General features: G+C 39.0%; 1 protein-coding gene across 5 annotated transcripts; it reads right to left on the bottom strand.

Annotated features, from left to right (window-relative positions):
- Positions 1-7848: 7848 nt before the first annotated feature.
- On the bottom strand, positions 7849-30583 carry AADAT (aminoadipate aminotransferase). 5 transcript variants are annotated; one of them, XM_026017548.2, is made up of 13 exons: positions 30247-30582; positions 29386-29551; positions 28065-28197; positions 24417-24491; positions 19670-19879; positions 17778-17843; positions 16306-16388; positions 15745-15841; positions 14463-14524; positions 13903-13967; positions 12490-12596; positions 9167-9268; positions 7849-8217 (listed from the first exon to the last, which is right to left on the bottom strand). In XM_026017548.2, the coding sequence occupies exons 1-13, from the start codon at positions 30311-30313 to the stop codon at positions 8176-8178; spliced, it is 1275 nt and encodes a 424-aa protein (XP_025873333.1). In that variant the 5' UTR covers positions 30314-30582; the 3' UTR covers positions 7849-8175. The 5 variants fall into 5 exon arrangements, 4 of the variants coding, with proteins under 4 accessions (XP_025873333.1, XP_072575776.1, XP_025873332.1 ...); XM_072719675.1 differs by lacking the exon at positions 30247-30582 and adding an exon at positions 29800-30117; XR_011994189.1 differs by having other exon boundaries at positions 8196-8217; positions 9167-9281; positions 30247-30583.
- Between the last annotated feature and the right edge of the window lie 30365 nt (positions 30584-60948).

The raw sequence follows: 60948 nt of genomic DNA, 5'->3' as shown, positions 1-60948 counted from the left end.
TCTTCTGCCAGAATCAGAAACTCCCAAACCAAGAAGCTGCTTGCAATATAATCATCTTGCCTTAGCTATGCCAGCAAAATGGGTACCTTGCATCTCACCTTGCTCCCCCCCTTAACTCCTTTCTGAATCCAGGCATCCGAGTGCCAGAACCTAACTACCTAACTCATACCTGAAACCGGAGCTGCGAGAGCATCTGGAAATGCAGAATTTCAATTGCAAGGTGCTCAAAGACACAAGAAGGAAGTTAGAATTTATGCCAAGTGAGCCAATCCACAGAATCTAACATCTTGTGTTAAAGAATATAAAAATTTTGATGTTTCTTGATCTACACTGCCAAACAGCTTTCCCAAAAGGTTGGAAAAAGTGACAGCAACAAAACTACAGCAACAAGTTTTCTACTGCTTTGCAGTATGAGGGGAAGGTAATCTCACTGGATGAAAATACACATTGAGTAATAAGGGGCACCCTGATCATTTCTTGTGCTCTCTTTCTCTACTTTTCTCTCACTCTGTTTTTCTTGGAAGAACAGATTCCTGTAGATTGTGGTTACAGGTAATCCCTTCCTTGAAAGCTGGGGATTATATATATGCATATATTTTTGTATATTTTTTTATTGGAGTTCGATTTGCCAACATATAGCATAACACCCAGTGCTCGTCCTGTCAAGTGCCCCCCTCAGTGCCCGTCACTCAGTCACCCCCACCCCCCGCCCACCTCCCCTTCCACTACCCCTTGTTCATTTCCCAGAGTTAGGAGTCTCTCATGGTCTGTCACCCTCTCTGATATTTCCCACTCGTTTTCTCTCCTTTCCCCTATAATCCCTTTCACTATTTCTTATATTCCTCGAATGAATGAAAATCATGTTTGTCCTTGTCTGATTGACTTACTTCACTCAGCATAATACCCTCCAGTCCCATCCACATCAAAGCAAATGGTGGGTATTCATCGTTTCTAATGGCTGAGTAATATTCCATTGTATACATATATCATATCTTCTTTATCCATTCATCTTTCGATGGATACCGAGGCTCCTTCCACAATTTGGCTATTGTGGACATTGGTGCTGTGAACATTGGGGTGCAGGTGTCCTGGCGTTTCATTGCATCTGTATCTTTGGGGTAAATCCCCAGCACTGCAATTGCTGGGTCATAGGGTAGCTCTATTTTTAACTCTTTGAGGAACCTCCACACAGTTTTCCAGAGTAGCTGCACCAGTTCACATTCCCACCAACAGTGCCAGAGGGTTCCCCTTTCTCCACACCCTCTCCAACATTTGTTGTTTCCTGCCTTGTTAATTTTCCCCATTCTCACTGGTGTGAAGTGGTATCTCATTGTGGTTTTGATTTGTATTTCCCTGATGCGGAGCATTTTCTCATGTGCTTCTTGGCCATGTGTATGTCTTTGGTGAAATTTCTGTTCGTGTCTTTTGTCCATTTCATGATTGGATTGTTTGCTTCTTTACTGTTGAGTGTCATAAGTTCTTTATAGATCTTGGATACTAGCCCTTTATCTGAACTGTCATTTGCAAACATCTTCTCCCATTCTTTAGGTTGACTTTTAGTTTTGTTGACTGTTTCTTTGGCTGTGCAGAAGCTTTTTATCTTGATGAAGTCCCAGTAGTTCATTTTTGCTTTTCTTTCCCTTGCCTTCATACATGTATCTTGCAAGAAGTTGCTGTGGCCAAGTTCAAAAAGGGTGTTGCCTGTTTTCTCCTCTAGGATTTTGATGAATTCTTGTCCCACATTTAGATCTTTCATCCATTTTGAGTTTATCTTTGTGTATGTGTAAGAGAATGGTCTAGTTTCATTCTTCTGCACGTGGCTGTCCAATTTTCCCAGCACCATTTATTGAAGAGACTGTCCTTTTTCCAGTGGATAGTCTTTCCTGCTTTATCGAATATTAGTTGACCATAGAGTGGAGGGCCCATTTCTGGATTCTCTAGTCTATTCCATTGATCTATGTGTCTGTTTTTGTGCCAGTACCATACTGTCTTGATGACCACAGCTCTGTAGTACAACTTGAAATCCGGCATTGTGATGCCCCTGGCTCTGGTTTTCTTTTTCAATATTCCTCTGGCTATTTGAGGTTTTTCTGATTCCACACAAATCTTAAGATGATTTGTTCCAACTCTCTGAAGAAAGTCCATGGTATTTTGATAGGGATTGCATTAAATGTGTAAATTGCCCAGGGTAACATTGACATTTTCACAATATTAATTCTGCCAATCCATGAGCATGGAATATTTTTCCATCTTTTTGTATCTTCCTCAATTTCTTTCAGAAGAGTTCTGTAGTTTTTAGGGTATAGACCCTTTACCTCTTTGGTTCAGTTTATTCCTAGGTATCTTATGCTTTTGGGTGAAATTGTAAATGGGATTGACTCCTTAATTTCTCTTTCTTCAGTCTCATTGTTAGTGTATGGAAATGCCACTGATGTCTGGGCATTGATTTTGTATCCTGCCACACTGCCAAATTGCTGTATGAGTTCTAGCCATCTTGGGGTGGAATCTTTTGGGTTTTCTATGTACAGTATCATGTTATCTGTGAAGAGAGAGTTTGACTTCTTCTTTACTAATTTGAATTTATTTAAAAATTATTAAATAAATAATAATTTATTTCCTTTATTTCTTTTTGTTGTCTGATTGCCTTTTATTTCTTTTTGTTGTCTGATTGCTGAGGCTAGGACTTTAGTACTGTGTTGAATAGCAGTGGTGAGAGTGGACATCCCTGTTGTGTTCCTGATCTTAGGGGGAAGGCTCCCAATGTTTCCGCATTAAGAATGATATTTGCTGTGGGCTTTTCATAGATGGCTTTTAAGATGCTGAGTAATGTTCTCTCCATCCTTATACTCTCAAGAGTTTTGAGCAGGAATGGATGCTGTATTTTGTCAAATGCTTTCTCTGCATCTATTAAGGGGATCGTAGGGTTCTTGTTTTTTCTCTTATTGATATGATCTATCACATTGATTGTTTTACAAGTGTTGAACTAGCCTTGCATCCCAGGGATAAATCCCACTTGGTCATGGTGAATAATCTTCTTAATGTATTGTTGGATCCTACTGGCTGGTATCTTGTTGAGAATTTTTGCATCTGTGTTCATCAGGGAGATTGGTCTATAATTCTCCTTTTTGGTGGGGTCTTTGTCTGGTTTTGGAATTAAGGTGATGCCTCATAAAATGAGTTTGGAAGTATTCTGTCCCTTTCTATCTTTTGGAACAGGTTTAGTAGAATAGGTATTGTTTCTTCTTTAAACATTTGATAGAATTCCCCTGGAAAGCCATCTGGCCCTGGTCTTTTGTGTCTTGGGAGGTTTTTGATGACTGCTTCAATTTCCTCCCTGGTTATTGGCCTATTCAGGTTTTCTATTTCTTCCTGTTCTAGTTTTGGTAGTTTGTGGTTTTCCAGAAATGCGTCTATTTCTTCTAGATTGCCTAATTTATTGGCATATAGCTGCTCATAATACGTTTTTAAAATCATTGTATTTCCTTGGTATTGGTTGTGATCTCTCCTTTTTCATTTGTGATTTTATTGAGTCTTTTCTCTTTTGTTTTTAATAAGGCTGGCTAATGGGTTATCTATCTTTCAAAGAACCAACTCCTGGTTTTGTTGATCTGTTCTACAGTTCTTCTGGTCTCTATTTCATTGAGTTCTGCTCAAATCTTTATTAACTCTCTTCTGCTTGGTGTAGGTTTTATTTGCTGTTCTTTCTCCAATTCCTTTAGGTGCAAAGTTAGCTTGTGCATTTGATTTTTTTCCAGTTTTTTGAGGGATGCTTGTATTGTGCTGTGTTTCCCTCTTAGGACTGCTTTTGCTATATCCCAAAGATTTTGAATAGTTGTATCTTCATTCTTATTAGTTTCCATGAATCTTCTTAATTCTTCTCTAATTTCGTGGTTGACCCTTTCATCTTTTAGCAGGAATGTCTTTAACCTCCATGTTTGAGTTTCTTCCAAATTTCTTCTTGTGATTGAGTTCTAGTTTCAAAGCACTGTGGTCTGAAAATAGGCAGGGGACAATATCAATATTTTGGTATTGGTTGAGACCCGATTTGTGACCCAGTATGTCGTTCAAACTGGAGAAAGTTCCATGTGCACTTGAGAAGAATGTGTATTCCGTTGTGTTCGGATGCAAAGTTCTGTAAATATCTGTGAAATCCATCCGGTCCACTGTATCATTTAAAGCTCTTGTTTCTTTGGTGATGTTGTGCTTAGCAGGTATGTCATTTGCAGAAAGTGCCATGTTGAAATCTCCTACTATTAGTATATTATCTAAGTATGACTTTGCTTTGGTTATTAATTGATTGATATACTTGGCAGCTGCCACATTAGGGGCATAAATATTCATGATTGTTAGGTCCTCTTGTTGAATAGACCCTTTTTTAAAAAAAATTTTTATTTATTTATGATAGTCACACACACAGAGAGAGAGAGAGAGAGAGAGGCAGAGACACTGGCAGAGGGAGAAGCAGGCTCCATGCACCAGGAGCCCGACGTGGGATTCGATTCCGGGTCTCCAGGATCGCGCCCTGGGCCAAAGGCAGGCGCCAAACCGCTGTGCCATCCAGGGATCCCTTGAATAGACCCTTTAAGTATGATATAGTGTCCCTCTTCATCTCTTACTACAGTCTTTGGTAAAAACTTTATCTGATATGAGGATTACTACCCCTTTCTTTAGAGGACCATTTGAATGGTAAATGGTTCTCCAACCTTTCATTTTCAGGCTGAAGGTGTCCTTATGTCTAAAGTGAGTCTCTTGTAGACAGCAAATAGATGGGTCTTGCCATTTTATCCAGTCTGAAACCCTGATTCTTTTGATGGGATCATTTAGCCCATTTACGTTCAGAGCTACTATTGAAAGATGTGAATTTAGTGTCATCATAATACCTATTCAGTCCCTGTTTTTGTGGATTATTTCTTTGGACTTCTTCTTTCTTTTACAGAGTCCTCCTTAATATTTCCTCCAGAGTTGGTTTGGTGGTCATGTATTCTTTCAGTTTCTACCTATCTTGGAAGGTCTTTATCTCTCCTTCTATTCTGAATGAGAGCCTTGCTGGATAAGGTATTCTTGGCTGCATGTTCTTCTCATTTAGTGCTTTGACTATATCCTGCCAGCCCTTTCTGGCCTGCCAGGTCTCTGTGAAGAGGTCTGCTGTTAATCTAATATTTCTCCCCATATAAGTTAGGGATCTCTTGTCTCTCACTGCTTTAAGGATTTTCTCTTTATCTTCGGGTATTTGCATGTTTCACTATTAAATGTTGAGGCGTTGAGCAGTTTTTATTGATTTTTTTGGGGGAGGGGACCTCCCTATCTCCTGGATCTGAATGCCTGTTTCTCTCCTCAAATTAGGGAAGTTCTCAGCTATGATTTGTTCAAATATGTTTTCTGGCCCTCTGGCCCTCTCAGCGCCCTCTGGAACCCCACTTATAAGTAATTTTTTCCTTCTGAGGCTATAATTTATTTCCCTTAAACTTTCCTCATGGTCTTTTTTCTCTTTTTTCCTCAGCTTCCTTCCTTGCCATCAACTTGTCTTCTATGTTGTTCACTCTTTCTTTCTTCCACCTCATTAATCCTTGTTAGACCTCCAGTTTGGATTACATCACATTTAATTGATATTTAATTTCGGTCTGATTAGATCTAAATTCTGCAGTAATGAAGTCTCTTGAATCTTTATGCTTTTTCCCAGAGCCACCAGTAGCTTTATAATTGTGCTTTTGAATTGGTTTTCTGACATCGAATTGTAATCCAAATTCTGTAACTCTGTGGCAGAGAGTACTGTTTCTGATTCTTTCCTTTGTTGTGGGTTCTTCCTTCTAGTCATTTTGCTCAGTGCAGACTGGCTGTATGAGTGGGCTGAGTTCAGAATGTCAATGACCTAAGTAAATTTACCCTAGATGATTGTGTCAAGGTCAGAGGCCAGAAATTGAAAAGAAAGATCAGAATGAAATAAAACAAAAGGTCCAGTGAAGTGAAAACCAATTTTAAGACAAATTAGTAAAAAATAGGCGGCCAAGAATCCCAAAGAAAAAGAAAAAAAAGAGAAAAAAGAAGAGAAAAAAGCAAAAATAAAGAGGAAAAAATAGAAAAAGAGAAAAGAAAAGAAAGGAGAAGAGAAAAAATGGGGATGGACTGGGACATGGTGGTGGTGACAAAGTTGTAGTGGAGAGAGAAAATAGTCTACCTGACGGGTCCTAGAGGGTGATCCTCTTGGTTCTGAGTATATTAAGTTCTGTATGTTAGAAGATGAAAGCTGGGGATTATAAATCAATCTATAAGCCAACTACTCTGTGTTAGTGTTTTTAAAAAAATGCAAGGCAAAATTTATACATTGATGGCAAAGAAATTTGATATCTGGAACTATCGAATAAAGTAAGCAGAAAGCTTATTTTGTTTTTACTTTTATAAATCTAATGTATACTTTTCATCTCATGGGAGTGGAATTGTTAGGTTCATCTTAGTGCTCACCCAGGCCCCATGTCTTCCCAATCTCTCCTAAATAACTACCACTGGTTGTCTTAAACATAAGGACTTGGGCTTGGGCCAGCTAAGGTGAGCTTTGAGGTGAGACTTTTGCTCAATAAATTTAGCTGCTGGAAGATGTGACGTCTCGTTTGTAACTATGGTGGGTACGCTTATACAGGCATACATTTTATTGTGCGTTGCAGATAGTGCATTTTTACACATTGAAGGCTTGTGGCAACCCTGCATCAAGCAAGTCTATCAGCACCATTTTTCCAACAGCATTTGCTCACTCACATTTTGGTATATCTCGTAATATTTTAAACTTTTATTATAATTGTTAGGATCTGTGATTAGTGATTACTACTTGCTGAAAGCTCTGATGGTGGTTAGCATTTTTAGAAATAAAGTATTTTTTAAAATTTAAATTCAATTAGCCTACATATAGTGCCTCCTTAGTTTCAGATGTAGAGTTCAGTAATTCATCAGTTGTAAAATAAAGTATTTTTAAATTAAGGCATGTACATTGATTTTTAGACATAAAGCTATTGCATACTTAATAGACTATGGTATCATGTAAACATAACTTGTATATGCACTGGGAAACAAAAAAAATTTTGTTTGACTCACTTTATGACAATATTTGCTTTTTTGGAGTGGTCTGGAACCGAACCCACGATATCTCTGAGGTATGCCTATACATGTAAAGGATGTCATAAGTGAAAGTGACTTCCTAATTTCTTAAAGGAACTTATAACTTTATAATTACTGGATCTTGAAACACTGTAGTAATTTGTTACAGACCACTAGAAAGCAAATATAAGGTATTTGTGATACATGGTCATAATGAGATCCTACTCTTTTACATATAACATGCATATGCATAGAAAAACATCTAAAAGGATGGATGATAAATGCTGACAGCAGTTATCACTGGGGATGAGATAATGAGGTAGCTTTTACTTTATCGCTTATACTGACTGTATTGTTTGAAAAATTTTAAATAAGCATACATTAATAATCAGATAAGAAAAATATGTGAAAAAGTGAGAAAGTCATTAAAAAGTATTGCCTAAGTACCTCAAAGGGGTGTAGTAGATTTAAGTAATGGATAAGAATGTGTTTTTGTAAATTGTGTAGTATTATGAAAATACAGTGTAGCAAATTCTTCTAAGTCTCTTATCTCTCTTCCTTATTTAGAATTAATAGGCCTAATGCCTTTAAGTATGCTTAATTTCAGAATTTTATTTTAAAAGGATTCTATGGCACAACATAATGTCAGTGGTACTCTTACTGATAATCATTTATAATGGTCAAATTCTAACAAATTTTCCAGTAAGATTTCATTAAATTTTCCTAAAAATAGAAAAAGTTCACATTATATACCATTCTGAATTTATTTTCTTACATTTTCAAAATAATTTATTGTAAAATGTTAGTTTCAAGGAAAGTTTATGGGAAATCAGAAAGCAATTAGAGCTATTTATAATAAAATCCAGGATAAAAATAATTTTTGCAGAGTGAAAATTTATCAAAAGGTATAAGTGGATTATATTTTGTCAATCTGATGAATTTAAGGGCACAATTACTACAGACATGACATGATTGTTGAAATCCAATCTGTAAGTCTTATGCCAATAATCATTTCTTCTTGCTAAAACATAAAAATAATTTATCTGAAAAATCCATGAAAGAGTTTGATTTTTTCATAGTTTGATTTCTTCATAAAGATTCTTTAACAAGTTGGGCTAATCTCTGGAAGGCCTGAAATAGAAAAGAGATAAAAATGAATGAAATTAGGATGCTACTTAGGAAAAGTTTGTGATAATTTAAAAAATTCAAACAGAGTATTCATCTTAGGTTAAGATAAGGCAATGAAAAGTCAAATTTATCATTTTAATCTGAGGAGGATGCCATCAACGTCCACTAATATATGTAGCTATAAGCATATCAGATTCCCAGGACTTTATTTGTTCTTTAAGCCTTTAAGATCATTATTTTCCATTTTTCCCACAACACTAATTATTTTCTCATATAATCATTCACCTGCATATGCATTCTGTATGTTTCAATTGTCTAACTCTCCTCATATGTAAAAGCAGAGATAACTTATGAAAAGCATATTTAATGAGATGAGAAAGCAAGTAAATAAAGAACATCAAGAACCAGTCCATCTGCAAGGGCAAGTATAGACTCTTCTTGAGGTTAATGGTGTTGTTCAATTTATGATTCTTCTATTTGGAGTCCCAGACATGCAGTCCTTAGGAACTTGTTTCTTTGCTTCTTGTTATTTTGGCTAAACCCAGACTATAATTAATTTAAGAATATTATTGCATTTGACCCTTGCTGATATATTTTTCTTCAGAGAAAGAGATTAATGGCTTTCATGAATTTGTACTGAATTTAGTTCATATTAATTCCAGGAAGGAAGGAAAGAAGTTTTCTTATATGTCAGTAATCTTCCCACACTGTTCAGCAAGTCTGAAAACAATTCATGAAGACAATGAAATTTAACTCCAACTTGGTCTCATGCATTTGTCTATTTGCTATCATTAAAATATGTCTTTATTAGCAATTCATGACTTCTCACTTCATACTTATTTTTCAGAAAATTAAGAGGACATTAAATAATGTTATAACTCACAAAATGAACACATGCACCCCAAAAAAGAATTGGTATCTAGTGTTACTCTAAAGAGAATATTGTACTCACCATGTCCATCTGTTCTGGAGAAGCTGAAGAGAAGGATGCTCTGAAGTAAGGACTAGGAGCTGAGTTATCGATGTAAAAAACATTTCCAGGAAGCATTAATACCTAAGAAAGTTTATTGAAAATAAGTGAATAAGCATTAAATAAAAACTAGAAGAAAATGTAGGTATATCCAATCTCAGAGTGGGAAAAGACTTTTTACATTTAAAAACAACTTAAAAAATCATGAGAAAAATAATTTTATGTAAAATGTCTCTATGTCCTAAAATAAAAGCACAGAATCTGGAAAAAATTACTGTTTATGTAAATATGGCAAGTGCTTCATCTTCTTCATATAAATAATATACAGAAACTGAGAAGAAAAACACTAATATTCTAGCTTTGATGGGCAAAGGACAGCTTATAAAAGAAATAGAGAGGGTAATAAACATGAATAAATGGTTAGCCAACTAGGAAAGTAATATAAAGTCAAGCAATGAGAGACCATTTTTAAGTTATCATATTTGGAAGTGGCTTTAAGCTGGGACTTGGATAATAAGTAGGTGTTGACCGAGCCAAAAGTGGGTGAAGAGTATTTTAGGGAGAAGATAGTGTAAAAGGCCTTGAGAGGGGAAGAAAATTGGTCTAGTCAAAGAATTGAAAGGAGGTAAATTTGATACATAACGTGAATGAATAAAAATGTTATGTAAGTATGTCAAGACAGAGTAGTGGGAACAACTGCTATTCTTGATGTGAGCACTATGGCAGATGACTCACTGATTGTGAACCCCATTTCCTCTGTTTCTTGGGTGTATGAATATTTTCTGTTTTCCAGCTTTTTTCTTGTTATGTGTGGCAATATGACCAAATCCTAGCCAACGGATGTGAAGTGATGCATGCAACTTCTAGGCCTTGCCCATAAAAATCTCCCCAAGTGTGACCCATCACCAGCTTTTCCCATTTTGTAGCCATTGTGGCATCCATGCATTGAAGACCAAATAGCAACAAGAAGGAAGGAATGAGAGTCTCTGATCCACTGGTTGGAGCAGATTTGCCTGCAGATCACATCTTTGGAAGTTTTATGTGAGTTAGAAATAAACTTTGGTTGTGTTAGGTCTTTGAGATTATAATTTAGTGTGATCATGATATTCAAAAGTATTCATTCTTGTTATGTGGTATAAATCTGGGCACTGTCCACTAAAAGAAGGTGAGTTGGGAGTGAACTGAATTGGGGCATTCTGGGGGAAGAGATTTCAAAGCAGAAGATGGGTTTCTGTCCTGATGCACAATAAAATGAAAACTATCACTTCTCCCAATATAGTAGAAAATATTGGGGGTGCACTACAAGCAAGGAGCTGTGAGAGAAGGAAGGGTAGTGATAACCTCTTTATAAGATGACCAGAATTGGGCTAAGGTTGTAGTTGTAAAGTGGAGATTATTTAGAAAAAGTTAAGGTTACATGCAAGAGGATACATGGGCTACATGGAGTACACCAAAAAAATATAAGAAAGTCTAAAAGTCTATATCCTTAGTACCTACCTCAGAGATCCATACAAGTAACCATTTATCAAATGATCCTGATGATAATGGCATTGACAGAAAAGCAAAGAAAATGTAAAATTGACTTACTATACTAAAATGTATTTTTTTTGACATAAGTATTTACTAAGTACCTACAATGTAGAATTGGTAGGAGTAGAACAATGAATAAAGCATGATTCCTGCCCTCAAGTAAGGTGGTTAGAGAGGACATATGACGGCCTCCAGGTCTGACCTCCAGACATCAGTTTTATAGCATCCACACAATCTCATTTCTTGTGCACTAGCATGGTCCTGTGCCAGCATCAACACAATCCATTCCCTCATACTTACTGCCTCAAAACAAAGTGACCCTAGAACCAGATTTCAGTGTTTATAAAAGACTGGCAAATGTGACAAAAGAATTAATTCATGGAGAAAGGATACTCCACTAGGTAAATTGGACAGCTATACACCTACACAGAAAAAATATTTAGATTTCCCATCTTAATCAATGCCCTTGAATGATAACTAAGTAGATTTAAGTATGAAAGGAGAAAAAGAAAATCCTAAAAAAAATACTTACAGCCAATATTAAGTGATAACAGGACACAAACTTTTCTGTGTAATTTTAACCATGAAAAATAACTGCACAGACAAAATACAACATATAGACAAGCTCTTCAAGAAAATATGCCACAGGGGAGATCCCTGGGTGGCTCAGTGGTTTAGTGCCTGCCTTTGGCCTAGGGCATGATCCTGGAGTCCTGGGATTGAGTCCCACATTCGGCTCCCTGCATGGAGCCTGCTTCTCCCTCTGCCTGTATCTCTGTCTCTCTGTGTCTCTCCTGAATAAATCAATAAAATCTTTAAAAAAAAAAAAGCAAATATACCACAAATGGTCACAAAATTGGGGTGATGAAATGATGAGCTATTTAAAAACCTTCCATTATACTGTTATGAATTTACCAAGTTTGCTAGCATGCTTTACTTTCTTAATCAGGGGGAAAAAAACCATCTGCTCTTAGTCACTAAACTAACCAGTAGCTGAGATGAATGACTCTATTTCTATTAATGTAGACCAGAAGAATTACTGTGTAACTCAAAAAACTATTATGATTTTAAAAACGAGGTAACATAATTGGAAATGTAAGATATAGAAATATGAAATGACATCTGATATTAAACTATTATGGGTTAGGGTGGAGGGCAGTGATAAACAACTCTTCATTTTTAAGTGAAAAATCATGTTAGGGGCACCTGGGTGGCTCAGAGGTTGAGCGTCTGCCTTCAGTTCAGGTCGTGATCCCAAGATCCTGGGATCAAGTTCTGCATCAGGTTTCCCACAGGGAGCCTACATCTCCCTCTGCAGGTGTCTCTGCCTCTCTCTGAGTCTCTCATGAATAAATGAATAAAATGTTTAAAAAATAAAAAAAGGAAAATCACTTTAAAGAAAAAGTAGAACTCTACCCTTTTACCTCTCTTTTTTTTTATAAATTTATTTTTTATTGGTGTTCAATTTGCCAACATATAGAATAACACCCAGTGCTCATCCCATCAAGTGCCCCCCTCAGTGCCCATCACCCAGTCACCCCCACCCCCTGCCCACCTCCCTTTCCACCACCACTAGTTCGTTTCCCAGAGTTAAGAGTCTCTCATGTTCTGTCTCCCTTTCTGATATTTCCCATTCACTTTTTCTCCTTTCCCCTTTATTCCCTTTCGCTATTTTCTATATTCCCCAAATGAATGAGACCATATAATGCTTGTCCTTCTCCGATTGACTTATTTCACTCAGCATAATACCCTCCAGTTCCATCCATGTCTTTTACCTTTTTCTGAATGGCTTTTTCTTCAATCATTTGTTTTACATCATAAATACCCTTAATTTTAACCCATAAAAACATTCCAGCAGCCGGGACATGCCATTCTGCCAAACCTACAAACCAAAGAAGAGAATAAATATCTGCTAAAGTCATTTCTGATGACAGCAAATATACCAATTAATGACATAATCTCAGTAACTGTCAACTAGAATGTCCAAAAACATCCCTTCGGGGACAGCATTTTTAAAACACAGAATTCTATGAGCCCTGAAAATTGATGTTCTGAGTTTATTTAAAAATGAGAGGGGAGTGAAGGGAGGGAGGGAGACTCATGTTTATATTTCCAATTTCAGTCAGTCTTGGGTAGTGCAAGGAATCTAAGGCCTGTGTCTACTTCCCTTAGTTAGAACCAGACCAAAGCCAACTCTGGCTCTTTCAACTACAGAAGATTCTTCGACTCCTTCTAGATTCTTCCAGCGCTTCAATAAATTCTGTCATTTATATATTAGTTTGGAAGTCTGATGGATTAATTTTTATAATGTGATTGATTATGAAAAGAAGTACTTAAAATTTGAGAATTTCAGATGTATTTGTAGCCTTTTTGTTTCATTGAGTATTAGGATAGAGAAGCCAAGAAGGAAAGACAATTATTTTCATTTTAATTATCTTTTAGTACTTGCTTTTGTATAGAAACTTTTCTTTAACTCTGCTGTACAAAATGGAAGAATAGTACTCTTATTAAACTGGTAATTCTAAAAAAAAAAATAAATAAATAAAAATAAACTGGTAATTCTATATTTACCAAGAATTTATAGGGAACAAGTTATGACAGAAATAAGGAATTAATTTTTGTTTACTATTATTTATACCAAAAACTTTTTTAATGATATGATTAAAATCATGTAATTCATTAACAGAACATTAAATCATCCTGCAAATTAGCAATAGGCATTATTAGATAAATGATGTTAATGATTAGAAGGCAAATAATTTGTAATGAGATAGTACTGACTTAGTATTACTTTGTTTCTATGTAGTCTAATTAAAAAAGGAGCATACCATTTGACAATTCCTCTGCTGTTTGGGGGAAATTCTGAAGTAGCTCTAAAACCTTTTGAGTATAGCCATCATTTAGCTTAAGTTATTGCTAGTTGATTTTTAGACTAAAAGGTCTTCCCCCACCCCACCCTTTAAACTACAGATTATTTGCAGCAGACAGGCAAAATAGAGATAGAACAGTGCCATGGTTTGCAGACTGTTACTTCTGACATTACTTATAGGGCAACATATCTGGACAAGAATACTCCTGGACTCTTGTTACTTTTCTTGCAATATTATTAACACTAACTATGCACTGTTTATCCCCCATTCATAAAAGTGCTAGTGACTATCACAGGATAGGATGTATGTTCCACTTACCACTTAACCATTTGTTTGCAGCTGCCAGTAATGCATCCTTCTGGTTCCTATAGAAATCAGTAACCCTAGAAGATGAAAACAATGAAAAGCATGTGTTTATTAGTTCATTGATTAAAAAAACCAGAAGGCTCTGGAGTCCTGTCTGTAAGAAACTGTTTTCTTTTTTTTTCTTTTTTTTAAGATTTTATTTATTTGAGAAAGAGAGAGAGAGAGAGAGAGAGAGAGAGAGAGAGAGAGAGAGAAAGACAACAGAGCAAGAGTGAGAGGAAGCTGACTCCCCACTCAGCAGAGCCTGATGAAGGGCTCCATTCCAGGATCTTAGGATCATGACATGAGCCAAAGGCAGATGCTTAACTGAGCCACCCAGGTACCCTAAGAATCTGCTTTCTATCTTGATTAAAATGTTGAATGATTGAAAAGGGAATAGAGCATGTTTATTTGACCTGTCTGGTGGCAAACGTTTTACCACTGCATTTTTTCCTTTATTTTGGAATAAATCTATTGAAAATTAATAAAGGGAAGTCTATTTCTAGTAAAATATGGAAACTAGCATGCAATACCTGTCTACATGAGCCAGGAAACCCTCTTCTCCCCATTGGTGTAGAAGCTGTGACACCAGAAGCTAAGAGAGAAAAGACAATAACAAATGTCATGGTTCACCCTCTTAAAATGTGTGGGTTTTTTTTTCTGCCAAACATAAAAAGCAAATCATTTTTGATTACCTGTAAACCACCACAAGCTGAACCAAGCTTTACACAGTGATTTATAGCAAATGTTAATTATTAACAATGACAATAAAATAACAAATGTTTATATAGTACTTGCTTTGTGCCAGAAACATTTATAATACATTAGTATATTAATATTAGACTACTGTTTATTTTTTACTGAAGAAACCAAGGCACAAGTTTTAAATGAACCTTCCCAAGGTCATAGTCACAGATAGAGCCTGGATTTAAGTTAGACTGTCTAGCTTCAGACCCATGCCATTAGTTAGCATACTATATTGATTCTTTAAATGTAAAATATATATAATAGATATGTAGTATGTAATATTTTCAGTGATTTTTTAAATATAAAATAGAAGTTCTAAATGTTATAAATGGATAGCGAAGTTTTGTTGATAGGACACAAAAAATACGGGAAAAAAAATCCCCAACTTGATAAAACATGGGGACATTTGTACTTTATGGAATGTACAATATCAAGTGTCCTAGCCTTAGTCTTCTTTTTCTATTGATTTTGAATTCTTAGGTAGCAATTCTACCCTTAGGATCTGATTCTTAAGATTGCCTTAGGGATGGATCCAATAATTTCTCAAAGTTTGTGAGGAGTTTTATACATTCTCTAAAATTAATTTTACTTTGTTTATTAGCTAAAATACATAACAACTAGTGTCTTTAGCACATGTGCAATGAAGTCAAACAAGGAGTCACTAAACAGGGTTGAATCCTTATGCTCATTACGGATCCCAGGACAATGAAGCTAAAGTTATATTACTTCGCCAAGCTCACTTCCATTTTCTTCAGTTCAACAAAGTTTTTATGGAGTTCCTGGGATAGATGCTAGGGACACAGGATGAATAAGATACCCTCCCTCTCAAAGAATTTGGTCTATGCTGCAAAGTAACACCAGGTTAATTTAATTCTCATTTGCCTTTTAGAGTAAACATCTGAGGTATCTGATCTTTTACTTCAGCCCATATTGGTACTAGAGATTCAGTATCAGTGATTTCCCTTCCTGCCACCTTCACTCAGTCTTTCTCGCTAACATCTCATACTTTTTATTTTGATTTCTTAAAAAGAAACCCCAAATACCTCTTATTTCTGACATTGTCTTTACCTGTGTAAAAGTGCTAGGGTGCAGAGTTGAAACTTGTGTGTGTAAAACGACTCTCTCTATCAAGGGTTTTGGACCCGTTATAAACCCTATTCGCAACCTACAAAAGAGCAAAGGCACAATACCAATACTGTATTAACAATTAATACATGTCACTTTATTGATTTCATTAGTAAGACAGGTGTGACCAGGGGACAAATGGGCCTAGACAATTAAAATATTATAATAAAATTAGCTACTTATTATTTAAAATTCAGATTTAAATTTAAGCTTACGTTTAAAATAGAATGCAAGTCTGACCAAGTATTTCAAAATGTGTTCTTTCATATATAAAACCCAAAACCTGACCAGGCCCACTACAACTTTAGATTAATGCCCAAATATCTTTGATTACTGGAGATGGATAAAGAAAGAAAAGGCATATATTAATATTAATAATCAAACTGATGTTTTAAGGTAAGTAAGAATATAAGTGTCTTAAATGAGAATTATTTGGACTAAAAAATACCTAGGTACAACCTATCTTTTTTAGATCTGGCCCTAAGGTAAGATACAAGGCCTTACCCAGAGGAGAGGACTTTTGAAAAAGAGTCCGCTCTGATGACTCGCCCATCGACATCCATGGAAAGAAATGTTGGTGCCCAGGGCTTGAAATGGAAAAAAAAAAAAAAAACCATATTGTTGTTTTGAGAACATTGTGAGTGACTGAAAAATTATTTTGTGTAGGAAATGGAGAGGACATAAATTCTGATAGCAGCAGCACAACCATCTTTTCTGTTACCTTAGTCTTAAAATGGAATAAGAAACTGAGTTGCATGTTCTTTTATGAGTACCTGCCTATCTTCACAGTTTTTCTGTCAAAAACACACAGAAGAGTTTACTCATTTGCTTAAGATGCTATTACTATGAATTTAGAGAAACCTCAAATAGGCCCTCCTCAAAAAGGCCCTCCTCAAAATCTCACTCAAAGGTTGAGATTCAGGATTAACAGATTTAGAGGAAGGATTCAAGAAAAACTCATTTGGATTAGATCAAAATGAAGAGGGCCAGCAGCATTCAGGATTGTTTAGAGAGAGAATCCTTAGAAGAGCTAGAAAGATAAAACAAGATGAGAAAGGTAGTCATACTGCAATATTGACTTCAATATTTACTTGAAAAGTATACGCAAAAAAAAAAAAAAAAAAGATAAAGAAAAGTATATGCACACAAGAAAAGAGGCCAGGTCATGTTGATGGTAGGGAATAGGTAGGTAGATGTGATATTCAGCAAACCATATAGAAAAGTCCAGAGTTTTTGTTTCTTTTCAGTAGATTTAAAGGGAGCATTGAATCCAAGCATATGTTCTCTGCAGCCCTGGGAGGCGAATAAAGACAATGTTTAGTTTTGAGAACCAGGCACTGAGAATCTGTACCACTTACTGCTATTAGGAGACCATGATCATGAAAAGTGGCGTGCATACATAGTGAAAAAGATCCTTAAAATACATTGTTCTGCTGGTAATATCCAGGTCTTCAAAGACAGGAATGGTAAATATGTGGCATGCTGCCAGTAATGCCTTCTCTGTAATGGACATCACTAACTGAGCACGGACCCTCTTTCTCTTTAAGTTCAGGCCTAGCTTTCAAATTCTTCTCAGATATCATTCCAGTCAGCCACTGCCAAGAGACTATAGCTGATACCCAAAATGAAGCCTACTTCATATGATGTTTAATAAGCTATGAACTAGGATTTGGAGTTTGAGAAGACCATTAGCCCTGACTCACTCTGGGAACCCAAATGCACAGTATAGTGAGCTAGCTACTATTTTAAAGGTAAGTCATTTCTGGAAAGAGCAGTAATACCAGACATGAGAAGTATTAGTTCCATGATAAAACTGAAAGACTAAAGATTGAAGTGGTAGCAAATTACTAACAATTTTACTTAACTTCAATGTAAAGGTAGATTAGCTCCAACTCAGCAGCCAGGCTAAAGTCAAGTCAGTATAATAACTTACAATGTATCCTTTAATTGTGAAATAAGTTCACATCATCACTTACCTTACTAAACTGGAGAAAATAGTAAGGATCATCTTCTATGATGAGGAAATCATATTTTCTTGCAAGCTAAAATGGTTGAAGTAGGATATTTAATTTTTAAGAACTAAGCTGAAAATCACTTGGAATCATAATTCTTTGTATTCATTCATTCATTCATTCACTCAAAAAGCTACTAAGTGCCTCTTGTCCTAGACAATGAGGATAAAGAGATGAGCAAGGCATTCACTGAAGGCTCTTATTCTCATGGAATTTACATTCTAAGTTCTGGGAAAGACACTATATATAATAGATAATGAAGACAAATATTAAACAAGAGGTTTTAGGGGCTAGGCAGGGTGATAAAGGGTGATATCTGAGAGACAAAGAGGAGGACAGGGTAGCTATTTCATTGGGGAGCCCTTCCTGACAAGATAACACAAGAGCTCAGAATGACAAAATAGGTTGCAGCAAGAAGAAAGAGAAGAGACAATAAGGCTTGGGAACAGACTAGCAGGTCACATAGCTTTGTGAGACAGATGAAGGAATTTGGATTCTAATTGCAAAGGGAAGCCACTAGAGGACTGCACCAGGAGGACCATGAGACTGGCTTCACATTTATATTTCAGGGGCTGAAGGACATGACTGGCTACTGTGTGAAGAATGCCTGGTTGGAGATTGAGAGTGGAATGTAGCAGGGGTCCATCGAGGAAACTATCCTAGTAGACCAGTAAAGGAAGGTGGTGGCTGGGAAGATGGGTGGTGGGAAGGGCAGAGGAGAGAAATAGAGAAAGAGGTGGATTTGGATCCATTTGGCAGTGGAATCCATAGGATGGACTGGCTGTCGGGGGTGTGAGGAAGAGACAGAGAAAGAGAGGAATAAAGGGTGACTGTTCATGGACTATTTACAGAGATGGAGGGTTGGAGGTTGGGTGTGACTGGACTAAATCAAGAGTTCTATTTGTCCATTGTAGGTTGGAAATGCCCATCAGACATTCAAGGTGGATGTTGGAAAGAGAAGTTGGATGGAGAAGTTGGATACAGAAGTCTAGAGTTCAAGGGAAAGGCATTTCTATTATTTAGAAGGGAATTTATAGCCATAGAACTGGATGAGACTCTCTAGTTGTAGGATGTAAATAAGAGAACTCAGGACAGAACTCTGGAGTATGTGAAAAATAAGACAATATTTTGACACAAACGTGTGTGTGTCTGTGTGTATACATATATATACATGAGTGAAAGAAACTGATATCTTTATGATTCTACTGCACATTCTCTACGTTTAATATGGCTTTGGTACTTATTTTTTAAGAAGCTATTTGTAGCAAAAGTCTAGGCAGCACAGTTGGTACATAAAAGAGACTTTACAAAAGGTACATTTCTCTTAATTTTCAAAGACTCTTGTATAGCTAGATATGTGTTTGATATTTTAAAAAATTGTTTATAGTGAAAAGTTTAGGCATCATAGTCAGGTACCTAAAAGAGAATTGACAAGAAGAGCATGTCTCTTATATTGAAAAATTTCTTTGTAACCTGAAATGTTAAGGAGTAGGAAGGAGAAGAGACAAGTTGAAAATATAAATATAAAATAATGAATCAAACCCCAAGTTTGATTAAATAACTCCATAAAATTTAACATTAGGTCAAAAATGCTACTTATTTTTAATGAAAATATCAATTAAAGGAAAAGAAAAATCTCATAGTTAACAAAGGATGGAGTACTTTCTTGTGTTTCAATTTATTAGGACCTTGGGCATAGATGAATTCTTTTTATTAAAAATTATTAATAAATTCCTTTTATTAAAAATTACATTCCTTGTAATAAAAAGAAATAAGAAAGGGAGCTTGCACAGTACTCTTCTCAAAAGTCAAAAATAAACAAGAACATAGTCGCATAACACATTCTTTTAAAATACCTCATAGATTGCCTTCTTGCGGTTACTTGTTAATGAGTTTCCTGTAGGGTTGTTGCCATTTGGGACAGTGTAAAGAAATTTGGGGGTGTTTTTCTTGGGATCCTTGGAGTCTTCTGGTTTCCATTTGGAAAGGACTTCTTTGAGGGAGTCTGGAATAATGCCGAATTCATCACTGGGAACATTAATAATGTTGCAGCCCAGGGGCTTCAGCTGTTGAGCACAAATAAAAAGAAAAGCCCAAGATTCAGACAGGATTACAAAATGTGTCATTGGCTCTTCTTATACTAACAAAGAATGTTACCATTTATACCCCTTAAACATATAAACCTGCACTCGTCTCTATACTTAAGAGGTTGAGGTTGTATGTTCTCATTTTATTGTTATCCTTTGGTAGATTCCATTATTGTTCAAAAATATCCCCTGTTGGTTCCCAGAGGAAGGAGTATACTTCCTTTCTCTTGTATGTCAGGATTGGCCATATGTCTTGCTTTGGCTAATAAACTGTGAGAAGTGATGTGTGTTTCTTCCAAGCAGAAGCTTTAAAATCCAGCTTGTGGTTCTCTATTTTCCTTTTCCCTTGACTATTGACTGGCAATGTTCCAGACAGAGGCTGCTTCTATCACCTGGGGGCTTGGGATTGAGATGACATTGAACAGAGCAGCAGCTGCCTTTTGGTAGATATGCAGAATGTGAGAGAAAGTAACTTTCCTAGCCACAAGCCACTGAGATTTGTTACACAGCATCTCCTAACCTCTTTTGAGTCATCTTTGGAATTATAATTAGAACTGGTTTACAAAGTAGATATTTATTAATTAATGCTTTTTTTTTTTTTACAAAGTTAAACACAGAAAGAATCTGTTATGCTAATACCTAAAATAGTTACAAGCAGAGGTGATATTCAAAATATTTAACAGGTGGTATAGCATGAGCACATTAGAAACAGTTTCTAACAAGAGCAGAGTCTAGGGCCCCCCCTGCATTAACTCCACATTATGAGAAGTTCAGGGTGGTCTTAGGACTGTGGTCAGGGAAGCCAGGGGGTGAAGGGCATTGAGGGAAAAAGGGCAGAAGCTTACCCAGGAGGATGGAAGTATTTCATATTTACCAAAGGCTAAGCCTGAAATCACAAGTAGTGGCCTTGCTTATGGACATACGTAAGTTTATTTTTATTTTTATTTATTTTTTGACATACGTAAGTTCATAAAAATCTTGTGGAATCTTATTCTTGGATGAACTTAAAGAAAAAAATTAGAACTTCAGAAATAACAATAATTGAGTGAGGCTCTCAGACGAAAAATTTTTCAAAGGATAAACACTCTTTTAGCAAATGTGGAATCATGAACTAAGTGGGAATAATCCAGACAAATTTATGACAAATTTAAGAGTTCTTAGGAATTTAAGAGTTCTTAGGCTAAAAAAGTACATCCACCATGAATAAACAAATTAATACTGGGCCACAAAAAACATAATCTTTACTAGCAAATTTCCTCATAGCCTGGCACAGAGTTTCTGTCTGGGTATGTGAAAACATTTGTGTGTGTGTGCATGATGCTGTTTACACTGACAGTGGTTTTATATTCATAGGCATATAAGGAGTTTAGTAAAATAATTACTAATTAGTAACCAACCATTAAGAAAAAGGAATGATTTTATTTTAGTTTTTTATTGTGGTAAATAGATATATAACAAAAATGTTGCCTTTTTAAAAAAGATTTTATTTATTTGAGAGGGAGTGAAAGAGCACAAGGGGGAGGAGCAGAGGGAAAGGAGAAGCAGACTCCCCCACTGAGCAGAGAGCCTGCCTTAGGGCTTGATCCCAGGATCCTGGGATCATGACCTGAGCCAAAAGCAGATGCTTAATTGACTAAGCCTCCCAGGCACCCCCAAAATTTTGCCATTTAAAAATGGCAAAAGTGCACAGCTCATGGCATTAATCACATTCACAATGTGTGAATCCATCATCACTATTGATTTCCAAAATTTTTTATCACCCCAAACAGAAAATCTTTACCCATTTGGCAATAACTTTCCATCCCCCCACCCATCCCCCACCCAGGCCCTAGTAACCTCTTATTCTCTGGCTCTGAATCTGCCTGTTTGAGATTTAAGAAACAAGTGTAGTTATACAATATCTGTCCTTTTGTGTCTGGCTTCTTTCAGTTGGCCATAGTTTTCAAAGTTTATCCATGTTGTAGTGTGTGTTAAAACATTGTTCCTTTTTATGGCTGAACAATATTCCAGCATATGTATATGCCACATTTTATATCCACTCACCTGTTGATGGACACTTGAGTTGCTTCCACCTTTTGGTTATTATGAATAATGCTTTCAATAAACATTTGTGTACAATTATCTGAGCTCCAGTTTTCAGTTCTTTTGGGGTATAGACTTGGAGTTGAATTAATGAGTCACATGGTAATGCTATGTTCAATATTTTGAGAAACTGACAAACTTTTCCTCAGCGGCTGTACCATTTTACATTTCCACCAGCAATGTACAAGGGTTCCAATTTCTCCTCATATTCAAACTTGTTGGCTTGTTGTAAAATAACACTTGTTACTTTACATGAAAAAAATAGCTGTTCTAGTAGGTATAAGGTAGTATCTCACTGTGGTTTTGATTTGTGTTTCTCTAATGATTAATGATGATGTTGAGCATCTTTTCATGTGCTTATTTGCTACTTGTATTTCTTCTTTGTAAAAATGTCTATTCAAATCCTTTGTCCATTTTTAAATTAGGTTTTGTTGTTGTCGTCATTGAGTTATAGTAGGTCCTTATATGTTCTGGATATTAAGTCCGTATCAGATATGTGATTTACAAATATTTTCTCCCATTCTGTGGACTGTCTTTTCAGTTTCTTCATAACGTTTTTCAATGCACACAAGTTTTTAATCTTTGATGAAGTACAATTTATCTATTTTTTTGTTCTTTTTGCCTGTGTTTTTGGTGTCATATCTAAGAATTTAGTGCCAAGGTCACAAAGATTTGCTTTTATGTTTTCTTCTAAGATTTTGTAGTTTTAGCTCTTACATTTAGGTCTTTGATCCTTTTGAGTCAAATTTTTATGTGGCTCAAGGATCCAGTTTCTTTCTTTTGCATATGGAAATCCAGTTCTCCTAGCGCCTTATGTTGAAGAGATTTTTCTTTCTCTATTGAATGATTTTGGTACCCTTGTTGAAATAAAATGACCACAGATGTGTGGATTTATTTCTGGACCTGAATTCTATTCCACTGGTCTATATGTCTATCCCTATACCAGTGCCACAGTATTTTGATTACTATAGCTTTGAAGTTGGTTTGGAAATTAGGAAATAGGAGTCTTCGAACTTTGTTCTTCTTTTTCAAGATTGTTTTGGCTATTTGGATTCCTTCCAATCCCATATAAATTTGATAACTAGGTTTTCTATTTCTGCAAAAAAAGTTACTGGAATTTGATAGGGATTATATTGAATCTGTAGTTTGCTTTGATAGTATTTTTTTTTTTTTAGATTTTATTTATTTATTCATGAGAGACACAGAGACATAGGCAGAGAGAGAAGCAGGCTCCATGCAGGGAGCCCAACGTGGGACTTGACCCCGGGACTCCAGGATCATGTCTTGGGCTGAAGGGAGGCGCTCAACCGCTGAGCCACCCAGGCATCCTGCTTTGGTAGTATTGACATTTAAACAATTGATGATTAGGTGATGTTTTTCTATCTATTTGGGTCTTCTTTAATTTCTTTCAGCAGCCTTTTGTAGTTTTTGATGTACAACTCTTTTACCTCCTTTCTTAGGTTTCAGAGATTTTGTTCTTTTGGCTTTTATTATAAATGGAATTGTTTTCTTAATTTCCTTTTCAGATTGTTCACAGGAAAAGCATTTTTAATGGTATCAATTTTATTTCTACTTAGTTTTGAGGAAACATGCCTTGAAGACTAATTGCTTTATATATTAATTTTTAAGATAATATTAAACTTGAAAAAAGAGAATCTGTGAAGTTAGAGTCAACAGAGCATAAAGTTCATCTCATTCATTCCCCTATTTTAAACTAGAATTACTTTTCTAACACTTGTGTTAATGACTACTGAGCAACTTTGAGTATCTGCAGTGATGGGCAGTGTTTTACCTTCTTAGGGAGTCAGGAGTGAAGTAAGGGTCATGGGTAGGAAGTTCTTATATGGAGTTGAAATAGTTTCTCCATAGTTTCCACCCTTTGGTGCCAGTTCTATTAACCTAAGAACATGCATAAATCAGTCCATGGCAATCCTAAAGTATTGTGCCCCAAACAAACCTAGAGCTCAGTGATGTGTTCTGACTAGTACACAGCGGAGCCAGATGATCACTTTCCTGATTCTGGATATTATAGTCCTATTAATACTGGAATGGAAAGCCCTAATTATACCATATTGGTTTACAGTTATATTAAATTGACATATAACATGACTGTACTTAGACATATGGTAATAAAAGATACTTATGAAAAATAAGTTTTTGTAAGCGAAGTTGCATTTCAAGTGAAATGTTAAGAAAGCTGGACGTGATTTTGTGCAGCTTCATTTCAGCACCTATAAACATAGATTTTGTAAAAGGACATGTATAAAGCAGAGGGTACATTTAACATATTTTCCTTATGCCACTTAAGATTTTCCTGCTTACAGATGGAAGATACAATTTTATCTTTCAGTGGACAGATAATTCTAAAGGTGTAATATTTTCTTCTTATTAATTATAAGAAAGAGGAGGCCCTTTTATAAAAATGTGTACTCACAGCTTGAAGTGTTCCTGAATAAATAGGTTCATTTAGCAGGACATTATCTCCAGGATTAATGATCATTTCAAACACCTAACAAAAGAAGCACAGATTAGTTTGGATATTATTTCCATTCTTTGAATCCCTTGTTAGTTTGAGCTCACTAGGATTCAAGAGTAGGAGTTTGCAAATTTTCTGTAAAGTGCCAGATGGTACATATTTTGTGGGCCATAATATCTCCATTGCAACTATTTATCTCTGCCTGTATAGTGAGAAACAGCCAAAAACAATATATAAATCAGTGGGTGTAGCTGGGTTCCTATTAAACTCTATTTACAAAGTCAGGTGAGGGCTGGAATTGGCTCTCTAGCTGTAGTTTCCCAAGTTCTGTTCTAGGGTAAGATAATTGGTTTGGCTCCTAAAATTCATTTATTTCTTCTTTGAAAATTTGTTAAATATTTACCATAAGCCAAGCCTATGCATGGTGTGGAGAGAAAATGACGAACATAGCAACATGGTTCTTATCTTCATGGAGCTACTAGTCCAATGGAAAAGCTAGATGCTAATCAAATAATCACTCAAATAAATGTATACTTAAAATACAATGGTAAGTGCTTAAGTATAGACGCACAATGTTATAAGGGCTCATTGTAGGTGGACTTGGGCCTTCAGGGAAGCCTTCATTGAGAAGTTATGAGTTGGAATAGGCGATGACAATAGGTACAGTTTTAGAAACTGGAAGAATTCTGTGTCCTGAAAAGGAAATGTAAAGAGGAGGGTAGAGTGAGATTAGACAGAAATAGGCAGAGAAATACCATGCAGGTATTCAAGCCACATGAGGACAGTAAGAATTTTAGGTAGAGGCTGGGAAGGGGGAGTCACATTATCAGATATGCATGTTGGAAAGATCATTCTGGCTTCAATATGAAATAAAATATGAGTGAGAATATATGTGGAAAGTCTGGGAAATTTGAGGGGTCACCTGGAATGTTTTTGCGGCAGTTCTGGGAAGAGATATGTGTGTAGTGTGACAGACAGTGATGATGGAATTGGAGAGGAGAACTGAGAGGCACTTAGGAAATCCAAACCAACAGAACACAATTATGGATTATAGGGGAATGAGGAAGAGGAGGCATGAAGAATGACTCTTAGATTTCTGGCCATGGAACTAGACAGATGGAGGGAGTGATGCTATTCACTGAAAAACAGAACCACAAAGTTGTCTCTCTCCGATGGACAAGGTGATGAGTGTGTTTTGGTTTGAGATGCCTTTGAAACATCCTGTCATGGTGCCAAGTGGACAGATGGGACACATGGATTTGGAAGAAGCTTGGAAGTTACTAGCATATGATTGAGCACATGAGTGTGAGTGGAAGTATCCTGGGAAGTGAGTATCCATATCCTTAGTATATGGGCTAAGGGGAGAAGAGTTTTGAGGACTGAGCCTTGAGGAACTCTGATAAATGATGGATGTGTAGACGAGGACACTGCAAAGGCAGGCCAACTGGGTCAATGAGGTGTCAAGAGAACCAGTGAAGAGTGTTTTAGAAAGGTTGGGAAGGTTAACAATGTTAAAGAATATTTAGAGGTTAGGTAAGACAGGCTTGACAAATCTTAGAGGAGATTCTGCAGACAACATGATCTAGGCAATAGATGCTTCTAGCCTAAATCAAACGGATCTATTATGATGACATCTTACATAATTTATGGAATCATCCTTTCTTTCCTTGTGGTGTATCACGATCCTCAGTCTAAGCCCCTCCTTCCTATCATTTTAACAACCTTTATCTCATGACAAACAGTATGGCCGTTATCAAATGAAGCAGATGTTCTTTTTTTTTTTTTTTAAAGATTTTATTTATTTATTCATGACACACACACACACACACACACACAGAGGCAGAGACACAGGCAGAGAGAGAAGCAGGCTTCATGCAGGGAGCCTGATGTGGGACTCGATCCCGGGACCCCAGGATCACACCCTGGGCTGAAGGCGACGCTAAACCGCTGAGCCACCCAGGCCTCTCTGAAGCAGATGTTCTGACTTTTGTTTCCTGATTTGGGTTAGGATGTTCCCTTCATCTTTTCCTTATGAGTTTTTGGCATTTTATAACAAATACTACGCTGCTCTGAAAAGTTTCTAAGTGATCCAGGCTTGGACATCCTAGGACCAAATTACTTGGGTGGCATGTTCACTGTCAATAAATTAAATGAAAACCTAATCACAGACATTTCCCATGTCAATTAAAGGACACGAAAATGTCAAATATCCTAGATGAAAAGAGGGGCTGGTTGTTATCTGGTAGCATTGTTTAAGAGAGGTAGACAGAGACACAGGTGCTTAACATAATATCTATCTTGGAGAACAAAGTGGAAGGAAGAGTAATCAGATTCCCCTGAAGGCCTCTGTAATAAGCATGCCTATAAGTGCATTATTGGTATATTTGGCCATCTATGCCATCTTCCTTTGTTATGACTGATATTGTGACAGATAAAGAAGAAACTGTCTTGAGCACTGTTCTGGAAAAAAGTTCATAGTATACCTTCTTAAGACAGAATTTAATTGAAGAAGAACTTTTTTCATATTAATCTATGGAATCACAGATGTTTCTTTTTACTCAAACAGCAGCTAATCCCCATTTTTCTCCAATTAAACACAGAAAGTGGGAGGAAAAATTATATTCTTATTTCAAAACCTTATTCTGAAAAAAACAAAACAAAACCTTATTCTGTAATGATAATTTAAAATTCATTAAAGCTAACTGGATTGCAGCTTTCACATTTTCATAAAAAGAAAAACAAAACTACTTTGGTTTAAGATAAATGAGAGTCCTTTTTAGTCTAGATGTGAAGTCTGGATATAGAGAATCTTTATAGGACTAACTATTTGTGAAAAAGAAAGGAAAAAAGAAACAGATGAAACTGAGAACCACTGGTGCAGTCTCTTGTGAGAACCCCCAGTGGTGGTTATGTCTGTCTGTGGACTCTCTGGAACCCAGGAAAGAGGTGGATGGAGTAACAGAGAGAAAGAGACACACAGAGAGTAAGAGGGAGACAACAGGAGAACTAACCCAGAGAGAAGTCAGAGGCAGACTCTGAGAGGTGGATGGAGTAACAGAGAGAAAGAGACACACAGAGAGTAAGAGGGAGACAACAGGAGAACTAACCCAGAGAGGTCAGAGGCAGACATACCTAGATCTACGAAGCATGTCCAAGAAGGAGACCGATGGAAGCAGTGGCAAGCAGAGATGATTACATAAGCAAGCATACAAAGGAATACTGTTTCATCTCAGGAGTTTCAGGATATACCCTCTAAAGAATTTAAAAATCATCCCGAAATTTCGTAACTATATAAATCAAAATGTAATCTCTGAGCCAGATGAAATTAAGCAGTGCTCATTAAGCTTCTGGTAGGAGTTGAGTACTTCCTTAAAAGGAATCTTGTTTTAATGACTCATAGCTCTGGGACATTAACCACATGATCTACATTTAAGAAATATCAGGTTGGTGAATGTCTTTAAGTTCCCTGTTTAAAATTCTAGGTAAAGACAAGATAGGCTACCAGTAACTCGTGAAACACAATCCTCTTGTGGTCAGGGGAGAGATGACTATATTGACCAACATACTGGATTTTTAACGTGGGGTTCCCTGTCCTTTCAGTCTTACCTTGCAAAGACCATCTTGGCTGCCAGATGTTATACATATGTCCATTTGTCCTTGGTTGGTTGGGTAATTGATGGTGGGAGGATTATGCAATTTTACTTGTAACTGTTTTATCCAGGATAACAGCTCTGGGATTCTAAAGCATAAAATGTATTTTCAAATTTATTGTTTTAAAAATCATCATAATAATAGTAGACAAGAATTAGATGGTAGCTTTAGGCCAGTCACTTTATTCATTCAATCTAAAAAATCCTCAAAAAAAAAAATCCTCAAATGCATTTTGCCAATATTAATATCCCTATTTAAAAGACAAAGCAACAGACTTAGAGATTAAGAAATTCACATAAAGTCAATCAGTTCAGATTATGAACTGAGATATGAATCTACATCTTTCTTATTCCAAAGACTATTCTCTTTCTCTTACACTAGAGCACTCACTGCACAATTGATTGTTCTCCTAGGAAAATTTCCATAGGCTACCTAGAAATCCAGTCTCAAGTTCTTTGTATCATGGAAAGAAAAACCTACATATATATCATTTATATACATAACGTGCTACATTTCAATACACTTTTTGGTCACAGAACAAGAAAACTTTAATAAGGTATAATGTGTAGACACTCCATGAATTACCCTTTTTATCATTGGATGAAGACCAGCTGACCAAAGTCATAAAGTATGTTTCAGCTTGCTTTTAAGAAATGAAAGACATCTGGGGATGTGTGGGTGGCTCTGCTGGTTAAGTGTCTGTCTTTGACGCAGGTCATGATCTCAGGGTCCTGTGATGGAGCCCCATGTCCTGCTCCTGCTCAGTGGCGATCCTGCTTCTCCCCCTTCCTTTGCCTCTCCCCTCACTCATGCCCGTGTACATGCTCTCTCCCTCTCTCAAATAAATAAAATCTTAAAAAAAAATTCAGGACATCTAAATGGAGGGACAAAGTATTTGCATAGTTGTCTGTAACTATTAAGGGAACATATTACAAAATTACTCCGCAGAATTAAAATTGCTGCTTCCTGGATTTTGCTTTTCCTCCTTCCTCAGAACCTACTTCTTCCCCTAGCTACCTCATTTTTTTCTTTTCAGGCTCAGCTCCAAGCTTCCTTGTAGAAGCCTTCTCTGAGTCTCCCCACCCATTAAGGTGCAGTCACTGGGGAGTGTTAAGCATTCAATAAACCTATTGGTCTTAATTATTCTTTAAAGACTCTTCCTCAAATCTTCCTACTTGTGGAATACCTACTTATTACTTTATCAATGGGCCTTAGAATATTGCAAAAAAAAAAAAAAAAAAAACCCAACAAAATTATGTTATCCTTTGATAACTACCCAGCACTTTGAGAATACTGAAGTGCTCTCTTCATCATCTCTTCATCAAATTGGATGGGCTTTCCATTTTCTATGGTGATAACAGCAGTCTTAAAGGGGAAGGTGTTGGGGTTTGGCATTCCAGCAGCCAAGGAGATTGATTTCGGCATCCTGCCCAATATCTCAGCTACAATAAACACAGAAGAGAAGAAAACACTTTCATTGAAGACTTTCATAAACAGAGTTAGCTCAATATATTGCATTGTGGTCAACAAAAAACTGTAAAGTTGAACAATTTCTAGTGATAGAATGCTGGTTGCTTTCTCTGACCCTACCTCCCTGGTGGAGGAACTAAAGAATGGAGAAGGTAGAGCGATCCCAAAGGTAAAGCAGAGGGTCGCAATCACAGAAAACCCTCCTCCATTTGGCACCTACCTGCCTTTCCGGCTGCAGGGCTCACTCCTTTCTTTCCTAGTTTCCAGGCCCTCCCCACCGCGCACACTTGCACCCTGTGCCTAACATCTGCTCATCCTGCAGGGAAGAGCCCTTCTGGCAGCGCAGCCAAGAGACCACAGTCTCTTCCCAGGACGTGTCCGCAGCCGCCCGTGTCTCTACTGCTGCTCCTGCTGCACTGGAGCACGGACACCCAAGTCCTCCCCCAGTCCTCGCCTTCCTCTGCAGCCCGAGTCTGTCCCTGTTGAGGTCCGCGCAGAGCCGGGCTCACAGCAAGGAGTGAAGGGAGCTCAGCGCCGCCCCCGGGCTCCCTCCCGGAGGGCCCCAGGGAGCCCCCGCCCTGGGGGAGGGCAAGTCCCCGGAGGGCCCCAGGGAGCCCCGCCCGGGAGAGCCCCCGAGGCCCCGGAGCCCCCGGCGTCCCGCACTCACTGACGACGCGGATGGCGGACGGCTGTCGGGCTGCGCTGGCGGCGGTGAGGAACCGAGCGTAGTTCATGTCTGACGCGAGCCCCTGCGGCGGTCGGGGAAGCAGCGCACAGCCCCGTGACGAGGGCTCGGAGCCTCGGATGCCCTCGGGGTCCCGGGCCGGGCCGGGCCCGCCTCGCTCCCCCGCCCCGCGCCGCAGCCTATGGCCGCCCGCCGCGGCCTCCCCCACCTCGGGTCAACGCCCTCGGAGCCCCCGGCCGGTGCCTGAGTCCGTTTGGCAGGAGCCCAACCCTTGACCTCGCAGCCGGATTCGCCGCGAGGAAGAGGCCGGCGGCCGGGCGGGTGGGCCGGAGGGTGCGGAGGGGGCGGAAGTCCGCCGCGACCCCCGTCCTAGCGCGCCATCTGCTGGCCGCCGTGGTCCACTGCAGCGGGCTTCCTCTGCGTCCCGCTGGAAGCCGCGCCGCACCGCACCGCACCGCTCCGCACCGCTCCGCGCCCCGCCGCACCGCTCCGCACCGCACCGCGCCCCACCGCTCCGCACCGCACCGCGCCCCACCGCTCCGCACCGCTCCGCACCGCACCGCACCGCTCCCCACCGCACCGCTCCGCACCGCACCGCACCGCTCCCCACCGCACCGCACCGCTCCGCACCGCACCGCTCCGCACCGCACCGCTCCGCTCCGCACCGCTCCCCACCGCTCCCCACCGCACCGCTCCGCACCGCACCGCTCCCCACCGCACCGCACCGCTCCGCACCGCACCGCACCGCACCGCTCCCCACCGCACCGCACTGCACCGCTCCGCACCGCACCGCTCCCCACCGCGCCGCACCGCTCCCCACCGCACCGCACCGCTCCGCACCGCACCGCTCCGCACCGCTCCCCACCGCTCCCCACCGCACCGCTCCGCACCGCACCGCACCGCTCCCCACCGCACCGCACCGCTCCGCACCGCACCGCACCGCACCGCTCCCCACCGCACCGCACCGCTCCGCACCGCACCGCACCGCACCGCTCCGCACCGCTCCGCACCGCACCGCACCGCACCGCGCCCCACCGCTCCGCACCGCACCGCACCGCACCGCTCCGCACCACTCCGCACCGCTCCGCTCGGGGCGGCCCGCGGTCCCCTCCCTCCTCCCGCGGAGCCCCTGGCGCCTTACATCCCGCAGACACTTGTGTTTCATACTGACCTTTCATGACAGAGCTATAGGCCCCATCCTAGGCCACCCAGATGATTTGCAACCTCACTTTCTCCAAGATCTGAACATTTTAGAGCGAGGATGGAGTGTTGAAACACGTTTTGGGAGAATCACTGACCTCCTCAAATGTTAGTGTCTTCCCTCCCCTTGGGTTTTCTGACTACTCATTATGGACTTAGGTTAGACTTAGGACTTCGACTCCTCTCTGTGGGTCTACGCCCTGTTTCTTATAGTTCTCCCCACCTTCCACCTGCAGCCCCCTCCGCCCCCAGTTTTCTCTGTGATTTCATCTTTCTGAGTCACCAAAATGGAATGCACAGTTTTCCGTGGGAGCACTTAATGAGAGAAGATATTGAGACAATTCCTCTTTTCTTATTCTTAGGTGAATAGAAAAGAGTCATTTGTTTTTAACAAATTCCAAACTGACTTCATTCATTCAGTAAATGTGTATTGAAGACTTCCTGGGTGAGAATTGACATACTGTCCAACTGCTCTCCTCTGGACAGAAGTAGATTAGTCCAGGAGATACTTCTATCCTTATCCAGGTCCTGGCAACAAAAGAATGAGATAACCCAGTGAAATCTTTACACGGGCAGCCAAATACCAGGAGGGAATTTCATTAGTAAAGCTGCATGAAACCCAAGAGGCGGTGGAGTTCTGGATTCAGAGACTTCAAGTGGTTTAAATCCCACTTGATGATTTAACAGCTGGATGTCTTGGGATAAGTTACATTTTTGTGGGTAAGTTTTCTCACAGGGCTGTTGGCAGGATTAAATGAGAGAATCCATATTAAATGCAAAGCAGCCTGCACATTATAAAAGCACTCAATAAATGTTAGGCTCTTATTACGAATGGTTACAACGTTTTCACTAAAGTACTCAGCCTCCAAAAGTTTTTGGCTGGAGAAACGACTTGGCAATGTTTAAGGCAAGTTATGTCTTAGTTAATTCATGAATGTATGAAGGATCATTTTGAGATTGTCTGTTTTAAAAAGGGTTGCCTCTGAATGTTTTAAGAAATTAGTTCAAGAAGCTCTAAATACACCTGAATACAATGTAGACCGGGCTCATTATGAGATGTAAGTAGACTCCGGAGACTGCAGCTTCTTTTTGGCTCTAGTGAGTTCGATTCCCTCAGATACTTAACAGAAACCTAAACTTCCCTTTGATGGTAGGAAAGGATGAAAGCAGTTTGGAGTTTTGGGCCAAGAAAACACTCAAGATTAGCTTTTGGAACCACATTCATGGACAGGTCTGTGATTCTTATGATATCTATTATCTAGACATTAAAAATAGAGCAGAACTCACCCACTCCCCTGCCCCCATCAATCAGTAGAACACAATTCCAGGAAGCAAAGCTAAAGAGATGTAGGCCAACAGGTCATAAGATGCAAGTTCTCAACCTTAAACACTTTGCTGAACTTTATTTTCTTTTTTTTTATATAAAGATTTTATTTATTTATTCATGAGAGGCATACAGAGAGAGAGAGAGAGAGAGAGAGAGAGAGAAAGAGAGAGGCAGGGGGGAAGCAGGCTCCATGCAGGGAGCCCAACATGGGACATGATCCCTGGTCTCCAGGATCAGGCCCTGGGTCAAAGGCAGGCGCTAAACCGCTGGGCCACCAGGGCTGCCCTGAACCTTCTTTTGGGCCTGCCCTGGAGTTTGATGGGTGGGATGGTTGAGGGTGCTGAACAGTTATAACTGGGGTGAAGATTGAGGCCAGGTACAAGGGCAGAGAATTGGCCCATGAGGGAGGGCTAAATGGAATGCACAGGACCTTAGGATTATGTTCAGACAATGCAAGGAAGAAAATGGTGTGATGCGAAGGAACAGGCAAGAGTTAACTTAGGGAGAGCTTACCTGACCATCAGAAGCAGAAATTAAACAGACCAGACTCTGAATTTGTCAGGAGCAACAGCAGAAGGAATTCTCCAGAGGGAATAAGATAAATGAGGGAGATTCACAGCTCAGCACTGCCTTTTTAAAGTCTTGGCTGGTGTAGGTCTGCCTGAGGATAGAATTAAACGGGACAGTTCTTCTGGATTCAGTCATTCTCTAAACATATACTGAGTGCTTTCTCTGTGCTAGGAACTGTAATAAATTTAAAAAGTATATATTTAAAAATGTAACTGAGACACGTCTGGAAGAGCAAGTGTTTGTGGGTTGAGGGCTTAACAAATTCATATAATTCAGCATCCATAGCTGAGGTACAAGCTGCTGAGGAAAGAGAGAAGGAGGTGGTGGTTGTTTCCAATGGACTGAAGTTTTCCATTGGGTTAGAAGTGTAAGCCTTCTATTATGATCTTGGTCATGCTCATAGTCTAAGATCAAACAGGGTCACGCACAGGCTAATTGTCATCCTTTACTACTTTCACTTAAACGATAGAGGTCTTTATGGGAAGACTTGTTTCTCACTTGACATATTTATCACAGAGCCTTTTCCATACTCTGTGAGGGAATCAAGTTTCAGAACACCAAATCTGTTCAAAGAGATATTGCTGACATTTCTAATTTGGAGTACTTGTTGAAACAGTGGCAAATGGAAGTGGAAAAATGTGTGTGTTTGGGGGGCTGGTGTGGGAAAGTGTATTAGTATCTATTGTGTGATAGGTTATTCCCAAATTTATCAGCTGTGTTGTTCTTCTGGGGTTCCCATAACAAAATACCGCAGACTGAGTGGCTTAAACAACAGATTATTTTCTCACACTTCTGGAAGCCTTGGTCAAGGCCAAGGTCAAGATGTCAGTAGAGTTGGTTTCTCTTGGGGCCCCCTCATTGGGTTCCAGATAGGCACCTTCCCCCTATGTTCTCACATGACCTTTGCTTTGTGTGTGCCCATCCCTTGTGGTGTTTCTTCTTCTTCTTCTTCTTCTTCTTCTTCTTCTTCTTCTTCTTCTTCTCCTTCTCCTTCTCCTTCTCCTTCTCGTTCTCCTTCTTTCTTCTTTCTTCTTTCTTCTTCTTCTTTCTTCTTCTTTTTAAGATTTTATTTATTTATTCATGAGAGACACACAGAGAGAGGCAGAGATATAGGCAGAGAGAGAAACAGGCTCCCTGTGGTAAGCCCAATGTGGGACTCAATCCCAGGAACCCTGGGATCGTGCCCTGAGCCAAAGGCAATGCTCAACCACTGAGCCACCCAGGTGTCTCTTGATCCTCTTTTGATAGGGACACCAGTCATATTGGACTAGGGCCCCATCCTAACAGTGTCATTCAACCTTAATTACCTCTTTAAAGGCTCTGCCTCCAAATACAGTCACTTGACAGTTTAGGGCTTCCACATATGAATATGTGGTGGGGACACAATTCAGGCCATAACAACAGTTAAGACACCAAACACTTATCTCAATTTCTGTGGGTCAGGAATTCAGTAGCCAATTAGCTGTCAGTTCTGGCAAGGGTTGTCTCAGGAAGTGGAAGTCAGGATAATGGTTAGGACTGCAATCATCTGCAAGCTTGTCTGGAACTGGATGATCTGCTTCCAAAGTGGTTCATTCATATGATATGTTAGTTTCCTGAGGCTGCTATAACAAAGTACCCCATTCTAAGTACCCCATTCTAAGGCCAAGGAGAACACTAACAGTTGGTTTAGCACTGTTATAATTGTTGCTCTCAATCCATTGTCCACTAATTGAAACATCTGGGTCATTTCCTTTGCCTTTTTTTCCTGAGATGAATTCACATTCTTCTGGTCCTTCATATATTGAATATTTTTAAATTCACCTTGGCATTGTGAATGTTATGTGGAAAAGACTCTGAATTCTATTATATTCCTCTAAAAGTGTGGAGGTTTTTCTTTCAGCAGGCAGTTAACTTGGTTCAAATCAAAGTATAATTTCTATCTCTTGGGCAGTGGTTCAAATCTCAGTTCAGCTCTTTTATCTTTAGCTGGTTGCTTTGAGTTTTTTCTGTGCATGCATGCTGCATGGTTCAAGGATTGGTCAGGGACTGGGGCAGAGAATACATAGACTTATACACAGGATTTGTGATGTCCTCTCTCAGACTCTCTTTTCAGGGATTTTGCCGGTCACTTTTCAGTGTCTGTGGTTGCCTTGTAATCTTTTGTTCTTTAGACCAGAGAGACTTGGTTTTCCCCTGGAGCTAGCTGCCCCACGGGGTGTTGATTGTGACCTGTTCTTAGATTTACAACTGGAAGTTGCATAAATAGGAATCTCTTCTTTCAGATATAGATTCCCTCCAGATTCTGCAGGCTTTTGTTCACTCTTGAGACCCAAGTTTTCTTATTTCCCTCCCTCCCTCCATCTCTCCCTTCCTTCCTTCCTTCTCACATTTTTTTTCAGAACCTAAATTTGTTATCTTCAAGAGGCTTGGGTCCAGTGGGAGCATACTTATTGTGTGTGTGTGTGTGTGTGTGTGTGTGTGTGTGTGTTTTATTGGAGTTAGATTTGCCAACATATAGCATAATACACAGTGCTCATCCCGTCAAGTGCCCCACTCAGTGCCGGTCACCCAGTCACCTCATCCCCCCGCCCACCTCCCTTTCCACTACCCCTTGTTCGTTTCCCAGAGTTAGGTGTCTCTCATGGTCTGTCATCCTCTCTGATATTTCCCACTCATTTTCTCTCCTTTCCCCTTTATTCTCTTCCGCTATTTTTTATATTCCCCAAATGAATGAGACCATATGTTTGTCCTTCTCCGATTGACTTACTTCACTCAGCATAATACCCTCTAGGTCCCTCCATGTTGAAGCAAATGGTGGGTATTTGTCGTTTCTAATGGCTGAGGAATATTCCATTGTATACATAGACCACAGCTTCTTTATCTATTCATCTTTCGATGGACACCGAGGCCCCTTCCACAGTTTGGCTGATGTGGACATTGCTGCTATAAACATCGGGGTACAGGTGTTCTGGTGTTTCACTACATCTGTATGTTTGGGGTAAATCCCCAGCTGTGCAATTGCTGGGTATAGGGCAGATCTATTTTTAACTCTTTGAGGAACCTCCACACAGTTCTCCAGAGTGGCTGTACCAGTTCACATTCCTACCAACACTGCAAGAGGGTTCCCCTTTCTCCACCTCCTCTCCAACATTTGTTAATTTTCCCCATTCTCACTGGTGTGAGGTGGTATCTCATTGTGGTTTTGATTTGTATTTCCCTGATGGCAAGTGATGTGGAGCATTTTCTCATGTGCTTGTTGGCCATGTCTATGTCTTCTTTGGTGAAATTTCTGTCATGTCTTTTGCCCAATGGCAAAAGATTTGTTTCTTTGGATTGGATTGGATTGTTTGTTTCTTTGCTGTTGAGTTTAATAAATTCTTTATAGATCTTGGAAACTAGCCTTTTATCTGATAGGTCATTAGCAAATATCTTCTCCCATTCTGTAGGTTGTCTTTTAGTTTTGTTGACTGTTTCTTTGGCTGTGCAGAAGCCTTTTATCTTGATGAAGTCCCAATAGTTCATTTGTGCTTTTGTTTCCCTTGCTTTCATAGGTCTATCTTGCAAGAAGTTGCTGTGGCCAAGTTCAAAAAAGGTGTTGCCTGTGTTCTCCTCTAGGATTTTGATGGATTCTTGTCTCACATTTAGATCTTTCATCCATTTTGAGTTTATCTTTGTGTATGGTGTAAGAGAGTGGTCTAGTTTCATTCTTCTGCATGTGGCTGTCCAATTTCCCCAACACCATTTATTGAAGAGACTGTCCTTTTTCTAGTGGACAGTCTTTCCTGCTTTGTCGAATATTAGTTGACCATAGAGTTGAGGGGCTATTTCTGGGTTCTCTATTCTGTTCCATTGATCTATGTGTCTGTTTCTGTGCCAGTACTACCCTGTCTTGATGATCACAGCTTTATAGTACAACTTGAAATCCGGCATTGTGATGCCCCGGCTCTGGTTTTCTTTTTCAGTATTCCCCTGGCTATTTGAGGTCTTTTCTGATTCCACACAAATCTTAAGATGATTTGTTCCAACTCTGTGAACAAAGTTCACGGTCCTTTGATAGGGATTGCATTAAATGTGTAAATTTCTGTGGGCAGCATTGACATTTTCCCAATATTAATTCTTCCAATCCATGAGCATGGAATATTTTTCCATCTCGTTGTGTCCTCCTCAATTTTTTTCAGAAGAGTTCTGTAGTTTTTAGGGTATAGACCCTTTACCTCTTTGGTTCGGTTTATTCCTAGGTATCTTATGCTTTTGGGTGCAATTGTAAATGGGATTGACTCCTTAGTTTCTCCTTCTTCAGTCTCATTGTTAGTGTATAGAAATGCCACTGATGTCTGGGCATTGATTTTGTATCCTGCCACACTGCTGAATTGCTGTATGAGTTCTAGTAATCTTGGGGTCGAGTCTTTTGGGTTTCTATGTACAATATCATGTTATCTGCAAAGAGGGAGAGTTTGACTTCATGTTTGCCAATTCGAATGCCTTTTATTTCTTTTTGTTGTCTGATTGCTGAGGCTAGGACTTCTAGTACTATGTTGAATAGCAGTGGTGAGAGTGGACATCCCTGTCGTGTTCCTGATCTTAGGGGGAAGGCTCCCAGTGTTTCTCCATTGAGAATGAGATTTGCTGTGGGCTTTTCGTAGATGGCTTTAAAGATGTTAAGGAATGTTCCCTCTATCCCTACACTCTGAAGAGTTTTGATCAGGAATGGATGCTGTATTTTGTCAAATGCTTTCTTTGCATCTATTGTGAGGATCATAGGATTCATGTTTTTTTCTTTTGTTGATATGATCTATCATGTTGATTGTTTTATGAGTGTTGAACCAACCTTGCATCCCTGGGATAAATCCCACTTGGTCATTGCAAATAATATTAATGTACTTTTGGATCCTATTGGCTAGTATCTTGTTGAGAATTTTTGCATCTGTGTTCATCTGGGAGATTGATCTATAATTCTCCTTTTTGGTGGGGTCTTTGTCTGGTTTTGGAATTAAGGTGATGTTGGCCTCATAGAACGAGTTTGGAAGTATTCTGTCCCTTTCTATCTTTTGGAACAGCTTTAGTAGAATAGGTATGGGTTCTTCTTAAACGTTTGATAGAATTCCCCAGGGAAGCCATTGGCCCTGGACTTTTGTGTCTTGGGAGGTTTTTGATGACTGCTTCAATTTCCTCCCTGGTTATTGGCCTATTCAGGTTTTCTGTTTCTTCCTGTTCCAGTTTTGGTAGTTTGTGGTTTTCCAGAAATGCGTCGATTTCTTCTAGTTTCCCTAATTTATTGGCATATAGCTGCTCATAATATTTTTTTAAAAGACTTTATTTATTCATGACAGACATAGGGAGAGAGAGAGGGGCAGAGACACAGGCAGAGGGAGAAGCAGGCTCCATGCCGGGAGCCCGAAGTGGGACTCGATCCTGGGACTCCAGGATCGTGCCCTGGGCCAAAGGCAGGCGCCAAACCACTGAGCCACCCAGGGATCCCCTCATAATATGTTTTTAAAATCGTTTGTATTTCCTTGGTATTGGTGGTAATCTCTCCTTTTTCATTCATGATTTTATTAATTTGAGTCTTTTCTCTTTTGTTTTTAATTAGGCTGGCTATTGGTTATCTATCTTATGAATTCTTTCAAAGAACCAACTCCTGGTTTTGTTGATCTGTTCCACAGTTCTTCTGGTGTTTATATCATTGAGTTCTGCTCTAATTTATTAACTCTCTTTTTCTGCTTGGTGCAGGGTTTATTTGTTGTTCTTTCTCCAGTTCCTTTAAGCACAAGGTTACCTTCTGTATTTGAGTTTTTTCCAGTTTTTTGAGGGATGCTTGTATTGTGATGTATTTCCCAATCAGGACTACTTTTGCTGTATCCCAAAGATTTTGAATGGTTGTATCTTCATTCTCATTAGTTTCCATGAATCTTTTTAATTCTTCTCTAATTTCCTGACCCTTTCATCTTTTAGCAGGAGTGTCTAACCTCCACATGTTTGAATTTCTTGCAAATTTCTTCTTGTGATTTAGTTCTTGTTTCAAAGCATTATGTCCTGAAAATATGCAGGGGACAATTCCAATTTTTTGGTAAGTTAAGGTCTCAGTAAAGACCTGATTTGTGACCCAGTATGTGGTCTATTCTGGAGAAAGTTCCATGTGCACTTGAGAAGAATGTGTATTCAGTTGCATTTGGATGTACAGTTTTGTAAATATCTGTGAAATCCATCTGGTCCACTGTATCATTTAAAGCTCTTGTTTCTTTGGAGATGTTGTGCTTAGAAATTCTGTCATTTACAGAAAGCGCCGTGTTGAAGTCTCCCAGTATTAGTGTATTATTACCTAAGTATGACTTTGCTTTGGTTGTTAATTGATTGATATACTTGGTAGCTCCCACATTAGGGGCATAAATATTCATGATTGTTAGGTCCTCTTGTTGGATAGATCTTTTAAGTATGATATAGTGTCCCTTTTCATCTCTTACTATACAGTCTTTGGGATAAACTTTATCTGATATGAGGATTGCTACCCCTACTTTCTTTTGAGGACCATTTGAATGGTAAATGGTTCTCCAATCTTTCATTTTCAGGCTGATGGTGTCCTTAGGTCTAAAATGAGTCTCTTGTAGACAGCAAATAGATGGGTCTTGCTTTTTTATCCAGTCTGAAACCCTGAGTCTTTTGATGGGATCATTTAGCCCATTTACGTTCAGAGCTACTATTGAAAGATATGAATTTAGTGTCATCATAACACCTATTCAGTCCCTGTTTTTGTGGATTATTTCTTTGGGCTTCCTTTTTCTTTTACAGAGTCCTCCTTAATATTTCTTGCAGAGCTGGTTTGGTGGTCACATAGTCTTTCAGTTTCTCCCTATCTTGGAAGGTCTTTATCTCTCCTTCTATTCTGAATGAGAGCCTTGCTGGATAAAGTATTCTTGACTGCATGTTCTTCTCATTTAGTAGCCTGAATATAACCTGCCAGCCCTTTCTGGCATGCCAGGTCTCTGTGGAGAGGTCTGCTGTTAATTTAATATTTCTCCCCATATAAGTTAGGGATCTCTTGTCTCTTGCTGCTTTAAGGACTTTCTCTTTATCTTTGGAATTTGCAAGTTGCACTATTAAATGTTGAGTTGTTGAACAGTTTTTATTGATTTTAGGAGGGTACCTCTCTATCTCCTGGATCTGAATGCCTGTTTCCCTCCCCAAATTAGGGAAGTTCTCAGCTATGATTTGTTCATATATGCTTTCTGGCCCTCTGGCCCTCTCAGCGCCCTCTGGAATCCTAATTATACATAGATTTTTCCTTCAGAGGCTATCATTTATTTCCCTTAATCTTTCCTCATGGTCTTTTGTTTTTATTGTTTTTCCTTCCTTGCCATCAACTTGTCTTCTATGTCACTCACTCTTCCTTTTACCTTATTAACCCTTGTTGTTAGGACCTCCAGTTTGGATTACATCTCATTTAATTGATTTTCAATTTCTGTCTGATTAGATCTAAATTCTGCAGTCATGAAGTCTCTTGATTCCTTTATGCTTTTCTCCAGAGCCACCAGTAACTTTATAACTGTGCTTCTGAATTGGCTTTCTGACATTGAATTGTAATCCAAATCTGTAACTCTGTGGCAGAGAGTACTGTACAAACTTGATCTGGGTTTACTAAGACAACACAGAATTCCTGTTATTGGTAAGCAAGTAAATATGGGTGTATTCAGTGAGCCCTGTAAGTCAACAAATGATGAAAGAATAGTGTGAAAACTCCAAAGTGTCTGAGCAAAGTACATATATAAAGCATTTAGATGGTAATGATTAATTTTAAAGGGAAGACTTCCCTCATTCAACATATTTACCATAGGCTTTTATCCATGATCTGAGAGAGGTTTGTTTCAGACAAGTATACTGGTGAGCATTCTGGGCTTAAGATCTGTAGTAAAGAAAGGTATATAATAACAACTCACCTACCCAACAGTTAGAATTAATATATGGACATAAACTCAGAAAACAAATAGAAATTTTGGCCTGTTGCCTTTTTTCCCCCCAGAAAGAAATATGCAGATGGCAGCTGAAGTAAGATTTAAAATAGGCAGCAAGGTATTATTTTTTGGGGCAAGTTGAAGCCCCCAGAGTAAGGGTTGATTTGAAAAATATTTGTTTGGCATTTCCTATATCCAGTATTTTAATTTGCACTGGGAAGGGTCGAGAAGAAAGACACACAGTGCAGTGACAGTATATGATGATGCAGTGATGTGGTCTTGGGGCTGAAGAGAGACAGTCTTCTGAGGAAGTGATATTTCCACTGAGATCTAAAGGCTGAGTAGAGGGGCACCTGGGTGGTGCAGTCACTTAAGTGTGTGATTCTTGGTTTCTGTTTAGGTATCATCTGAGGGTTGTGAGATCGAGCCCTGGGTCAGGCTCTGCAGTGTGGTGTCTGCTTGAGTTTCTCCCCCCTCCCCCGCCTTCTCTTTCCTGCTCTCTCTCTCTCTATAAAATCAATAAATAAATCTTAAAAAAAATAAGGGCCAAGTATAAGTAGGCAAAAGTAGAGTAGGTGAAAGAGAGAGCACTCTCAGTAGCAGAAATAGAATGTGCAGTGGTTTCCTAGATAAGGAATCATGGTATATTCAAGGAAGTGAAAGGAGGCTAGAAGAGTTGAGTAGGAAGAGATGCAGCTATGGAGACAGAGGTCAAGTCATACTGGTTTTTGTAGGCTCTAGTCAAGATTTTAGTTCTTATTCCAACAGTAAGGGAAAATGGCTGAGCTGGTAAATAAATACCACAATAAAGTGACTGAAATGAAGTTTTTGGTTTCCCAGTGCATATAAAAGTTATGCTTACACTATGTTGTAGTTTATGAAGTGTGCAATGGCACTATATATATAATATATAACGTAACCTATAACATGCTACAATAACATTATTATAATTGCATATTTATATATTATAATCATATCATTTATTATATATAAATATAACTATAAACATATTATATGTAATTATACATAATATGTAATACAGCATATATATAAAACAATGTACATACCTTAATTAAAAAAATACTTTATTCCTAAAAAATGCTAACTATCCTCTGAGCTTTCAGTGAGTCATAGTCTTTTTGCTGGTAGAGGATCTTGCCTTGATATTTATGGTACCTAACTGATCAGGGTAGTGGTTGCTGAAGGGGGAATGCCTGTGGCAACTCCTTAAAATAAAACAACAATGAAGTTTGCTGCATTGATTGACTCTTCTTTTCCCTAGGATTTCACTGTGACATGTGATGCTGTTGCATAGCATTTACCCACAGTAGAACTTCTTTTAGAATTGGCTCTTGGGTGACTGGGTGCATTGTCAATGAGCAGTTCTATTCTGAAGGGAATCTTTTTTTCTAAGCAATAAGTCTCAACAGTGGGTTCAAAATATTCAATAAACCATGTCACAAACAGGTGTGCTGTCATCCAGGCCTTGTTATTACATTTAGAGAGTACAGACAGAATAGATTTAATGTACTTCTTAAGGGCTGTAGGATTTTTGCGTGATGAATAAGCATTGGCTTCAACATAAAGTCCTCAGCTGCATTAACTTGTAACAAAAGAGTCTGTCCTTTGAAGCTTTAAAGCCAGGCATTGAGTTCTCTTTTCCAGCTATGAAAGTCCTAGATGGCATCTTCTTCCAATAGAAGGTTGTTTCATCTATGTGGAAAATCTGTTGCTTCATGAAGTATAAGAGCTAGAGCTTCTGGATAATTTGCTGCAGCTTTTACATCAGCACTTGCTGTTGCTCCTGCCCTTTTCTACTACGGAGGTGGCTTCTTTCCTCAAACCTCATGGACCAACAATGTCTGCCAGCTATCAGCTTTTCTTCTACAGCCTCTTTACCTCTCTCAGCCTTCACAGGATTAAAGAGGGATGGATCTTGCTCTGAATTGGGCTTTGGCTTAAGGGAATGTTGTGGCTGGTTTGATCTTGTATCCAGACCATGAAAACTTTCTCTACCTCAGCAATAGGTTGTTTTGATTTCTTATTTGTGTCTTCACTAGAGTAACACTTTTAATTTCCTTCAAGAACTTTTCCTTTGCATTCAAAAGTCTGCTAACTATTTGGCACAGGAGACCTAACTTTCAGCCTATCTCAGTTTTTGACAGGCCTTCCTCACTAAGCTTAATCATTTGTATCCCTTCCTTTCACTTGAAAACTCAGTGACCGTTGTAGGGTTATTGATTGGCCTAATTTCAATATTGTTGTGTCTCTGGAAATAGGGAGGCCTGAGGATGGGGGAAGAGATGGATAACAGTGGGTCAGGGGGTCAGTCAGAACACATAACATTTATTAAGTTTGCTGTCTTGTATGGGTGCAGTTTGTGGCACCCCAAAAACAACCACAATAGTAACATCGAAGATCCCTGATCACAGATCACCATAACAAATATAATAACAATGAGAAAGTTTAAAATACTGTGAGAATTACCAAAATGTGATACAGAGACATGAAGTGAGCAAATGCTGTTGGAAAAATGAAGCCAGGAGACTAGCTTGATGTGGAGTTGTGATAGACCTTCAATTTATAAAACATGCGGTATCCATGACACACAATAAAGTGAAGTGCAATAAAATGAGGCATACCTGTACTGAGTTAGAGATCATAGGAGATTAGACTTTTGTACTATTGTGAGTTTAGAAGGAATGACCGTGTTCCTACTAGTTTTACATATATCAGGATACCAGTGTACAGAATGGCGGACTTTGTAATCACAAGTGTATTGAATGGGTTGGGTGTGACTGTAGATGAGGGTTTGTCTTGGTGATTGGGGCAAGTAATAGAACGGTGGCAGAGAAGGAGAAGGGAAGAACCACGACCATGTTTATTTGTGGAGATGAACTTCTCCTCCAGGCTACCAGTTGACATTAGTGTTTTTGTGAAGTACTTGACCAAATGGAAGGAAAGGGAAATGGAGCTGTGTAATCCCCTGTCAGGGTAAGAAATATTGACTTTGTTTCTCCTGTCCTTCTTTCTTGTCTTCAAAATCTCCAGGGTGTGACATCCCCCCTCAGAAACAGTTAAGATCTATGTTTCTGCTTGGCATTCTCAGAGCATGCTTGTGTACATGTTGAGTTTGAGGACTTGGCTTGAATGAAAAGGTCAGGTGATAATGACTGAGCATGTATGGAGTAGAGACAGTTCAAAAGTTCATTTTTGAAAAGTTCATTTTTTTTTCTTTTGCTGGTTGAATGAAACTTGATATTTATCCCACTAGAAGTACTGTTATAAATGGTGATTGAATTTTTCATACATTGTTTCTATTAAAATATATTCTGAGTTAAAACTTGGTTTTCTGGAAAAAGTATATCTGATCAGGTGTGGTCTAATGTAACTTGAAGAATTTGATTGCATTCTGTGCCATTATTTCAAAAAGTGTTCACTGAGAACTTTGTATTTTTTAGGTACGTATTAGGCACAGAGTATATATACCAGTGAACATTGCATATATAGTCCGTGCTGTCATGGAGTTTACACATTAAGTACATAACTAAAAGTGTGTGAGTGATAGAAGGTAAGTAGGAAGAGGTGAGAAAACATGGTTGAGGAACCCAAAGAAGTCCAATATAGCAAGAGTTGAAAGAATAATGAAGAGGGAGCCGAGTGTTGACTTTGGGGGCCAGGCTGGTGAGATCACAGAAGTGTTTGTTTCCCATATTGAAGATGGTGAACCTTTTCCTAATTCTACCAGATATGTTTATTAAAGAGAGTGGCATGTACATATTTGTATTTTTGAGGTCACTTGGGCTACTGAGTAGGTTTGAAGAAGGGCAAAAATAAACCCATTGAGCCAGTTAGGTGTTTTTTTGTTTTTGTTTTTTTTGTAATAAGAAGGAGAGGGATGATAGAGGCTTCTGTGAGATGATGGGAGTGGGAATGCAGGAAATAAATAGATTTGAGGGGCACTGGATGGCTAGAATAGAGATTTGTGATGGATTCACATGGAGAGGGAGGAGCCAAAGTTGAGTCAGGGTATTAATTTCCTGGTACTGCCATAACAAATTACTACCAACCGGAGGGCTGAAAACAACAGAAGTTTATTCTCTCCCAGTTCTGGAGGCTGGAATTCCAAAATCAAGATGTCAGCAGAACCACAGTCCCTCTAAGGGCTTTAGGGAAGAATTTGTCCTTGCTCTTTCTAGCTTCTGCTGGTTGCTTGCAATCTGCGGCATTCTGTGGCTTGTAGCTATAAGTATCTGATTTTTGCCTCCATCTTCACATGGTCTTCTTTCCTCTGTGTCTCATTTTCCATATGTGGACTTTGGTTATTGGATTTAGAACATACCCTAATTCAGTATGACTTTTTCTTAACTTGATTACATCTGCAAGGACCCTTTTTACAAATAAGGTCACATTCATAGGCTCTGTAGACACGGATTTTAGGGGATACTATTCAACCCACCATAGCCAGTGACTAAAGGAGCCTAATATATAGGGATAAAAGGACAACAAAGGACAGAAAATGGTGAGAAAGACAACAGAGAAAGAGTGTTGGGCAGCCCAGGTGGCTCAGCGGTTTTGCGCCGCCTTCAGCCCAGGGCGTGATCCTGAAGACCCAGGATTGAGTCCCACATTGAGCTCCCTGCATGGAGCCTGCTTCTCCTTCTGCGTGTCTCTGCCTTTCTCTCTGTCTCTGTGTCTCTCATGAATAAATAAATGAAATCTTTTTTTTTAAAAGAGAGAAAGAGTGTTTTGAGAAGGACTAATCACTCTGAGAGGAATAATGTATCTCTAACCTCAGAACAACATATAGCTAACTGTCCCTCAGTCTCTCCCCTAGGATGCTTTTCAAGCATCTCAAATTCAGCATCTCCAAATGTGTACTGTGCTGCTTTCCCTAAACATGTCTCTTCCACTGTTCCTCCTCTTAGGAAATGGTACCACTGTGTACCATTTGTTAGACCAGAACATTCTCCCAAGAGTCCTCCTAAAATGGTATCTTGAAAATTTGCGTCGATCTAGCTACTGCCAACAGCCTATAAAGCACCCTAAGTCACTTTCTTAGCCTTGAAACCAGTCTCCCTAGCTCCACTGAATCACCCTGCAGCCAAAGTAAACTTTTTAAAATGCAAATTTTAAAATGATTTTTATTTATTTATTCATGAGAGACACACAGAGAGAGGCAGAGACAGGCAGAGGGAGAAGCAGGCTCCCTGCAGGGAGTCCCATGCAGACTCCATCCCAGGACCCCAGGACCATGCCCTGAGCTGAAGGCAGACACTCAACTACTGGGCCACCCAGGCATCCCTATAATGCAGATTTGATTGTATTTTTGTCTACTTAACGTCTTTCAGTGACTTCCCTAGGAATTCAGACTAAAATCTCAAGGTCAAGAGTTAAATGCTTCAAGTGGCCTTTGAGAGTCCATGTCATGTAGCCCCTGCCTGCCGCTCCAGGTTCTTGTCACACTGCTTTCTCTCCCACTTTCCAACTCCAGCACAGTGGCCTTTTAGAAGACCTTCCATTATACCATGCTTCTTCCTACCTTGGTGCTTGGCGTATGTTGGTTCTTTCCTGGAAACTCTGCTCTTTGCTGAGCCTCCTGCTCTCGCTCCCAGCATTTCCTTTAGAATGCTATTCCCAGCTCTAATTGAGTAATTACTTTGGAAAGTATTTGTTTATGTTCATATTTCTCCCTCAAACCAGTAAAGCCTATGAGGGTAGGTATCCCTTTTGTCTCTCTGAAAACCACTAAACAGTGCCATTGCCTCACATAGCATTCTAGATGAAAGGTGCCATCTGGACTCATGCAGAGTGGCCCTGCCACTGAATTCTCTCACTGTCTACAGCGCCTGTCCCATTGGGGCTGCTCATAAATATTTTTGGAGTGACTGTATCAATGAGAGGATACTAGAAGCAATAGAATTACCTGAGCTCTACAGGGAGAAAAGGACAGAGCCTTGAGGTACTCTTAATGTGAGGGACATGTGGAGTTGAGAATGCTAGCAGAGAAAATGGGGTATTGCCAGTGAAGAAAGTCAGGCACAGACAGTAAAGAGAAAAAGAACTCAGAGGAGGGAGAGAGTGATCAAGAATGTCAAATGTGCACAGTGTTCAGTCAAGATAAAACAGAGAAGTCTTCTTTGAATTTAGTGAGGAGAAGTCCTTGCTGAACTTGACCTGGATAATTTTATGGTATGTGTTGTAAAAGCAAGATAGAAGTGGGGTGAAAATGAGTAGAATATTAGGAAATGACAATGAGTAGTTAATAGAAAGGGAAGGGATTGAACTGTATCTATAGGTTGATGTGGGGATTGAAAAAAGTTTTTGGTTCAGAATAAGATGATCTCAAGTGGAAGGTAGGATGATTTTTGTTGGGAAAGGCAGTCACGCACAATTTGTAACCTCATGCATGGGCTAGATATAAGATGGCCTTTTGCCTGGAATGTTTCCTTTCAAAGAGATAGAGAACTCTCAGCCTGTGCTGGGCTTGTTGCCTTGTGAGGAAATAGCTTCCCCTGATCTGAACTGGAAGTAGACTCCTTTGTTCTGCTTACACATGTGCATTAATGGCCTGCAGGCATGTCTGCAGTGTTCTGTATTTCAGACCCCAGAGAGGAGGACTCAGCATCCTTCTACTGTAGCACGAAGAGGGTTATATGCAGTCATGTTGTCCATATTAGGCTGCAGGTTGGATGGGCTGGCCATCAGGGACCAACGCATTACAAGGGGCTGGATCTTGTGCATTCTCTCCTCTTGCTGTAATGAAATGCTGAACCCCTTGAGCCTGATGTGTACATTGTCTACGCTCAGCAATGTCATGTTATGCACTGATCTCTTCCTTGAGTGACACTTATCCACCTTTTAACTTTGGCTGCACAGCCTGACCACCCAGTGAACAGTGAAACATGTTTTCCTTTGCAAATGAGTGTGGTAATAGGAGGAAAGTATTGATGCAGATAAAGGAGGGCTTATCTGTTTTTCTAAAGACCTTATGCTGAGAAGAGGGGGGATGTGGAAGGATTTGGGGTTTGATGAGAAGGAAGAATACCTAAATATATTTGTTATGGAGGATAGAGAAGCATTATAGCCTTGCTGATGAGTGTTTTGGGCCTGTTTGAGGTTGGTAACTGTAGATTGGGACCAAACTACTGTTAGTGAGATTTGTCTCTATCAACATTTAGCACCTAGAGTGCAAAGACAAAGGAGGAGTGTTTGGTTCACCTAGGGTAGGAGTATTTGCATGTGGATGCAGTGAGAAATCTGTGGAACAAGAGACTTTAGAACATTAGAGAGAGTGGGGCTGTGATTGTACCTAAGAAGAATTAAGGTGGAAGTAATGAAATGAAGCAGCTGATAGAGGAAGTCAAGGGTTCTATGGACTGGAGTTGCCCTGGAAGTTGAAGAACCTATGTGGTAAGAGTCACTAGTGAGTGAGCTGGGAAGATGGGAGCTTGTGGGCTGAGAGTGAGATGTCTGAGTTAGTGTATTAGAGATAGAGTGCTTCCAGGCGATAAGTTTCACTGAGTTTCTGTAGAGTGGTAGCTGAAGTGATGGAAGAGATGAAGTCAAGAACATGAGAAGTCAGGGAGCTAAATCATTCATCCACGTGGACAGTAAAGTCATTCAGGATAATGGCACGGTTTGGAAATAAAGGAATATTTGATTTGGGTGCCACTGGCACTGAGGGAGCTTGGCACATAACAGTGGCAGGAGGGATGCCTGGGTGGCTCAGTGGTTGAGCGTCTGCCTTGGGCTCAGGGTGTGATCCTGAGGATCTGGGATCGAGTCCCACATCGGGCTTCCTGCATGGAGCCTGCTTCTCCCTCTGCCTATGTCTCTGCCTCTCTCTCTCTGTGTATCTGTCATGAATAAATAAATAAAATCTTAAAAAAAAAATAACAGTGGCAGGAAAGGTGGAGGTAGTGTATGCTGGCAGATAAAATGTATAACCAAACTGCATGAGTCTCAAGGACGCAGGAACTTTTGTAAGAAGGTGCTGGAATAACGGCGTGGGCATGGTTTTGGGAGAGAGGAGGATACCAACCTCATTTTCCAATTGCAAGGTAAGTGAGATGTAGGAAGATGAGCAGTTTTTACTTGAGATAACTATAGGGAAACCAGTATCTTCAGTGGGTAGCCAGGTTTCAGTAAAGCCAGGTTTGGTAAAGCCACAAAGTATGGAGCATAGTTTAGAGGTCTAAAGGAGTTAATGATAACCCGGTTATTCAAAAAGCTTATAAGAGGGAAGGAGAGATTGTTTAATCAAGGAAGAAGTCAAATAAGACATTTGAATAATGAGGATGTTGGAGAGTGTAAATAATTAATTTAGGACAGGAACCAAGAATAAAGGATGTGTTTCCTGGTCAGATATTATTTAGAGATTCCTGAAGCAGTGTTTTTCCAAATATAGTCTGTAGGCCACTTTCATCAGAATCACCTAGGGGTTTATTGTAAATTCATAATTCAGGGCTCTGCTACTTTCTAACCAAATTTGAATCTGACAAGAGGAATGGGGTGAGGAAAGTCGGGGAGTTGTTAGTGTGATGGGAAGATACTTGGGGGATCTGTATTTTCTTTTCTTTTCTTTTTTTTTTAAAGATTTTATTTATTTATTCATGAGACACACAGAGAGAGGCAGAGACATAAGCAGAGGGAGAGGCAGGCTCCCTGTAGGGAGCCCGAGGCGAGACTTGATCCCATGACCCCAGGATCACGACCTGAGCCAAAGACAGACGCTCAACCATTGAGCCACCCAGGCTATCTGGGAAATCTGTATTTTCTAAGCTCCCTTTTACAATGGAAGTAAGAGAACCAGGGTTCTGGGAGATAGTGGGCACATAATTCATGAAAGGGTGCTTGGACCACTGGAGTGGAGCAGAGTAGTCCTAAGTGGTGAGCCAGGGAATGCATGGAGTCATCCCTGATATTAAATGGCCATGGATCAGGCCTGCTCACACTGGATTGGACAAGATTGGAACTGTAGTTATACTACACTAAACTTTCAATGCTGAAAATGATCTTAAAGCTGTAGACGACCAAAAACTTTTGGGATCTGCCCCAGATATTGTGAAGAGGCAGAGGAGAGGGATCCCACAAAGTCCATTTGAGGCAGTGGAGGGAGAAAAAGAAATCTACTTCCTAAATGTAATCCCGTCAGGTTAAGCCCCTTCCATAAGACTATTTGCAGTTTCTTTCCTTCAGGATCCCGTCTATCCTTAGTTCAGTTTTGATCAGCAATTCTGTTACCAGTTGAAAGATTTCATCTTATTCATGATCTTTCCAGAAATTCAGATCTCAATCTTTTATATTTTATCCAACTTCTAGTAGTGATAGACTCACATCAGTCCAACTCTCTTATGCTGGCTCTTGTTGGTTAGAGGGTAAAGTTTGTGGATTCTGGGAACTTCCCATTACCTGAACTCAAGGCAACAGCAAAGGATATTCCAGTTGGAGCTTTACACGATTTTGTTCCGTCTTCTCCACTATCTCAGCTGTTGATGGTCCAGTGTGACACTTCTCTGTGGTGGTGTATGGAAACCTATCTCTTTAATATCCCAGAATTTTTATTAGTCCAAAGATTGGAGAGGGGACAAGATTTCTAATGGGTGATAAGTAGGAAAAAATCCAGCTGTACTTGAGATGCTAATGCAGTGTACACACAGTGGGACACACAGGAGTTGCTTACTATTATGTAACTATTCTGTAGTTACAACATGATTACTTTAGAGTTGTAAGTTTTACACAGGAGAGCTCATATAGGACACTAAAAATTTGGTAGCTTTCATAGTATTAGCACTGTGTTATGTGTATAGTATACTCTTAGACTGGAGCCAAGGACATTTCTCTAGTTTCTCTCTAGATGGACATAGATTCTTAGAAGAATGGTACATAGAAGTGGAGAATATTTCATTTCATGCAGCTGTAAGGAAGAGTCATTAAAGCAAAGTTAGACCCAGGGAGCTGGAGAATTAAAGTAGTAGTATTGATTTTAATGAGACTCTTAAAAACTAGTCTTGGGGATGTGTAACAGGTAACTGTTTGTCATACATTCTTCCCTTCTTCTGGGGGCATATGGTGAGCCAGTTTTAATTCTATTTTCCAGCTTCCTTTGCAATGAGGTATGGACATGTGACCAAGTTCTTAATAATGGAAGGTAAACAGATATTAAAACAAAAATTGCTTAATTTTTGGGACACCTGGGTGGCTCAGTGGATGAGCATCTGCCTTTGGTTCAGAGTGTGATCCCAGGTCTGGGGATCGAGTCCTGCATCGGGCTCCTTGTGAGGAGCCTGCTTCTCCCTCTGTGTCTCTCATGGATAAATAAATAAAATCTTAAAAAAAAATTCCGTAAAACAAAATTTCTTGCTCTAGACTTGCTCTTTTTAATTTAAATTTAAATTCAGTTAATTAACATATAGTGTTATTAGTTTCAGAAGTAGAGTTCAGTGATTGATCCATCTTATATAACACCCAGTGCTCATTACATCACGTGCCCTCCTTAATGTCCATCACCCAGTGACCACATTCCTCCACCTCTCCCCTCCAGGGACCCTCAGTTTGTTTCCTATGATTAAGAGTGTCATGATTTGTCTCCTTCTCTGATTTCATCTTGTTTTATTTTTTTCCTCTCTTCCCCTTCTCTTCTGTCTTATTCCTTAAATTTCACATATGAGTGAGATCATATGATAATTGTCTTCCTCTGACTTATTTTGCTTAGCATAATGCCATCTAGTTTCATCCACATTGTTGCAAATGCAAGATTTCTGTTGTTGGTTTTTTTTTTTTGATGGTTGTCTGGCCCCCATTTTGCTATGGTATGCGCTAGGTCATAGATATGCCTGTGAGTCACTTTCAATCATGCAGATGGGGACAACCCTCTCACACAAGGGTCTGAAAACTTCAGCCCATAGGATAAATCTGGTCTTGTTTTTAAAGTTGGTTTTCTATCTTTAAGTGGTTGAAAAATTCAAAAGAAGAATAATATTTCATGACCTGAGAAAATTATATGAAATTCAAATTTCCAGTGTCCATAAATAAGTTTTATTGGAACATAGCCATGCTCATTTCTTAAAACTTACTGTTTATGGTTGCTTTTGCAGCAAGATTGGATAGTTACAACAGAGATTGTATGGCATGCAAAGCCTAAAATATTTGCTATCTGGCCCTTAGAGGAAAAGATTGCCCACTTCTGCTATAGCAAATGGCTAAGCAAAATAGGATGAATCTGGGACTCTGAATGTCCTGAAGGAGCAAGGTGCCATACCACATGAATGGCCAGACCATTATCTTTAAGATACTATATTAGAAAAAATTATGTCAGCCTATTCTTTTCTCTAATATAGAAATTAATACTGGAAGTGGAGTGTTGTTATAACAAAAATCTAAGGCATCCCTGGGTGGCGCAGCGGTTTGGCGCCTGCCTTTGGCCCAGGGCGCGATCCTGGAGACCCGGGATTGAATCCCACGTCGGGCTCCCAGTGCATGGAGCCTGCTTCTCCCTCTGCCTGTGTCTCTGCCTCTCTCTCTATCTCTCTGTGACTATCATAAATAAATAAAACAAACAAACAAACAAACAAAAAAAACAAAATCTAAGATATATGACATTGGTTTAGCAATGAGGAATAGATTATTTTTTAAAAACTGGAGATAGGTGACCTTTGTCATTTGGTGAAATCCCTCTGCCCCTATGCTAAGAGTAAGAATCTTGGCCATTTCCCACTACTTTTATTTTTCTTATTTTTTAAAAGAGATTTATTTATTTATTTTTAGGGAGAGAGAGTGGGGAGGAGGGGCAGAAGGAGAGGGAGAGAGGCAGACTCCCCAGTGAACACAGAGCCTGTCATGGGGCTCTTCACAGGGCTTTACATGCGGCTCTCCACAGGACTTGATCTCATGACCCTGAGATCATGACCTGATCTGAAACCAAGAGTTGGGTGCTTAACTAACTGACTGAGTCACCCAGGTGCTCCTGTTTCTTGCGGCTTTTAATAAGGTACTATAAAAATGGGATGAACTCAGGAAAGCATTGGTAATTTGCAAATAGATGAAAGTAAATAGACTTCATGTGAGAAAGACAAATTCATCCAAATTCAAACATTGAGGCAAAATTTGCTCAGTGTCTTTATTAGCTAAATAAAAGGTCCCAGCTACCCAACTGAAGCCCACTGTCTCAGATAATACTGGGGGCTTTCATGTAGCCCCCAGTAAAATGAGGGAGAAATGCTTGGGCAGAACAAGGAAGCCAGTAAATAACAGCAGGTATAAACATTAGCTTCAGAAAGTAACCTTGGTTAAGGTTACCAAGACAGAGAGCTGATTAGAAGTCAAGTGAGAAAAATTTCAAAGTTCCGAAGGGAATATTATTGCCAAAGAAACCACAATACCTGCCTGGATAAGCCCTAAGGCACCTCTAACGTGAACTAGCAGTGAGTACATGAAAACCCTACAGCACTGAGGACAGCATACACTCTAACACCCACTTCAGCTGTGGGTACTGGGTATGAGGAACAGGAAGGATCTCCTGGGGCTGAAGTAGGACCAGGGAAGACACTGCAAGGAATTTCTTCCAACACGCACAACAGGTCAAAGAAAGAACACATTCCAGGATAAGCATAAGATTTCACTATTGTTAAAGTATTACTTTCAAAAAGGTTAAGTCATGAAACTCATACACATGTAAAATGAGCACAGATAAAAGATGAATTTAATTCATCATGAGAGAACTGTAAAACATTTAAATGGGTCAAATTGATAATTTATCTTGCAGAGGCTTATCTTTTATACAGGGACAAAATTCATTTGCATTACCACAAACAGTGATATTTTTCATTGATATGGATTGGAAACATTTGCATCATTTTCAGCTTTGTATAATTTAAGTTCTGTCTCTATAGGTTTATAAAAAGCCCAAAGATAGTCCAACATGCACATGCTTATAGAATCTGATGATCACAGGAGGGCAACTATACCACTCCCACTGAAAGGACACTCAGTAATCTCTTTAGCCCATTTCCAAATTTTTGACAGATTTTTTTCCTGACATTATATAATTCTGACTTTTGTGTGTTTCTCAATTTTTCATTTTCTAAATGGGAGTTTTATTGTAGTGTTTCTTATCCAGCTCCACCATTTGTGAGTGTATGGAGGGCAGATTACTTTTTTTTAGTTTATAGATCATTGAATTGCATATTCCCTGGACTTTGAGCTACATGTACAGCTGGGATCCTGGGTTGTGTCCAAAGGGCAGGTGTTCTGTCTAGAATGTGGATAACTACAGGAATTAGGTGGCCAGAGGAACAGACAGTGGCAAGCTCCTGGCTTTCACCCAAGTTCTGTTCTTTCCTTCATTGTGGACATGTGGCTGCCCATCTAGAGACTACTGTCCAGTCTTTTATGTAGGTAGGTGTGGCTTGGTGATTGAATTCTCATAAATTAAATGTGAACAAATGAAATGTGAACAAAGAGGAAATAACTGGCCATGCACTCCTTTCTTTTCTCTTTCCTTGAAGAATACATGAGGGTTCCTTTTTCTCTATATCCTGTCAACACTTATTGTTTATTGTTTTTGATTTTAGCCATTCTGAGTGGTGTGAAGTGATGTTTCATTATGGTTTTGATTTGCATTTCCCTGATGATGAGTGATGTTGAGCATCTTTTCATGTGCCTGTTGGCTATCTGTATGTCTTCTTTGAGAAATGTCTCTTCATGTCTTCTAATTTTAAATTGGATTTTTTGGTGTTGAATTATATAAATTCTTTATACTTTTTGGATATTAACCCCTTATCAGATAAATAATTTGTGCAAATATCTTCTCCCATTCCATAGGTTGCCTTTTTGTTTTGTTGATGGTTTCCTTTGCTGTGTAAAGACTCCTAACTCTGGGAAACGAACTAGGGGTGATGGAAGGGGAGGAGGGCGGGGGGTGGGGGTGAATGGGTGACGGGCACTGAGGGGGGCATTTGACGGAATGAGCACTGGGTGTTATTCTGTATGTTGGCAAATTGAACACCAATAAAAATAAATTTATTATTAAAAAAAGAATTACGAACACAGTATATAGATAAAGAATTCACACAAAATAAAATCCTGAAAGGAATAAAAAAAACAACAACTTTATTTTGATATAGTCCCAGTAGTTTATTTTTGCTTTTGTTTCCTTTGCCAAAGAAGACATATTTAGAAAAATATGTCTGTGGCTAATGTCACAGAGATTACTGCCTGTTTTCTTCTAGAAATTTTATGCTTTTGGATATCACAATTAGATATTTATCCATCTTGAGTTTATTTTTGTGTATGATGTATGAAAGTGGTTCAGTTTTATTCTTTTGCATATAGTTGTCCAGTTTTCCTAACATGATTTATTGAAGAGACTTTTTCCCACTGCATATTCTTGCCTCCTTTGCCATAGATTAATTGACTATATAAGTGTGGGCTTATTTCTGGGCACTTTATTATGTCCCACTGATCAAGGTGTCTATTTTTGTGCCAGGACCATATTGTTTTCATTATTATAGCTTTGTAGTATATCTTGAAATCTGGGATTGTGATACCTTCAGTTTTTTTTTTCTTTTCAAGATTGCTTTGGCTATTCAGGGTTTATTGTGGTTCCGTACAATTTTAGGACTATTTATTCTAGTTCTATAAAAAATGCTGTTGGTATTTTGATAGGACTTATGTTGAATCTGTTGATTGCTTTGGGTAGTACGGCCATTTTAACAATACTTGCTCTTCCAATCCATAAGTATGGGATATTTTTCCATTTGTTTGTAGTGTAATTCTTTCATCAATGTTTTATAGCTTTCTGAGTATAGATCTTTTACTTTGGTTAAGTTTGTTCCTAGGTATCTTATTTTTTTGGGTGCAATTATAAATGGGATTATTTTCTTAATTTCTCTTTCCACTTCTTCATTATTAGTATATAAAAATGCAACAGATTTCTGTATGTTGATTTTATATCCTGAAGCCTTATTGAATTCATTGATCAGTTCTAGTAGTTTTGTTGGAGTTTTAGGGTTTTCTATATATAGTATTAGTTATCTGCAAATAGTGAAAGTTTTACTTCTTCCTTTCTAGTTTGGATGCTTTTTCTTGTCTTAAGGCCGTGGCTAGTACTTTCAGTACTCTGTTGAATAAAAATGGTGAGAATGGACATCCTTGTTCTGGTCCTGATCTTAGAATATAATGTTAGTGCTGGGTTTTTTATATATGGCCTTTATTATGTTGAGTTATGTTCCCTCTAAGTCTACTTTGTTGAGGGTTTTATCATGAGTGGATGTTGTCCTTAGTTAAATGCTTTTTCTGCATCTATTGAAATAATTTATCCCTTTTCTTGTTGATGTGATGTATCAGATTGATTGAAATACAAATATTAGACATGCTTGCTTCCCAGGAATAAATCCCACTTGATTATGGTGAATGGTTTTTTAAAAAATATTTTATTTATTTACTCATGGGAGATACAGAGAGAAGCAGAGACATAGGAAGAGGGAGAAGCAGACACCCCACAGGGAGCCTGCTATGGGACTCAATCCCAGGACCCCGGGATCATGCCCTGAGCTGAAGGTAGACATTCAACCACTGAGCCACCCAGGCATCCCTGGCGGATAATTTTAAAAAATGTATTTTTGCATATAATTTTCTAGTATGTTGAAAATTTTTGTATCTTTGTTCATTATAGATATTGGCTGCAGTTTTCTTTTTTTGTAGTATCTTTATTTGGTTTTCTTATCAAAGTAATATATACCTCATAGAATGAATTTAGAAGCTTTCCTTCCTCTTCTATCTTCCAATAGTTTTGAGAAGAATAGGTATTACTTCTTTAAATTTTTGATAGAATTCACCCACAAAGCTGTCCAGTCCTGGACTTTTGTTTGTTGGGAGTTTTTGATTACCGATTAAATTTCATTACTAATAATTGGTCTGTTAAAATTTTCTATTTCTTTTCAATTCAGTTTTGGGAGGTTATATGTTTCTAGGAATTTATCCATTTCTTCTAGGTTGTCTAATTTGTTGGCATTTAATTTTTCATAATATTCTTTTATAGTTCTTCATATTTTAATGGTATTGGTTGTTATCTCTCCTCTTTCATTTCTGATTTTATTTATTTGAATCCTCTCTCTCTCTCTCTTTTTGATAGACCTGGCTAAAGGTTTGTCAATTTTGTTGATATTTTCAAAGAACCAGCTTCTGGTTTCATTGGTTTGTTCTATTTTTTTTTAAAGTTTCTATTTCATTTATTTCTGCTCTGATCTTCATTATTTCCTTTCTTCTACTGGTTTTGGGCTTTGTTGCTCTTTTTCTATGTCCTTTAGGTATAAGGTCAGGTTGTCTATTTGAGATTTTTCTTACTTCTTAAGGTACTCTGTGTTGATAGAGTCTTCCCTTTTAATACAGCTTTTGCTGCATCCCAAAGATTTTGCAACATAGTGTTTTCATTTTCATTTGTCTCCATGTATTTTAAAGTTTCCTCTTTGATTTCTTGGTTGATCCATTCATTGTTTAGTAGCATATTTTTTAATTTTTTTTTAATTTTTATTTATTTATGATAGTCACAGAGAGAGAGAGAGAGAGGCAGAGAGACACAGGCAGAGGGAGAAGCAGGCTCCATGCACCGGGAGCCCGATGTGGGATTCGATCCCGGGTCTCCAGGATCGCGCCCTGGGCCAAAGGCAGGCGCCAAACCGCTGCGCCACCCAGGGATCCCTAGTAGCATATTTTTTAAACTCCATGTGTTTATGCTCCTTCCAGATTTTTTTCTTGTGGTTGATTCTAGTTTCATAGCATTGTGGTAAAAAATGATGCTGGATATGATTTCAATCTGGAGAATGTTCCATTCTTGAAAAGAATGTGTATTTTGGGCTTTTAGGAGGGAGTGTTCTGAGTATATCTGCTAGATTCATTTGGTCCAATGTGTCATTCAAAGCCACTGTTTCCTTGTTGATTTTGTTTGGATGATTTATCCATTGAAGTAAGTGAGGTATTAATGTCTCCTGCTATTATTGTATTGCTATCAATTTATTCTGTAATTTTGTTAATAGTTGCTTTATGTATTTGGGTATTCCTATCTTGAGTGCATAAATAATTATAATTATTGTATCCTCTTGTGGTATTGTTCCCTTTATTATTATATGGTGTCCTTCTTTGTCTCTGTTGTCTTTGTTTAAAAATATATTTTGTCTGTTATAGGTATTGCTACCCCAGCTTTCTTTTCATTTCTATTGCATGATAAATGCTTTTCCATTCCTTCACTTCCAATTTGCATGTATCTTTAGATCTGAAATGAATGTCTTGTAAGCAGTGTATGAGTCTTTTTTTTTTTTTTTTTTTTTTTGTCCATTCAGTCACACTATGTTTTTTTGGTTGGGCATTTAGTCCATTTACATTCAAAGTAATAGGGATGTACTTATTGCCATTTTTTAAAAACTTGTTTTACAATTGTTTTTGTAGCTCTTCACTTCCTTTCTTTTCTAGGCTCTTCTCTTATGGTGTAATAGCTTTCTTTGGTGATATGATTAGCTTCCTTTCTTTTTTTATTTTTGGCATATCTATTTCAGGTTTTTGGTTTATGGTTACCATTAGGTTTATATATAAAATCTTGTGCATATAGCAGTCTATGGTAAGTTGATGGTCACTTAAGTTTGAACCCATTCTATAAACACTCAGTTTTTACTCTCCCACCACCCCATGTTTTAAGTATATGATGTCATATTTTACATCCTTTTATTTTGTGAATCCCTTGAATGATTTTTATAGATATACTTGATTTTACTGCTTTTGTGCTTTGACCTCTGTACTGGTTTTATAAGTGATTAATCTACTACTTTTATTATGTCTATATGTATCTCTGAAGTTTTTTCCTTTCTTAGTATTTTACTCCTGATTATTGTCTTTCCTTTCAACTCAAAGAATCTCCTTTAACATTTCTTGTAAAGCTTATTTAGTGGTGATGAATTCCTTTAACTTTTGTTTGGGAAAATCTCTCTTCCTTCTATTCTGAGTTATAGCCTTGCTGGATAGAATATTCCTGGTTGTAAGTTTTTGTTTGTTGTTTTGTTTTTTGTTTTATTTTGTTTTCCAGCACCTTGAATATATGATGCCACCCTCTTATGGCCTGTAAAGTTTCTGCTGAAAAACTAGTTGATAGCCTTATGGGGTTTCCCTTGTATGTAACTGTTTTCTTTTCTCTTTCTGCTTTTAAAATTCTCTCTTTATCACTACATTTTGCCATTTTAATTGTTATGTGTTTTTGTATGGACCTCCTTGGGTTGAAATATTGGGGAATCTCTGTACCTTCTGGATCTGGATTTCTATTTCCTTCAGGGATGGCTTCTAAGAGTTTTTCATGCACCCTACTATTATGGTTGAGCCACATTTGCCTTCAGTCCAGTCATCTGTAGTGGTCTTCTTTGCCTCTTGTGGGCAAGGTATGGTCCCTATGCTGTTAAGTGTTCACTATGGGGCCACCTTGGCCTTGAGTTGGGTCATACCAGATGTCTGCCTCAACTTGTTTGCCAGAGCTGCATTACATAGAAGTACAGATACTCTCTCAGTATTGTCCCCTGAAAGATTTTGGTTGGTTGCTGGACCCTGCAGTTAGACAAGATATCTACCCCCACACAAGATATCTATCCCCCCACTGGGATTGCAGTGACCCTGAGCTACTGTGCTCTCTCTTTGTGCTGCCTCCTGTGAGGTTTCTTTGGTGGACAGGTCTGGCAGTCAGATTAGATATCTGTCCCCAGCCCATTACTGGGGCTGTAGTCAAACTTGTGTTTGTGGTTATCTTCTCCTCTCTCCAGGGGAGTGCCTTCAGAATGGTGCTGGCCACTGAGGAGATTGCTTGCACAATGAGACACTTGTGGAACTGACTTTGGAGGGACTCTTGCCAAGGAGGGGTTGGATGGGGTGGGTCCACAGGAGAATGTAGAGATTAGGCATACTATTATCAAGCTAGGTGGTAAGTGTTTGGTCTGGTTACTGCAGGTTCCTGCAGATTCCTGCAGATTCCTGCAGGTGTTGGGCAAGGAGAGAGAACTGGAATCAGACAGCTCTTTGTTCTTGGAGATGTCTTGCAAAGATTCCTGCCCCTCCTGCATGTGCTCTGAGACCAGCCAATAAATCTGCCTCTCATATACCCCCAGGTGCCTCTCAAACTCCTGCTTCTCTGTTGTATCTTGATGAGTTTGTTTGTTATGCTGTATCTTTAAGGGCAGAGACTCAGTCTCCTATTGCCCTTTGGCTTTCCAGAGCTGAGCCTAGAGATGATTTTCAAGTTCCTGGTGTTAAGTCCCATTAGATTATAAAAATTTGCAAGGTTAAGCACCCCTAGTTTTCAAAGCCAAATATTATGAGGATTTGTTCTTCCCAGTGTGGGTCTCCTATGCTTGGGGTGCCTGGTGTGGAGTCCTCTCCTCTTTCTTCTCCATACTTGCAGTGTCCTTCCCTACTGAGGTCAGTCTCTGGGGTCAGCTTTATTCCCCCACTGTGAGCTTGCCATTAACCTTCCAACTAATGGTTTCATCCATTTTGTCTATTTTCTGAAATAAGGATTACGTTAGAGGTTGCAGAATGGTGATTTTTCTAATTCCATAATTTCTTTCCATTTATTAGATGGACTCATTCTGTGATGAAGACGTTTACTTCATTAACTGGAGATAATTG

This window comes from Vulpes vulpes, chromosome 9, assembly GCF_048418805.1.
Source record: "Vulpes vulpes isolate BD-2025 chromosome 9, VulVul3, whole genome shotgun sequence".
Lineage (NCBI taxonomy): Eukaryota > Metazoa > Chordata > Mammalia > Carnivora > Canidae > Vulpes > Vulpes vulpes.
Note: the sequence above shows the minus strand (reverse complement) of the source record. Positions and strands in the feature narration are given on the sequence as shown.

Coding starts and splice junctions, on each gene's coding strand:
- AADAT (XM_026017548.2), bottom strand. CDS start 30,313: ATGAACTACGCTCGGTTCCTCACCGCCGCCAGCGCAGCCCGACAGCCG. Junction 19,880..24,416: donor ATTCAGGAACACTTCAAGCT/GTGAGTACACAT, acceptor TGTGCTCAACAG/CTGAAGCCCCTGGGCTGCAA. Junction 8,218..9,166: donor CTCCAGAACAGATGGACATG/GTGAGTACAATA, acceptor TTTCTATTTCAG/GCCTTCCAGAGATTAGCCCA.